We start from the raw sequence: 72,089 nt of genomic DNA, 5'->3' as shown, positions 1-72,089 counted from the left end.
ATGGCAAAGAAATGTTTCTGTTTGTTTTACATAATGTGTTGAAGAACAAATTAGGGAACTTAATTAGGTTACTCAGGAACCAAGCTCTGCGTGTCATAGCAGGAAGATGGAAAGAGCAATCTGGGTGGTCATTAATTTTGGTGCCACGTCAGGTATCAACTGTACCATGATCCATCCTCTGTTACTTCAATTGCACAATTCTATATCATCACAGTCCCAGAACCAACATTTTATTTGCATACCCATGTGTGTACACCTTGTTGTACCTATGATTATTTGTATATGACTAGATTCTTATTTGTTGCACAGGCACCACATGAAGTGTTTATCTAACAAGAGCAACCATGATGAGGCAGATTGTGGTCGTTACAATTATGCAGCCATCAAATCATAGCGAAAAGCCGCTCTACAGTGAAAACTTATTGAACCAATTTTGTACCATTGTGACAAAGGTGTATAACATCATGGAAGCAGTTATTTCATGATGTAAAGAACTGTATTTATATACAGAATAGCATCACTAATAATATCACTAATTTATACCTTGTGATGTGACTCTCTTCAGCCTGACACAGCAAATATCAGCAAAGTTCCCTGCATTTTCATTAAACATTTAGAAACTTATGCAACTTGATGTAACAAGCATTGTGACTGGCCACTGTTTTTTGCACTGTTGCATGAACACCTTTCAATCAAAGCATCACTGACCCACAGTAAAAACCACCATCACACTTGGCGATTTTGCCCCACTATCGCTCTGTATCTCAAAACATACATGTACTGTATATAGATGCATAAATACTAGCATACGCACATACATATGCATAGATAAACATATACAGTACATACATACATGTAGCCCTGGATATTATTAATAAGTATCTATAAAGCCCCAACATATTCTGCAGCACTATATGATGTTATCATAGTTGTGGCTATTTTGCCTAAATAAGAAGATCCTCTAACAAGGCTTGAACTGAGGCACCTTGGGTGCAAATATTTTCAGAAAAAGGAAGGGGAAATATTGACAAAATTTTTTATTTTGCATAATTGCTGTTTTATTGTCTAAATCCAAGTAACTATTAATACCACTCTACTGATGCTCCACATGCTTGCACCTGCCCCTGGACACCCATCTCTAAGCAAAACTGAAAATAACGTGAGAGTGCATGCAAGGTTCAAGCACCAATTACTTACATACCTTGTGAAGAAGAGATGGAGTGTAATGTGGGGATTCAGTGGCCAATGATTAGACCAACTCCTCTCTTACACCCTTTCCATGTAAGCTGCAAAACTAACTGTGCCAGATAAAAGTTAATGGTCTGTTGGGACTGCAGTGGGACCCAGATTCCATCCTTGCCACCAAATCCACTTGGTCCAAATCAAGTACCAAATCAAATAAAGTGTCATTTTTGGGTTTGGGGTACTTACCCTTTGATGTGACACTGCAGTGATCCAACAGGTACTAAATTGCACCACTGCAGATACATACCAGTCAGCTTTTATGTTTGATAAGTTTAGAGTTAGATAAGTTAGAAAACTAGAGCAAAGATCAAATTAGTTGCTATGGCAAATGCAGTAACACATAGTACAATTTGGCTGGAAAGGTACAAAATGGCAATCCCACAGGAAAAGGGGTAACTGAGAGAGGTATTCAATCAGGGAATCCATACACTTTTCATGCTACTTTTGTTTTTTCATTGGCTTAATGTCACCTTTAAGGGTGGTAGTAAACTGACATCCTGTAAATTAGGAACACAATATCTAGTATAAATAAATTTAAAGCAACTGGACTTGTTAAGTAATCATTGAAGACGTTTCACTACTCATCCGAGCAGCTTCTTCAGTAGGAACACAATAGTTTATTTTCTTCAACAGATGTATTTTCAGATCCCAGATGAAATGTGTACAGGCTTATATTCTCACTTTTCTTTAAAAAACGACTTTCACCAATATTCATGTGGCTCAGGCATTAAATAAAAGTTTACTTTATGGTGAAAAACTCTTTTAGGGTTCTATATGTAACATGAAATAATGATGTAAAAGTGGCCATACACATCAGATTAAAGCTATGGGGCCCTCCGACAGGCCTCCCCAACCTATATCAGGCAGGCTGGAATTTTTTATCAGCTCATTGATGCGGCCCTCGCTCCAACTTCTTTGCAATGGGGTACTTTATTTGCTCTAGTGCCAAATGATCACATTGGCACAATATCGCCTGCATAACGGCCAGTTTAAGAATAAACCTTCTGGTGCAATGTACATAAATAATGACAGTGATGATCCCTTGCCTTAATGTCATTTTTAACAAGGGATTTTTAAAAAAAGAATGAAATCGAACATTTTAACAGGAATAATTAAATGTAAAATCATCATTTACAGAGCTGTCACAATATTTATCTTTTATCTGTTTGTTTTTGCAGCAAATGCATTCCACATGCAAAAACAGGAGTTACAGAGCAAAACCACAGTGTTTTGTTAGCAGGATACTGTCTGGGCATAATAATAGAAAACAAGATTATATAATACTAATCACATAGTTACTAACTGACTGAAACACACATTGCAAATGAACTCTTACTTTACTTTTATTTTATTTGCATCTTTGCTATTAAGCCTTTCAGCTTTATTTTCAAATAATATTTTCAGAATCCAACAAACTTCCAAAGAACTTCTTCCATATCAACTGCACCGACAGGAGAAAATGATTTAAAATTTTAAATAATTTGTATCTTTTGGGTTTAAATACACAGCTTCACAGCTTGAGATTGTAGTACATGCCCAGAATGTTGGGAATTGCCCCCTATGGAGCAAGACACATGTGAAAGTGTTAAACAAACAGTGGCTGTTGGATCTTCCATGCTGTTTTTTTGAGTGAGCTGCTTTAGAAAGTAACCGAGATGCACCCCAAGATGCTGGGCAGTGATCAAAAAGCAGGATTCTCATAGTGAATCATATCAACCAATACTTAAGGGTCCCTGGAATATTTGTTATAGCCACATCAGAACACTATGCACAGCAAAATACCTGGGTTAATCTCGATAATGTTAAAAAAATGGAGAAAATTCACTGCTGTGACTTAATCTATTGCAAAAAAACCCCAACCCTGAATTTTAATACATCAACCCCACAGGACAATTTAATGGCACAATTGACACATAATAAAGTATTTTTTTAAAATAATACGGCTTCTTCTCTGGTCACAGTTGGCTTGTCGATACATAAAATCCATTATGATAATAATCTTTTAAGTAAGGGTATGTGGCATTTGTAGATCTGGAAGAGGGTCCACCATTTCCTTTCTTATGTTTAGATCCTTTTTTTGGTTCAGTGGGCAAACAAGTGGATCAGTCCTGACCATACTGAATTTCTAAAGGTGGCCACATATGCATTGATTTGGTGGGTAGGTTTGGCCATTTTTACTCCGAGCGTTTGTTCGATCGGCCCAATCATATTTTACGCAACTTTTTTGTACCTTGCACGACTTTTTCGAAGCTTGCATGACTTTTTTGTATTTTTAACGTGAAAAAATCAGATCTGTTTTGTCGCTGTTAACAATCGTTCTGTACGAAAATTTTGTGACTTTCGGATCGCGATCTTCAGAAATTTTAGTTTCCAATCCGAATTTTTCCCATTTGGGATTCGAACTTGTGTTTTGATAAATCTGCCCCTTACTGTTATTCTACATCTATGGCACCTCCCATCAAACTGCAGGTTGTCTGTCGGGACTAAAAAATTCTGTATCTTGGCACGTGAATGCAGAGTAGGGAGATTGAAGAAAATTCCTTTAAGAACTACCTAACTTTCATTTCATCTAAGTCAGTGATCCCCAACCAGTGGCTCGTGAGCAACATGTTGCTCCCCAACCCCTTGGATGTTGCTCTCAGTGGCCTCAAAGTAGGTGCTCATTTTTGAATTCCTGACTTGGAGGCAAGTGTTAATTGCATTGCTGCCAGTATATATAGGGGCTACCAAATAGCCAATTATAGCTCTGATTTGCACCCCCAGGAACATTTTCCATGCTTGTGTTGCTCCCCAAAACTACTTTCCTTTGGAATGTGGCTCACGGTTTTAAAAGGTTGGGGATCCCTGATCTAAGTGAATAGAATCCAGCAGAGTTATCCCAAGGAAATTGGGTCTTGAGCATGAAATGGGCATTTACATATTGTTTAATGTGCCAGTGTTCCTTGTTGGGTGATATATAGATGGAAACTGATATTGGCTTGAGTATAGCATCAGTACTTATATGACTGAATCACATATCCTCTTAACTATGAAAAAGTAAAACAAAAGGAAATTACTAAAACGTACTAATTAAACTTACTAAACGTAATATAACAGAATCACTAGTTTCGCAATAATATTGTCATAAATGTCCATCTATGTGCTGTGAGTCATGGGCTTTCCCCTGACCTGATCGTGGCTCCCAGGGCCCCATATTTCCTGAATTGTTATCACGCGCTCCATAAACTCTGGGAGTAGCTGTGTTTCTCTCAAAACAATTGCTCACTATCAGCTGCCTTTTCTTCTGCCTGATAACACACTCACTGACCAGCTGCAAGAAATACACAAGATAAAGGGGCAGACAGAACACTTGTCTACAGTGGAACATAGATTTTTGCAGGACTGAAGGAGAAAGTGGTTACATATTTATTATCTTTTAGTAAGTAAAGTGAATAGCTTTTAAGCAATCTTTGTAGACTTTGCCTTAAATATAATACTACTAGCTACAGAAGGCTTTAGTCTACAGTATTTTTTAACATTTATACCATGTAAACTGTCAATTTTATTTAAAAGGTTTTAGATAACAGAAAATGTAATAAAGTTTGAAATAACAATTTAATGAAATTTGCTTTATGTTATGTACAATTATTAGATAAACAGACCTTTTCTTTAATGAAAATAATAATTTACATTGTATAATTACTACAAATAAAGCGCAAGTTCCAGCTTCCTTCAAATTTCCAGGTACCTGTGTACACCTGAAGTGTGCGTGTGACATCACACTGACCTACGTCGTGGAACTGACATTACGCACACCGTACGCGTGATGTCACTTCCACCGAGTAACCCAGGTTGGGGGCATATGTTGATTTTTTTCTTAAAGATTAAAAATGAATATATAGGCACCCCCTGAATATAAATACACCCCTGCCTGCCCCATAGGAAACATTGGGGTGCGTTTCTTCTGCGCTCCCCCTGTGGTGGAATATGCCATTGCAGGGAAGCTTAGAACCAAACACTCATCAATACCAGCCCTTATAAAAACTGGGCAAATTTGCACCTGGATGGTATCCCATGGCAACCAATAAGATGGTTTACCAGAAGCGGAGCTGACTGAAAAAGCTAATCTCTATGGGTTGCTATGAGTTACTACCCAGATGCAAATTTGCTCAGTGTTTATAAATGAGCCAATATGGTGAAAGAATAAAAAGGGGCAACAGCAGTGGTACAGTCTAGGTCCAACATGAGGGGGGCAACACGAGAAATTTAAAAATTCAGATGGAAATAAGTGAAGAAAGAATGAAGGAGCAGTTAATGCTAGTCATGTGGATTTTGTGGAATGTATATATGTGTAACACACTGGGGTGGGTATTTTTGTGGGGGGGTTCTGTTTTATGAATACTCCTCTTTTATAACATTCTTCTCCAGAGCAAAGTTTGACTCTTAGCCGGACCACCTTTTCCTAGGAGGAGACCAAACACTTTCATGATGCATTAGTATATGTGTGAGCCAATGATTCTTAAAGTATAACTTTAAGAACATTCTGTTTTAACTTTATTTGAACAGCGTAAAGTGTTTTACATATCAGCAGTGTTTCCTCGCTCAATATGATATCATTATTGTCCTTGCTTCCCTGCAATTAATAATATAGCAGTAATTACTATAACAATGCCCTTCTCTTTCTTGCTGTAGCACCTAGCCCTCAGCTAAGGACTCAGGCATGTTACTTGATGTTGTGTTTTCCTTGCTCGATAGAAAAAATGCAGGAAGCTGTAGGCTAATCAGTCTGGGAAATATTGGCCATTAACATACAGAGACCAGAGATCAGCCCTGTGCACAAGGCCGCTCCAGGCTCAAGAGCAGATAAAAACTCATATTCGGCCCTTCATTATGCACCCAGTGAAATATATTCTGATTAACTCCCATGTGAAAAACAAAGTGATCAGAAGAAGGAAAACAGTCATGTCTGTCTGTAATAAGCTTGTTTCCAAGTATAAAGCAGAAAGGGTGTACGCTATCATTTCCTGACCAACTCCTTATTCAGTTCAAAACATACAATAAGTCACAAGTTCTGTAAAGCTGGAAGCAGAGATAACGCGTAAAATAAATGGAAAAACATTAGTGTGTTCTGAGGGCCAGCATTTACAATAGATGGAATCAAAACGTATCATTATTATTATAATTAACACATATTTATAAAGGGCCAACATATTTTGCAACATAGTGATAACACCCATTTGTAGAGTCTCACTCTTATGCCTGTATTTCCTATAACTTACATAGAGATATACTTGGATTTTATTCACAGTCACTTTCAAGTAAGCTAGACCATACCCACACTAAGATTCTAAATATATCTTGGTATTTCATGTACACTAAGGCCCAAAGCAAAGTACCAATCTAGAGAATTTCCCAAGTTGTTCGTACATTGATCTTGTTTGTTGTCTGTGGTTTCACCCATGTCTGACCCATATAACCCATTCCATTTTGGTCCTGGTCACCAAGTACACAACTATCCCTGTACCTTCTCCTCTCTATCTCCTGTAGCAATATTATGTTAGCCAGAGGCCTTGCCACCCTTTAGCTATTATCATCTACATCTCCAAGTATCCAACACCTGGAAATAGCTGGTGAAAGCTGTAGTTGCATTTCTCTACAGCAGTAGGATCTAGGGCAGAATAGTGCAGTCATGTACAAGGAAGGAATGGCCTATTGAAACCAAACATAGAGAACCTAGATAAAGTTGTACTGGCATGGTTTTTAACTGTAACACAGTAAGTAGAACTAGCTCCCCTTTTCTTTTTCCTTACCTATCTGCACATAGTAAAGCATTTTCTAACTTTATTGCCTTAAGATGCTGATTTATGTTTTGAACTATGCTTATCTATGCTTATCATTGACAATGTTTTGTCACCCATGGAACAGGCCACAAAGCGTCTTAAAATATCTTTATTGCATAAGAACCGGGATTTCCACATGTAAAATACTTTCTGTACAGCAATCTGGCTGAATCGAGGCACAATACCTATCTCCACATTTTTTAGGCAATCTCCTGCAGGTGACAAAACATTAGGTCTGACTTTGCCATAGCTGTTATTAAGATCTCATTTTTATGAATAAAGTGCTGACTACAGATTTGAAGAGGCTTAGCTAATAGCTATCTTTGTGTGTGGCCTTCTTCTTCCCAGCTTCCTTCCACCTGCAGAAGCAATGCAAATCAGCAGGCCAGGATAAGCTTGTTATGATGATGTTCCAAGCTGACATAACAGCGGTCTGATGACACGTGTCACATCACCTGCAGGACACACGTTCCCTTTCCAACAGAAGAGCGGCCTCAGAGCATTAGCCTATTTAAGCATGCTCAGTGTCATTTAGGTAAGGGAAAAATTAAGATAACTCACAGTAAAATGTAAGAAAAAAGCAGAGAACTTGGCCGCTTTGTCCTATACTGCCATGTTGTCACCCCCTAATCACCATAAGTCATTTAAGTTAAACAAATGCAGCATAGAATGAAATATATTAAATAAATATTTCCTCATATATGAAATATAAATAAGAAAAAATTGTTTAAAATTAGAATTATGAAAATAGAATTTTATCATTCATTTTGTTTCTTTGGAAATAATTTGCTTTTGTTCGTGCAGGAAAACATAAAAAAAAATTCCACTGACTCCAGGTCATGTGGTGCGTGAAAAAAAAGGCCATTGACTTCAATGGATTTGGAGCAAGAAAAAAACTACTCACTACTACTCACTTCAATGCATTTGGCGTGAGAAAAATGCCCACTGACTCCAATGCTTTTGGTGCAAAAATAAGTGCCCACTGACATATATATATTATATATATTTATATATGTGGGGGGTGTTTTGAACTGCTAATAAATTTGTTATCCCTTTCACCGTAAGAAGTCTCTCTAGTCTCTCTCTGTCTCTCTCTCTCTCTCTATATATATATATATATATATATATATTTATTTATAATACAAATTTACATTTATTGTCTTTTTCTATCTTTGAAAAACAAAGATTTCAATTTAAAAAAAAAAATCAGTTATAAGGAATTTTGGAAATATGCCCACCTGAAAATAACAGGTGATTATGTTTTTTTGTGATAAAATGAAAGTGTAAAAGTACTTTTGGTTACAGAAGGAATATACTATATGCCCGGTTTATCTAAAAGATTCCACAGTTAAGAATCTGGAGATTAAATGCCTGTTCTGGTTCTTGCCTGCTGAATCAATAATCTGTTGCAGCCTCCATTTATTGTTCCACACAAACTGAGCAGTGTAACAATCATATGACTAAGTGGGGCCATTAGTTTGTCTAGGAGCATGGTGACAGCACACCCATCAATAATACTAAACTTTGCTGTTAGAAATGGGCCCTGTTTGGAAAGAAGACGATAATGCACTAAGATCTAAATGTTTTGCTTTAGATAAGAGGTCCTTGTTAAAAATTCAGAAAATGAAAACAAGAAAATGTTAAAAATAAAAAATGTAGAGAAAAGATGTATTGAACAACTGAATGGAATACTGTGAAGACATAGGGATAATGGAAGATGTCCAGCTTAGTCTGTTTTCCAGAAAAACTATACAAGGTTGTATTATTGATGAAGATTTAAACAGTAACCCTTAGGGCCTTAAGTCTTGGCACACTGCCAACCATAAGGGTGGAAACTGAAGGGCACTCCCTGGAGTTATAGAATCTCTCTGTGTTCCAGAATGGATGTAAAACCTACGTACCCTGACTAATCATAATCTGACCATTATTCTCACTATCTAGGTCTTCTGTATGAAACTCAATTCTACATGTGCACCCCCACATGGACAACGCTGTAGAGTGGGCACAAAAGGGAGACTGGAAAGATAAGGGTGGACATTAGATCACTAAACCATGTCAAGTCTTCATGCCCTTACTGAAATTTATCACCAAAGTTTTAGGTAGAGTTTATTTCCAATGTTATATTTATATATATTTCCAAGATCAATTCTGCCAATATTCATAATTAAAATTACATTTAGAAAGCAATATTCATGGGAAAGTTACACTGTTTTTCAAAGAAAAGCTGGTCGACAGCTTAGATTTCACTAATTTCTGGGTATGAGGGGAGGAATACTGCTGACCCCCTTTACTTGACTAAGATCACAAGGCGGAGGCAAAGAATGATAGTAATTCCATGGTCCAATTCACTCCCCATAGCAGATTTGGTAAATCAGGTTAGGTAGTTCAGGCAAGAGCCAATAGTAACCTTCAGACAAAGTCAAGTAAGGGCTATGTATGTGCTAAACTATATATTTTTGCCTTCAACACCACTCTTCCATGGTTGAGTCACTGTCACTCAACTGATCATACTCTGAAATGCAAATAACTAAACATGCATGGCAGGAACAGCCAAAATTATATGCCTGTGCCCAGTCACACGTTCTGTGCAAAACGGGGTTGTTTTCTTTATTTTTGGGAAATTGCAGAGAACAGATATTCCTAGTTCTTCCTAGGATTGAACAGTTGTTGGATGTAATATTCTCACGTCCACTTTTTAATTTATTTTGTTATAACTTCTACTTTACTCATAATCAATCACGCGCTAAATGAAAGTGAATGTTATAAATGTCACGTATCCTACAACCCAGCAAACTTAATGTGAGGAAATAATTTCCACCACCTCCTTTCCTGTTGTTTTTGTCCAATATAATACAAAACAGAGATCTACAATTCAAGGCCCAGTAGGTTTTGAGAGTTGTAGTTCAGTGCAGGTGATGGGACAAATGAAAGAGAAATTTGCACCACCTTGCTTGTGTCTTTAAAAATCTGCAATATTTAATAGTTGATTCTGACATAATTTTATGAAACAATGTATTTTTTAACCTAAGGGTTCTCATCTGATATATATATAAGCACACATAGAGCTAATTTAAGAATTGGGCCAGACGGACACCAGGAAAAAACCCAGTAGGGCCCAGTCTTCATGGGCGCCGCTAACCCAGACCTGCTCCCCGTGTACGCTGCAAAAGTCCTCCACCCATTCATTGTTAATAGTTTGATGGCATCTGCGCTCAGAATGCCTCTATTTGCCTGTCTATAGGAAACATACTGCCCAATTGTATTGGTGGCAGTCTGCTTTAAATACATTCACTTGAGCTTTTTGGAATAGAAATTTGCCTGTAACCACTATGTGAAAGAATTAATCCCTTGATACATCTAAGGGCTCTGGCACACGGGGAGATTAGTCGCCTGCAACAAATCCCCCTTTTCGCGGGAGACTAATCTCCCCGAATTGCCATCCCACCGGCGAAAATGTAAATTGCCGGTTGGACGGCATACGCGGCGCCGTGATTTCAACGAAATCGTAGAAGTTTCCTCTGAAGGTGACTAATTTCCCCATGTGCCAGAGCCCTAAACATGCTACCATTTTTTTCATGACAATCAGACCACCAGGAGTTGCTGTTTCAGTGGAGTTTAGAATAAGCTTTTGAGAACCGTTACATCAGGTCCCACCCCTATATAAATATTTATTCTGATAAACAAGACTCGTTGAGCTAGCTGGCTTGTTCCAAAATATTTTGTTCAATATTCTTTTTAGCTAAATTGCTCATAAATAGCTTATATTATTCTTCAATCTGCTGATATGTGATAACTAGTAGCAACCAGGGAGGTAAGGGTGGTTCCCACCCCCGAAAATCCTCTGTTAATCATTTAGCATCTAGTCACATGGAAACTCAGTGGGGTACTTTTCAGAATAGTATCCGTCCACTGGTAGAGTCATTTCCCCCACAAAAATAAACAAAACCATAAACAATATTTTTTAATGTCTGTCATTAAAAGCTAGCCCTGCTATAGTTAAGACAGCAAATGCCATGTTTTTTTGTTTTTTTTTAACAAATAATACATTATTCAATGTTTTGTTTAAAAATAATGCAGCTTTATTTCCAAAAATCCAATTAAAATAGCAATAACTTGCAAAATAGTGTCCATTTTAGTTTGCACATGATTTACTAATATGGAGGTAAATGAACACCATCAGTGCGTCATGGAGATGCTTGCTTTGCTGGAAAGGTAATTAGTGTGTGATTACTTACATTAACTCAATTGCATGTGTAGGTAAAACACTCAAAAGATGTACAGGAAGTAATATCTCCTCAGGGCAGGTGTAAATTCCCTCCCTTACACTCTGTAATTGCAACTAAGCATTTGGTGCTAGTACAGGTATGCATGCAAGTACCTTTGTAAACAGTATTGGGGTGTCAAGGGATGCAACTTTACACCCTACACTTTTACTTGCATTTGTATATGAATTGTTTTGCATTGGGCCATTAGATGACCAGCCCTTACCCCCCCCCTCCCAATACGTGTTGCATCTCCTACCGCTATGTAACTTGCACATCTGTAAATAAGCCAATAATTAAAATAAATTATTTATTTATCTAGCTATGACAATTAGGTAATAGGCTGTTGTCTATGTTTAAGTTTTATGTAACATGAGTTTCTGGATCAGTCTCCCCTAACTTTACTAAAATGCTTGCTGTAAAAAGTATCTCAAGGAGTCACAACTTCCTGCCTCTGCATGTAATGTAGCACCGCCTGTAATCACCCAGGAAGAAAGGCTTACATTCTGGCAGACAATCTAATCTTATCAGTACACAAGTGTCTGTCATGGCCCAATCACTAGCTTTTAGCAAAGGTTGTGTTGACAGTTTTAGTCCCATCAGCATCCCACCCCATAGTGTTACTCATTATATTTTATTCTAATTGAAAAGTTTATGGTAAGTTAATTTTAACCTGTTTATGTACTGTATTATTCAGCCCAAAATATTGTACATTTTTTGTTCCATGGAACAGCAAGGACTGAGCTTCACTGCATCTGTGATATTGTAGTTTTAAAGGTAATATTTTGTTAAAAATAGTTACTCTTTGCAGAGAGCATTAGGGAAGTTGTGGTTCCCATTGGTGCAATGGATGCAAAAGTATTTACATTTATCAACTGAAATAGGTCCCTCCAGTGGCCACACTCTTGAGAAAACAGATATGCGAATCTCCTGCCCAGTGCTCTGTGCAGTCCCATTGTTTGAGTTTCACGACCCCCCTGGTGACTTTCCAGGATGATTGGGCAGTTTGGTTGAGTTTTGCTAAACCTCCCAACACATGTATGGCCACCTTAGAACTTTAATTTTATTTTTTATATTTTAACAGTCATTAACTGTAAAAGTACTGCAGTATCTTACTATTTTCTCTTATCTAATGCAATGCTACCGCTGAAAAATATTATTCATGCTGTATTAAAAAATATTAACTAACTTAAATATGCCTAAAATATGTTCACATTGGAGAATTTTGAAAAAAGAAATCTTCCATCTTGTAGGCAGAGTTCCCCTAGCAATACAAAGTGGAAAAAGATTAGATGCTAGCTACAATTGGGCTTAACCTCCAGGCGTGACTAGATAACATCTACTGAGAAGATAAAGCCATTTATCAGGTAATGTATACATTAAAATGTTTAAAGCAAATACATAGCCGTTCCTTACATGTTGTATTATTATCTAAGACTATTGTGAAACTGAAAAGTGACACTGACAATGTCAGCTGCGTTATTGTTGCTTGACAACACCTTCCATTTGCACTCTCCTTTGGAGCCATGGACTTATCATAAAGGAGCTTTTATGTGAAGATCAAGGGAAAGAATAGAAATTCATTCTCACTCATTGCCACTTTCTGCTTATTGTTTTGAACACCATAGGCACGTGCTTTCTGTATTTATTTGTATAAGGAGAAATACATTTCACATAAGTACTTTGTCAGCTACTAAAATCAACAGAGGAAATGCAACACATTATATGTGTCTCATTATAATATTAGCCCCATGTTGCACTTAAGGTGGCCATATACGCACTGATATTATTGTACAAAACTTTGTTTCACACAATATTCGGTGTGTGTGTGGCAGGAGACGAGGTGACTCATATTGGCAAAGACCTTGTATATCGGTTGTCTTGTTGATAGAAAATTTTGATTGGGCCTTTGAAGGCGCTCAAATACCAGTAAGCGTTTAGTGCTGAATCATTGGAAGGGGTAGAATTGTTTTGTTTTTACCTGCATAATTGACTATTCAGCTCTGAACCCTAGTGGAGGGTACTAACCAACAACAGCAGTCACAGGAAAGATCAAAATTGTAACGTGTATGGCCACCATTACGCTGTTCGTACAAGTCCTGATTTGGTTGGACAGTTAAGCTGGCCATACATGCACCAATAGTAACATAGTAACATAGTAAGTTGGGTTGAAAAAAGACATACGTCCATCAAGTTCAACCACAATGCCTATATATAACCTGCCTAACTACTAGTTGATCCAGAGGAAGGCAAAAAAAACCCCATCTGAAGCCTCTCTAATTTGCCGCAGAGGGGAAAAAATTCCTTCCTGACTCCAAGATGGCAATCGGACCAGTCCCTGGATCAACTAGTACTAAGAGCTATCTCCCATAACCCTGTATTCCCTCACTTGCTAAGAATCCATCCAGCCCCTTCTTAAAGCTATATAATGTATCAGCCAGTACGACTGATTCGGGGAGGGAATTCCACAACTTCACAGCTCTCACTGTAAAAAATCCTTTCCAAATGTTTAAATGGAACCTCCCTTCTTCTAAACGAAGTGGGTGCCCTCGTGTCCGTTGGAAGGACCTACTGGTAAATAAAACATTAGAAAGGTTATTATATGATCCCTTTATATATTTATACATAGTTATCATGTCACCTCTTAAGCGCCTCTTCTCCAGTGTAAACAGACCCAACTTGGCCAGTCTTTCTTCATAACTGAGACTTTCCATACCCTTTACCAGCTTAGTTGCCCTTCTCTGGACCCTCTCTAACTCAATAATGTCCCGTTTGAGCACTGGAGACCAAAACTGAACAGCATATTCTAGATGGGGCCTTACCAGCGCTCTGTAAAGGGGAAGAATAACCCCCTCCTCCCGTGAATCTATACCCCTTTTAATACAGCTCAAAACCTTGTTTGCCCTTGCAGCTGCTGCCTGGCATTGCTTGCTACAGCCAAGTTTATTATCTACAAGGACTCCAAGGTCCTTCTCCATTATGGATTTGCCTAGTGCAGTCCCATTTAGGGTATACGGGGCTTGCATATTTTTACATCCCAGGTGCATGACCTTACATTTATCCATATTAAATCTCATCTGCCACTTAGCTGCCCAGATTGCCAGTTGGTCAAGATCCTGCTGCAGGGATGTCACATCCTGGATAGAATTGACTGGTCTGCAGAGTTTTGTGTCATCTGCAAACACTGCTACATTACTCATAATACCCTCCCCTAAGTCATTTATGAACAAGTTAAACAAAAGTGGACCCAGTACAGAACCCTGAGGGACCCCACTGAGAACCTTACTCCAAGTAGAGAATGTGCCATTAACAACCACCCTCTGTACCCGATCCTGTAGCCAGTTTTCTATCCATGTGCAAACGACTTCACTAAGACCAATAGACCTTAGCTTAGAAAGCAGTCGTTTGTGGGGAACGGTATCAAATGCTTTGGCAAAATCCAAATAGATTATATCTACTGCATCCCCACTGTCCAGCTTCTTACTTACCTCATCATAAAAAGCAATTAAATTGGTCTGACATGACCTGTCCTTCATAAAGCCATACTGATTACTGCTCATAATGGCATTCTCCACTACATAATTTTGAATGTGATCCCTTAACAAGCCTTCAAATAACTTGCCCACCACGGATGTCAAACTTACAGGCCTATAATTGCCAGGCTGAGATCTTACTCCCTTTTTAAATATGGGAATGACATTCGCCTTCTTCCAATCCCTAGGTACCATACCTGATGAAAGAGAGTCTGAGAATATCAGAAACAAGGGCCACTGCAATTCTGCCCCTAGCTCTCTCAGTACCCGAGGGTGTATTCCATCTGGCCCAGGTGCCTTGTTTACATTCATCGTGTGTAACCCTTTAAGCACCATATCCTGTGCCAACCACTGTGTAGTTGGAGCTGAGGCAACAGTGCAGCTATTGGGTGGGACTTGGCCCACTGGCTCCTCTACTGTATACACAGAAGAAAAGAACTGGTTAAGCACATCTGCCTTTTCTGTATCCGCTGTAACCATATTGTTAATATAACTCAATGGGGCCACACCCTCAACCTGCATCTTTTTACTATTAATATACTTAAAAAACTTTTTGGGGTTAGTCTTGGCCTCGGCCGCGATGCGCTCCTCATTTTCTTTCTTTGCCTTCCGGATTGCTGTTTTACAACACTTGTTATAGTGTTTATAATCATTAAACGCATCTACTGTCCCCTCTGACTTATATTTCTTAAAAGCTTTCCTTTTTTTCCCTATTAACTTCTTTACCTCAGAGTTAAGCCACATAGGTTGATTCTTAACACTTCTACTTTTTCTTATTAATGGAATGAATTGAGAACAGTAATGATTTAATATCATTTTAAATGACAACCATTTCTGCTCTGTGTTTTTATCAGAAAACATAATGCCCCAATCTATGCCCTGGAGCGCTGCCCTTAAGGAGCTAAAATTTGCCTTCCTAAAATTCAGTGTCTTTGTTGCCCCCGTGTAAATTTGTTTCCTGCACCAAACATCAAATGAAATAACATTATGATCACTATTACCCAGGGGTTCAACCACTTGCACATTTGCTATACGTTCTGGGTCATTAGAGATCACTAGATCTAGTATAGCATGGTTCCTGGTTGGCTCCTCAACAACCTGTGACATAAAGTTGTCATGCAGCAAGTTTATAAACTTGTTCCCATTTACTGTCCTGGCAGTACTATTGCCCCAGTCAATATCAGGGTAATTAAAATCCCCCATTATTATCACTTGCCCCAAACTAGCAGCCTTTTCTATTTGCAACAGGAGCTGGGCCTCCTCCTCTTCGCTTACATTAGGGGGTCTATAGCATACCCCTACAATTAGTTTGGTAGATTCTTTACTATCTGTGAGAAGCTCAACCCATAAGGATTCAGCTCCCTCTGTTAACCCCATCACTTCCTCCTTAATATTTGTTTTTAATTCCTGCTTAATGAACAGACACACTCCTCCTCCTTTTCTATTGCCCCTGTCCCTCCGAAACAATGTATAACCCCCAATATTAACTGGCCAGTCATGAGACTCATTCAACCAAGTTTCAGCAACTCCAATCACATCATATTTCCGCTCCAACGCCAGTACCTCCAGCTCTCCCATTTTACCAGTCAGACTCCTTGCATTGGTAAACATACATTTAATACTGGTTCCGGCGTGAGAATGACGTGTAAACAACTTATGGGCCTCCCTGTACAAAACCTAGTTTTACCATATTTTACAATAAAGGGCATGTTATTCACTATATATTATCAGGGATAGCTAGAGCATCATCATATAAGTCAGGCTAGGCTACTGCTTGAGCCCCATACTTTTGAAACCATGGAGAGTTACTAATAGTTGTCATCACCTTTCCAGGAAAAAATGTCAGCCCACTAGCTTTATTCCCTGTGTGCCATAAACATAACTTACCAAGAGCTCAGGCAACCTGCTCCCAGCAGTTTGCCCTAATTGTATTCAAATTGTATTCATGTTTTTATACCTTCCATTACTCCTATTTATATATAGATCAATAGGAAAAATACTGTGAAACCAAAGTGTTTGTGTGTGGGTACCTTAAACTCTGAGGTAATGTATTAAAAGGTGCAATGATTACTAGGGGTCTAGTAACCCATATCAGCCAATCAACAGGAAGCTGTACTAGTTGCTGCTAAAGAGCATAAATCTGATTGATTGCTATGGGTTACTAGACCTAGGCGAACACTGGCTTTTTATGATGTTTCCCCACTTTAAATTGGTGAAGCTTATCCTGTCACTGGGCAAGAACTTGCTCACTCTTTTGAATAAGTTTTCTGTGTGACTTAACATTTGTGTGGTGTCTCCATTTGTGGGGTTAAATCTCACCCCTCGGTAAATTAAAATAATAGGCTACCCTTCCTAGTGTGACAGAGTATCATCCCATACTTTATCTGTCTCCTCATCTGGCACTTAGTGGGTTACATGTCTGTGTCGTGAATGCTCATTCCTCAGGATGTCCTAATGCTTACTCTATAGTTCTGCCCTTGGCAAGTCCAACAGCTGCAAAGGCATAAAGTCAGGAAACATGTGGAATTTGAAACAGAGAGTATCCTTTCTTTTTGTCATTTGGCCATAGAAAGAGGAAGGTCAAGTGCTGTATAAACAAATCTAGAGACTGTTTGCCATTTTATTATGCTATTCATTTTCTTTATACATATATATATATATATATATATATATATATATATATATATATATATATATATATAATGCTAAAGTATAAAAGTAAAGTAAAGTATAAAAGTAAAGTATAAAAGTAATTCAATAAACATAATTAGCTAAAACTATCAAGTCACATCCCCAGTGAGTGAAACATTATCTAATTATTCACATTTTCAGAGCTAAATAGATGGACCTGTGACCCCTGGGTGCATTTCAGCAAATAATGCTACATGACACTGACCATTCTGAAACATTATCCTACCACGTGGTGAATTAAGGTTTCTATTGGGTTGCCCTCTGTCATGGGTTTCTGCACAATTTAACCTGTGACACATTCCTCTTTACTTTTTTTTTTTTTACTGAATATGTATCACTGTACAATTTCATTGGTTGCCATGAACTTTTAATGTAGTGGAAAATAATATTTTGAAGTTTGTAAGCATCTAAATGCAGATGCACAGTGGGACAAGTTTATTAAATAAGAGTCCTCATCCAACTTTTGCCAGATGAAGGTAAAAGGAACATTTCTATAATTTAGTCTAAACAGAATTTCCACCGTTTTGATACAATGCTAGGGTAATCACACATTGAGTGCTTTCAGGTGCTTTGATCACTGCAGCTTACACACTTTTTGACCTGCACTTTCAAGAATAGCCACAGGCCTTTCTGTGTCAAAATGGATTACAGAAACCTATGTTTGCCCCAAAGTTACAGCTTTGCCTAAGTTTGGCAGCACTGCATTCATAAGGTTGGGCGGCACATAAATGACCCCCACCTGCTTCCTGACTGCCCCCTAACTTGCACATCATTCCGATACAAGTGGAAGTTACAAAGGAACCCTGTATTTTTCACCTGCCCTACGGCTCTGTACCTTAAGCAAGATTTTTATTCCGGTGTGAGGTGCAGAGTGCAGCAATGCTGTTTTCTCCAGTTCAATGAAAATGTGCTTTAAGGGGTGCAATACTTATACAATTTATATAATTGATATTTGAATTATAATAATAAAAGGTGCTTTCTATTCTTGAACTCTTGCTAAAGTTTTCATCGGTTCGTACAGTTTAGTGCAGTTCTTATAGTCAAAATAATGACTGAATTTAGATTTGTCGGTATTTCATAATGACATTTTACTCACAATTAAAATTGTGTGTATAACTAAAAATTCAGAAGGCTTGGTTGAGAAGAAGAGGATGATGAATCAGTGAATTATGTTTTTGTCAGTGAGCACAAGCAAGTCTTATGTCAATTGCATTTTAGCTCTTTGACCTTAGACTCTATTAAGCTCCCTAAGGTCTGTCAATTAATCACTCTTTTGACCTAATAAAAGTCGTTTGTTGAGGGACATTTTTTTTGAGCTGTGTCCCCTGGGTGCCTTGGTCTATAGCCTATGACATCTAAAGGTTACTGATGTAAGATATCTAGACTAGGTTGAAATGAATCTAGGCTAAAAGGTAGCTGTTCAAGGACAATTAAATTTTTTGATATTTCAATATTGTTCTCTGACAACTTTATTAGAGGTTTATATAAAACAATTTGATCCCTCATTAAAGACAATGTGATGAAGGGTTCAGCAATTTTCAATCATGAGTGTTCTAAACCCTTTTATACAAAACAAGTAAAGCCCAAGCCACCATAAACATATCAATAGTCCAGAAAGTTTATAACAAAATCCCTGATTATCTGGTCACTATGTTTAAGGAAGGCAAACTAGAACTGAATTTATTCTCACTAAATATGACTCTTTGTAAGATTAAAGGAGACATTTAGGACAAACTAGAAAAACCTCCATCTTGTAGGCAGTTATGAATAATATATGGTGCTTTGCAAAAAAGATTAATACTATCTATAAAAATGCCCCCTTTATTTGAGCTCCCTACAAATCCTCTCAGGTCCCTGTCCATGTTTGAAATGAGGGGTGGGCCTATCCTAACGATAAGTTTGAGTTTACTTATGTGAACTTCTCACTTCACATAAGATCTCTGCTTGGACCACACAGCTTTCTCTGTAAGATTAACTAAGGCTACTGGCAAAATTCTCAAACAGGCTCTCATATTTATTTGGACAACTTCTTGATCTCCTACTAACTGGCATCCAATTCCCATAAGTCAACATATATAATTACCTTCTATTTGCAAAATATTACTAAAAATAAAAAAATAAAATAAAGCACTCAACGATTTTCAGCTGAACCACCATAAATATATTTCATATATTAATGGAGACTCCTGCACAATAACTCCAAGCAAAAGTAGCTGGTATGTAAGGCTTTTTGCCATAACCTATATCCAATACACCTTATTCTTATTTGTGCCACATCATAAAGGACTAGCTTAGTTAAGGAGAGCAGAATGTCCAGACACTAACACCCTCTTTCTCAACAATATTTTTCGACACTGGATATAAGCTATTAGTTCTCCCACTAAGAATGTTCTTGGTGTGAGATCTGAAAAGGACATCTGACTGGGGCAGAGATTTTGGCATAAAGTAAAAGGAACTTCATGGTCATATGATCTACAGAGAACTTGTCATAAGAATACAAATAACAGGTAAGCTTTGAAATAGTCTTACATATTGATAGGATTCTATAGGTTGTTAAAAGGTTGGCAGCTGCTTAAGTACTTGTTGTGTCCCCCTAGTTCATACAGAGCACTGATGTGTTTGGCTATCTTTTTGACCTACCCCCAAAAGCCCTGAAAAAAACCTAAAGGTAATTTTAATTTAAAATTACCTTAATTCATCTTTCTAATATTTCTAAGTGAACTGCATAGAGACCAGATCACTTGAAATTTTAGGCTGCACTGATTGCAGTATAACTTTAATGCAATCAGTGCAGCCTTGCAATGTGCATTTTTAGGAAGGGTCCCTGAATTTGTATGTAATCTGCTTATAAAGAGTATTCCTGTGTGTTACTGGCCCTGTGGAAATACAAGCCTTGTGGCCTCAATAGTTTAAACAGTCTACAAAAACTACCCTCTGTGTTTTGGTTGGTCGTTTCCACAGCTTTAGCTACTTGGTAAAGCAAAGGTAAAAATAGCCCATAAGGTTCGGTTAGACTCAGTTCTGACTTCTGACTGTCATCATGGTTCATCTCTAAAAACACAACATTGTTGGGGGGGGTGTTGCATGGAACTGAAAAGGTGGCGAATGATGATGCTGCCAGTTTGTTTTGACCACCAAAGATGTTGGTGAATAAACAGTCAGACAATATCTGGACATATTTTGATGCAACTACCAGGAACTGCTGTAACCGCTCTATGTCCAAGGCAAAAACTGAATTTTAGGCCCCTTAAAGCCACCCTTCATACACACAAGTGCTAATGGACAAACAGACTGTGTGCCATCTGTAAGGCTGACAGCACACAGTTGTTTTCTCTGCTGGCATTTGTATGCCAGTGGAAGTAAGCTGATCTGCTCCTTCTACACCTTGTGTGTATCCCTCAATGTGCTTATTGACAGGAGGATCCTGTGACTGTCACTATGAGTGGTACACAGTACAGAAGGCAATGGATTGGCTATTTTTTTACCAGAGTGGAAACATTTCTTGTACACATCATTCATCCCCATTTAAATTTTCAATGGGGATTAACGACTTGAAGAGATGTTAAAGCCCCATACTTCTGATAAGATCTAGCATGACAAAATGGTGTTTCAAGCAGATGAGCTCATTCCAACACATTCTGAAGACGCTGATCTGCTTTGATAAATGTATTCGTTTGTTAAAAAGTGTCCTGACTGTCATACATATTTTCAGAAAAGTGTCAATAAATGCGATTTTATGAAATGAAAATGAAATTTTAACTGCTGGAAATACTTCAGTACTTCAGTCTAACCTAATGAATGTTCTGTTATAAAGATAGCTTGAATTTCAGCCATAAAGCATGACAGGATTATTGCCATCTGATCTCATGGAATAGGAAGTAGAAGGAAAGGTCAAATCACTGGGGGCAGGGGCAAAATGTTAGGTTTGTAAGGTGATGTTGGGTGATTATATTCACCTACCTGATACCCCTGGCCAGTGCTCCTGTTAGCAAACAACTGCACCAGCCCAGGGTACATGCGGGTGAGCGATCCCCTTCCATTTTGTTTCTTCACACCAGCTGTGCACGCACAGTGGAAAGCCATACTTTAACAAAAAAGTCAGCTTTTTGACTCTACTGCACATGCCCCAGAATTATAGCAAAGGGTGAAGAAAGGAAGAGGATTGCTCGCCTGCATGTACGCTGGGCTGGTGCGATTTTCTGCTAATGATGATAAAACCAATTTCTAAAGTAAAAATGTGTCTTATAACCATGCCAGGAACACATCAATACAGTAACTACTTTACACCCCCTTATGTTCCATTATTGTGGTATGTATATAATGCCAAATAATAGATGTGTAAGTGCTAACCTACCCAACTGGAAGGTTGCTGAATAACAACCTCTCCCTTGCCTTTTTCTTTATATACTTTGGCCAATAGTCTATGTAAAGAAAAACAACCCTTACCACCAAAGATGTTGTAGAGCAAAAGAGTGCCCAGATATAGAAATGTGTTTCAATGTCTGTTTTAATTTTGCATTTCTTACCCAATTGTGTATGCATCTGGCACACACTTTGTGTTTTCCCTGGCATATACTTTGCTTGAGAAGTATCATTTTGTGCTTTTCTTACCTTAAAAAAATATTTAACTTTATTTTTAATGTGATATGGAGATTATGTGGCTTCCTTGTGGACAGAGGCTTTGTTACATGTGATATCACACCCTGAGGAAATTGCATAGTGTTCTAAAAATATAAAAAGCTAAACCGAATTAGAATAAGGCTGGTACTACCAACTAGTGATGAGCAAATCTGTAATGGCAGATGCAAAATGGCAAAAATTCTTAAAACACTTTGAAGTCAATGGGTATTTATTGTCTGCTTTTTTTTTCACACAAAATGCTTTGAAGTCAATGGATGTTTTTTCACAACATATTTTTCAATGAGTCATTTTCCTCTGCATTTTTTTCTCCCCCAGCATTTTTTTCCCCAATGGCAAAACACAAAGTTTTACTGGGAATCCATGCCTGGCAAGAAATTTTACTCATTACTATGACCATCATTATTTACTTTAATATGTGGATTCTGACAACAAAATTAGGGATGTACATTGCTATGAATGCCTCTCCTTTTTGAGATACATTTTTTTGCTTTCAGTTTTTGTTTTTCTGTATTTATTGGCCAAATTAATGAAATCTGATACTTTTAGGAATACTGTAATGCATCTGAAGTATAAATGTTGATGCTAAACATTTATTGCTGGTTTTAAATACCTACTTACTGTTTCAGTGTTGCTGGCAAGCCACAACTTTATGGCTATGTGTGTATAATTTAATTTGCAAATAGAGAATTTAGCATAAATGTTTTTGGGAGCTGTAGTTTAAAAATGTAAAACCCAAATGTTGGCCAAAGATGCCAGCATAATCATAAAGTTCAATTGGAGAGCATTCATGATCTTTCTTTCACCCATTCTACAAGAAACTGCTGGTTGATCAACCTGTGGATTATCTAGGTGTTAGTTCCTAAGTGCAGGGCCATGTTTTTTTTTTGCATTTTGCATCCTTCCCTGCACTATAGGTCTTTGTGCTTCAAAAAGGAGTGCATAGGCCTGTATTGCCCCAGATTGCCAGTACTTAATTTGCCTTTAAAAATAATTTTTACAAAAAATTAGGTGTTAGTACCACACTTTGGCCAAAATATGTAAGCTCACGTGCCACGTCAAGGCCCCTCGTTGTACGTGAGCCCTACACTGCCTATTAACATTGAGTCTGGGATGCAATTAAAATAAAGTCCCCCAGCAAACAATGTGACTGAGTAGTAAGACCTATTGCACCTACCTTTAGGGCTCTGGCACACGGGGGAGATTAGTCGCCCGCGACAAAACTCCCTGTTCGCGGGGGACTAATCTCCCCCGTGTGCCAGAGCCCTTAGCTCAAAGGCTCTAGTGGAAAAGCAGGGAGCTTTTAAGCCCCGGTTCATTAGCATACACATGAAAGTAGTTCATTAGTGTAAAGGTTACATAGCAGCTAGAAGCAATATTTGGCTACAATTTGTACACAAAACACAGAGAGGAATTACCAGCACTCGTTCTAATCCACGATGTCCCTCCTACTAACTTTCAAGTCATTCAGCAGTGCAAGTTAGGGAGTGCTGGTGGCTGAGGTCAAAATGGTACCCTATATTTACCACCCTGCTTTTGTGCCCCTATTGCACTTGCTATCCCCAGGCCAGGATTTGTGGAGAGGCCACAAAAGCCCGGGCCTTGGGTGGCACAAATTTGGGGGTGGCATGCCTCCCCGCCGCACCAAAATTTTGCTCCCATACATAGCAATGGCGACTTCTCCCCACTGCTCCATATGCAAGTGTGGCCTTCCGCGCGTGCAAGAGAACACTTTTGGCCGATCCTTGAACAGGCCTTAAGTAAGAGGTTCCATACAGGCCCGGACTGGCAATCTGTTATACTGGAAAATGCCAGAGGGGCAACAGTAAGATGCAATAGACTCTATTTAGTGGGCTGGTGAGGGCTGTTTGTACCTCTGTGTCCTAGAAATGATGCACATGCGCCAGACATAGGAGCGGTGGATACGACTCACCCTCCTGCGCCACACGCATGTGTATAATAAACAAGTTGTGGCACCCGCTTACTACGCGCATGTGTGCAGTGCCGGGCCTGGGCGGCCGGGTGCCCTAGACAGCCTGGCTGGCCAGCTTGCCCACTGCATGGCCCCTCTCCTCTCCCATCGTGTTACCCTCCTTTGACAGCATGTGTGCATGTGCGCTGGCAGCGAGGGGGGGGGGGAGCGCGGCCGGTGAGTGTGCAAGAAAATACGCAACACCCACGCTGTTAGCAAAAAGAAGCAGCCTGTGTGGGGACAAGGGCACGCAATAGGGGAGAAGCAGAGGCATGTGCCTAGCGCCCCCCAGCATTGCACCCTAGGTACCTGCCTTCTGCCTACCCCTAGCCCCAGCCCTGCATGTGTCACACCTGTAAGCTCTCTCCCGGTGCAGGTAGCCTAATGCTGGCAGGGGCTATTTTTTTTTTTTTTTAATTATTGTTTGCCCTAACCAAAGTGGGCACTAACAAGCCTGTACCTCCTGTGGGGGAAACAATATAGGGGGTGATAAGTTTCCATTTCAAATGTGCAAATGGAACACTGCCCCAGTTTCCTGCTCTATTTCTCACACAGCACAGGTTTGTGGCACTGACCGACACATTCCCACACAACTTACTGTAAACTTTAATACATAAACCCCCAAACTGCTTAATTGTGTGACCTGAGCTGCTGCTTAGGCATAACTAGGCAAGATATGTGACCACTAATAAGGATAATAAGAGATTAGGCAGAACAAGGAGATGCGCGGGTAAAAGCCATCCCGTTTCCCTAGCAGCTACACAGAGCAACAACCCCAGCAAACAACTTGCCAGAAATTCGAGCGGAGGGGCGGGCATTCGGCTGTAGGGGCGTGGCTTGGGAGCCAAGTTGGGAAGCTGCTGCTGCTGTTGCCTGTGGAGCACAGACTGGCTGTGTAGCGCTGGAGATACATCCTCAGAGTGAGCATCTCTGGCAACTTTACCTCAGAGACCTGTCAGTGCTCCCTGCCTGCTTCCCTCCTGCGCACTGCCTTCAGGGCCTAATCACAGTCCATGTCTCTGGGACCACTGGGTTCTGCCCTGGTATCTTACTCTGGCTGTCTACTGGGATATCACTATCAGACCTGGGCTAAAGCTGAAGATGAGTGCAGTGCTGCCAGGTTGCCTACTGCTGCTGCTCTTGGGCTCACTCATGGCTTCAGGTAATGAATGGAACTGAGGGAGGAGGGAGAGACACAAATATTTTGTAGACAGTCAGTTTCATGGCCTGTAAGTGGGCAAAGTAATGTAAGTGCAGCTTGGGACTCAACTGCCTAATGCTGAGAGGGTTTATACAGCACAGTAACAGGGTGGGTCTATGGCTTATACTCTGCTGCTTGGTGCTTCTTAATAGAACTTGTGTGGCTCTTGTCATACTCATCCCACTGATATAAAGCCCAGTATTCCTTCAGGAGACAGTAGGTCAGATGTATGATAAAACCTAATACATGAGCAAAGGTATGTGTATACTTGAGTAGAGATATTTTTCAAGTAGAAGTTGAAATACAAAAAAGTGTCAAAAAAGTGTGTCAAATAATTACATTATTGTACTTCTTTTTCCTTTTCTAGAGAGATTAAACTCAAATATGCCTCCTGTTAATAACCCCTGGCCACCTTATTTCTGTATCAAGAAAAACAGTTAAAATCTGTGCATTTTGATATTGAAACAGAATAAAGAAAACACAAACAGTATTTGGCGTATAGTTTTGTTTTAGTATAGAACAATACATGGATGAGACTGCATGGAACATGTGCATCCTCAGCGGTAGCTTATCTGGGAAGCCATCAGCATATTGCGTAATGGTTTGGGAAAATTTAGGAAAATCTGTTCACGTGGGGGTTTATAAAGGCACAAAGGAAGTGATTGGGAAACCTGATTAGAGTTAACAGCCAGACATGATAGGGCATACTTATCACAAGGTGAGGCTAGCCACAAGTCACCAGATGAAAATGTAGTTATTCTCTATTCACTTGTACGGGATATTTAGGGGATATTTATCTAAGGGGGAACACTTTGATAAAGAACATAGGCAACTGTTGGCTTGACAAAACTAATACTAGAATAGTTGACCAAAGATGGAGTTATTTGATGTCTGTAGACTAGATATATGTATTAAGGTGATATCAGTTGTAATAGGGACAAGTTGTTAAAGGTACAGGGCCCTATTCCTATTAATTCTATTTCTAAATGTCTGGCAGCACCAACCCACTGGTTACCTTTCACAAGCTGCCAGAAAGTTGCCTATTAATCATCATGCCCTTGGTAGCAAGTTTGTGGCGCTTAAGCTTAGACACTAAAAAGACTTCTGGGTGGCAGATTTACTAACATTTTTCTCATTTTTTATTTTAAAAAATGATAATAAATTAATTTCCACAAATGTTGGTTATTTATAAAAAAAATCTGAAATGAAAAAGCATGTGCGGGAAAAGTCACAGAAAAGTTGCAAAAACTGTGACTTTTTCTAATTGCCACAAAAACCAGTGTCAAAAATTCAAAACCCTCTAAAGTTTTGTAGCAAAGAAAGATCTTCCAGGGAAGGGACATCTGCCATTGACCTCTACCTCGACAAGTTTTAGCTGTTGGATCTGGGTTTTTAGCTGTTTTGTTGCATAGTCTGCGACTTTTAGTGCTAAAAAATCTGAATTGGGAAAAAAAAATCTGACTGTTAGTAAATGGCCCCCATAGTAACAAAATATCTCAAGATCTTAGTTTGGTTAGGAGCAAAAGTGTTGATGTTAATAATTGGGTCTCTAAGCTGGTGTTTTGAAGGGGTAAGATCACAGTAAAAAATATATGTTTCTGCATTCTGTACTGTGTCCTATTGTCAGACCTTGAAAAACAGGATCTCCACCCTTCAATTGTTTATTACTTTGTCTTGCCTTTTAACCTGGGACCATCTGCCTTTTCTTCCTGTTATGTCAAACTGCACATCAACACTTATAAAGAACTGCACATTATTTAAATCTATATGTAACATTTTCTAATTTTTTTGGCTCTCCACAGACTTTCCAAGCTTAAGTGCTAAGAAAGACCACCTCGTCATAGCTGCCAATGAAACATTAACTATTGCATGCAGGTACGTTGCATGTATTTTCTTGAAAAAGTAATTCTGGCCTAATTTGTATGTGCATTTAGTAAAACAAGTAAAAACCGTGTGATGCTAATGTCTAAAATAGTATTATTAGAAAAATAAGAATGCTGGAACAAAACTGTCTGAAAAACAATGGGTGTACAAAAATGAATTTGTTTTATTAATTATTACTTGGTTTTCTATCTCCAATTTGGAATTTATTCGGTCTTGTTGCTAGGGTCAGTATCCCAGCAAGTGGGTCAGTTTCAGTGAGGCACACTAAAGCCTTATCCTGTCTGCACACCAGTAAAGAAATTCGGAACTGGCAGGAAACATTCTGTGTGGCCACCAACCCCCCCAATTTCCCCGGCTCTGACACCTATGGACTGGCCAATCAACAATGGGACTTATTTTGAGCCTAGATTATAGAATATGTTTTTCAATTAAAACATTCTATGGTTGTTTGAAAATTATATGGGAAATTAAAGAGCTTCAGAAGAAAAAATATATTATTATTATTATTATTATTATTATTATTATTATTATTATATATTATGAAACTATAAAGAATTAATGAAAAATGCAAATTGTTAAAGAATGATGCATTGCTGGTGCAGTGATTCATTTCCCATATGAACCAATGAGGTTCCGCTCCAGGAAGGAGTCATCGGATTCTGGGATATCCGCACTCGGCTCATTATTGACCTCTGCCCCAGAATATGAAATAGATTGTTCTTTAGTCAACACTAAAGTTGTGTTGGATGAAAAATTGTTGAGACAAAAATTATTTTTGTGTTAAAAATTTGGACATATACAATATTTAATATTTCCTGATGAAAGAAAATATAATTCTAAATAATTTTCCAATCTCCACCACTCCATTTCCCGGAAGATCCACAAGATTCTTTTAATCAGCTGGCTTTTGCTACATTGTTTCAGTAGTCAAACCAGCAGGACAGATACCTGCAAGGGAGACACAAATCCTGCTTTCAATACTAGTTATATTTACAAATAACTTTAAAGCCACTGAATATTTTTAATGAATGTCATTTGGAAACTTGCTTAGAATTACACTGCTATGTCCTGCTGTGACTCCCAGACTGGTTCCTACCTATGGGCACATTAAGTGTGTGTTCCATGCCATGCCCTTTTTGTGCAAGTACAGGTATGCAAGAGTTAACTCCATTCTTCTCCATGGGGGCTGTACCAAGAAGAGCACCCTGCAATGCCATTATCTTTACCAACAACATTACAAAGCAAGCATACCCTTGCAAGAACAAAATGACTATTTGCATTTGTTAACATAAATTATTTTTTACTTGACAAGTTCAAGTTGGAAAAGCTTTAAAGGTAACACATTTGTTCTTGTAGGGGACAGAGACCTGTGAATTGGTCGTGGCCAATAAACCACAGCAACAGTATTAATAATCGCTTATCTGTCAGTGAGTGCAATGAAAGTTCCTACTGTCTGACGCTCACACTTACCAAGGTTGTAGCCAATGACAGCGGGATTTACAAGTGCTACTACGAAGACAGTAATGCTACAGCCAGTGTTCGTGTCTTTATTCGGGGTAAGTGTCTGCTTATTATACTGCATCTTTACTCGATATAAAGCCACATTTTTTGGATACTGTAACAAAACATGCACTGTGTTTATTGCAAAGTTTACCTTTTGGGAACATTTCCCCAACTAGTCCCTATTGCCAACTATTTTCTCAGCAATTGTCTCCTGATAAAACTGGCCACAGTGTGTTTGTGTGAATGAGAAAAGGGCTTAGATTGTAAGCTCCACTGGGGAAGGGAATGATGTAAAATCACTTAATATAATAATAATGCTAATAATTCATGAAAAGTTATGTCTAAGTAAGTATTTTTTTTGTTTTTCAGATGAAAGGTCTCCCTTTGTGCCTTCAATAAGTGAACAACTTCTTGCTGTTTATATCACAGAGAATAAAACAGTGACAGTACCATGCTTGGCCTCTAAACCTGATCTGAATGTCACACTGTGTGCGGTAAGAAAGAGGAAAGCTTGGGGGTTTGGTCTGAAACTGGTTCCAGTCCTGCTTAGGTATTAGGTTAGTGTCAGTCTGTGTTGTAAATAGGCCAAGACTGATAATCAGAATAGGCTCTGGCATTTCAAGTACACAGAGGCCCAAACGGCCCCCACCAGTCCAATAAATAGTGACTTTGTATGGCATCTTACAGCATCCCCTCTGGCATTTGCCATAATCCATGTCTGGTTGTAAATGTATTTGCTGTGTATGTGCAGGTTTAGGATAGTTGCAGGACACTGTGCCATACCTATCATTTGTCTAGCCACTGGCACCCCCCACCAGTGCGACTGTATTGGCCTGCTGTAGATCTGCACTGTAAATCTAAAGTGCTTTGTACATTCTGATTTGTTATGCTGTGATTTTTTTTCAGAAATATCCAGATTCCACATTTCATCCTAATGGTAACAGCATACACTGGGATCACAAAAAGGGATTCACCATTTTAAGTGAATTATTAAAGACTGTGAGCTGGGTCTCCTGTGAAACCAAGCTCAATGGAGAGGTCTATAGATCACCTTCTTATTTTGTATTAGTTGTAGGTAAGAAGATTTTTTATTAACGTATTTGCACTATTACAACAGTGTGCCATACTTTTATGAGTATGAGTTGTACCAGTTTAGTAGTGGGGATTGTCTTAGTTTTGTATAATGTTGTATTTAAAATATGTAATGAAAAGGCTTTTAATGGCATTTGTTTATAGTTCAATGATACAGGGCCTTATTTACGGAGAGATGCGTAGTACACAATTTTGTAATTGCTGCTATGTGCAAGGAATGCTGCAATATGGATGCAGTTCATCTCCCATTTGTAAAGTTGCATGCATTTCATAATGGGCATCAACACGGGCCCTTAATATGCACAACTATAGCTTATTATGTACCTGCAATATTCTCTTTTTGCTTCAGGTTTTAAGATATACAGCCTGTCCATGAATCCCCATCCTCAGGTTCAGCTGGCGGTTGGAGAGAAACTAGCTTTAACGTGCACTGCTCATACTCCCCTAAATGTGAGGGTTGACTTTAAATGGGACTATCCTGCAATAATGGTAAGTGCAATGTTCCTGAAAATGCCATCTTCTTACTTATTTCTCACTCAATTTTTGCATGAGGTTTTACATTTTGACTTTAATGAAATAATATTAAGTCAAACTTAAACTCTTATTCTAGGAGAAAAGTGCAGAGACCAAAGGGCTCAAAAAAGAACTTCATGGGGGACTGGAACTTTCAGGGATCTTTATTATCGACTCTGTTACATTGAAAGACAGAGGCAACTACAGCTGCACAGCATACACTGGCCTCATGTCAAAGACCAGCAGTACAACTGTGATTGTACATGGTAAGGTTTTTCCAATAGTCTTCATATTATATTTGGCATTCCTCTTGCAGTCTCTTGGACGCACTTATTATAGCCAGTTGGGGCTGGCCACATATTTCCTGAAGCCCCAGTGAATGCCCTGCAGCTCTGTGTGTCAGATACAGAGCAATATGACTACACATGTACATAGCTAAATTGCACAGGTTTGAGGCCACGCACATAGAGAATTTATAATATTGTTAAATTTGTTAAGTAGGGCATGGTATAGCAAATGATTAGCTGTGTGATATCAGCTTATATCACAGGGGGGCGTAGAATTACAATTTGAAACGGGCCCCAGTGGTCCAGTTGTGTGATGGACTTGATGTACTACATTGACTTTAATTAGAAAGGAAAAGAGGAGTGTTTATATAGCTCTTCTTCTGTGGCATTTGTGGGTTTTCATGCTTTAAAGAAATCAAGGTAGACAGCAAAGGTGCACTATGCATATTGGGATACCAGGACATAACCATTATGGAATAAACTGAATAAAAATGTTTATCGCATTACAATTTAATATGAAATATGAATGAAACATTTGTGCAGATCTTATAATATTAGTGTCTAGGTTTGTAGGTCATAGATGGGCCGGGCTGCATAAAAAGGCATACAGTATATCTCAAGCCAGTATTATAAATATCAAAATAGAAATGGGTTTTCATGCTTTAAAGAAATCAAGGTAGACAGCAAAGGTGCACTATGCATATTGGGATACCAGGACATAACCATTATGGAATAAACTGAATAAAAATGTTTATCGCATTACAATTTAATATGAAATATGAATGAAACATTTGTGCAGATCTTATAATATTAGTGTCTAGGTTTGTAGGTCATAGATGGGCCGGGCTGCATAAAAAGGCATACAGTATATCTCAAGCCAGTATTATAAATATCAAAATAGAAATGTATGCCCTACTGACATTTAGGGACAATAGACTCTACAGGGAAGGCTACAGTCTTTTGATGTGGAGGAAGTTGATGGACCTATATTCGGTATATCAAAAGCATCATCAGGGTTCAGTAAGGACTAATTAACAATAAAAGGAATTTTAGGCACATTGGCTATAATATGAAATTGCTAGCAGGAAATTCAAGTGTAGCAAGCTATTCTGGGAAGGTTATGCTTGAAACAGTCTTCCAACTAAAATGAAGGAATCTAAATATGAATTGGGAATCACTGGTGTATTGTGAGTTTTATGGATATAGAAAAAATATTAAAACTGTTAGGGCCAACTGGTCTATATGTTCATTCATTTACTATCTTACTTATTCTGAATGATCAAAATCATATAGGACGAGAATGCTCCAAACTGATGTTTGCAGAGATAAATTCCAAAAGGTTCTGCTAAAAAAAAGATAACTTGTATTTACAGAGAAGCCCTTCATAACCCTTGATGAAAGCATGGACTCTGTCGTTGTAACCAAGGTTGGGCAGAAGGTGAGAATCCCTGTGAAGTACACAGCATATCCTATGCCTGATATAAAATGGTGAGACTATTACATTATTTCCTGTCATTGGCTTAATGATTTATTGAATGTCACACTGAAACCCTTGTGTGCCTTTTTTAGGTTAAAAAATGGGAAACCGCTGCACCATCCTATGGTAAGAATGGTAAACAACTTATTAATCAATGCTGCCTCTGAAAAGGATGCTGGGAATTACACTGTTGTTCTTAGCAATGTGCAGACTAAGCAGCAGGAAAGCCATACTTTCCATCTGGTTGTACAAGGTGAGTCTGATTCTGTTAGCTACTGCTCTAACAGGAAGGTGCAGGCTTTACAATATATGAAGAGTGCATATTAAGGGGGTGCATATATTTTAGGGTTTGTTAGGTTGTGGACATTTATACATGTAAAGAAATGAACTTGAAGGGAAAGTTTCTACTTGCTCTTTAACATAAAAGAGGATTTCCTTAAATTCTAATTAACCTTTGAATACTGACATTGGATTTTGTTTTGCAGTGCCTCCAAAGATATGCGAGAAGGCTGTGCCTGCCCCACTGGATTCTTACAAATATGGCAATCTGTATATTTTAACTTGCACAGCATCTGGAATTCCTACCCCAGTCAGTATAAAGTGGGAGTGGCAGCTGGAAGAAGAGTGTTCTTTTTCCTCATAGTAAGTGGGTTATATTCTCATTTTACCTCAACTGGCCAAAATTAAAGGGACATTATAACCTTTCTATAATTTTCTTCAGTTTAGGACCCAATCTATGGCCAACATATGCTTCATACATATTTGGGCAGTCACTGACCAGACATTTGTTGGGCACGGTGTCAACTGAGCAGCAGAAAGCTGCCATCAGAATCCCACATTTTGCCTATAATGGGCTTTTTAGTTGGTAATGCACGGGAAATGCCTAACCTGGTCACTGCATGGGCATCAATGAATTTTGAGTTTTCCATTCACACACCACTTCAGTTGTTGTGCAGACATAGTCAAGTTTTTGGTGCTGTGTTTTATTTTATCTGTGTGAAAGGCCATCTGAGAGGAAGTGTACTGATTGATGTGTGTAATGATAGGGATCCCTCACGGGGGCCTACACAACTTCCCTTATCAGGCCTTTGCACAAATCCAGACTTCCTGTCACAGGGGCCAGAATATTCCGCTTTCCTGTTGTTGTTTTTTTGGATGACTTCCTCTAACTTCTTCCTCTAGAGTACTTCCTAGCATCTCAAAGAAACCTCCATAAAGATCACATAGATTCCTGCCAGTATCTGATTTTTTTGTTTCACATGAAAAAAAAATTATGAATGAACATTGTTATTAAATGGAAGTCTTGCCACCCCTCCACACACACTGCCATATTGGAAACTACTTAAAATGCCATCAAGGTTAATCACTCAAACACCCTCTTTGTTTATGAAGCCTCACAGAGCAATACAAGGACTGTAGTCAATAAAAAGATATTCCTGTGGCCCTCAAGATTTCAACTGTACAACTAAAGGCTGTGGGGTTGCACTGGGAGTTGTATTTTCATTAATAGCTAGAGGGATGCAGGTTGCACTATAGATAATGGGCACCACCCACACAGGTTATTTAGCCAGAGCCCACAAGACTATCTTGTGAATTCACTTGGATATGTATTTAACAAAACTTGGAAAAGGCTTTGATATTAATGGGCTCTGATATTTGCTGTTTTTTAGCCAGTATGATATTGGGAAAAACCCCTACACATGTGCAAGCTGGAGGGATATTTTTGACAAAAATGGTGGAAATGTGATTGAAACCAATGAAACTCGCACAGATGTCATAGAAGGCAAAGTGAAGGTGAGAATTTGCATTTATCGCTCTTTTTGGATCCACAGTAAGCTCAGAATTCCCCATTATTCTATCTGGTGTTGATAACCTACTTACTCAGCTACTGAAGGCTTTCAGGGTCTGGCAGTTGTAGTTTAGCACCACAATAGGGCCGATTCACTAAAGTGCGTTAAAACGTGCGTTATTTATAGCATGCGTTAAAATTTTTATCGCGTCTAATCTTTCATGTCTTAACGCATGATTCACTAAAAGCATACTTGCGTTAATTTACCCGCGATACTGCTTGCATTATTTTATTTGAGAAGACTATTTTCGTGTGGTATGTGACGGAATGATCACTAAGCAACGCACCGTGTATAAATAGTTGCCGCGCGTGAAAAAACGCACGCCATATTAGCCATACATGCCAATACTTACGGAAAATTACTGTACTGAAAATGACCTTTTCCCTGCAAACAGGAGGCTGCATCACTCTAGGGCCAACACAGACTTGAATAAATCCCACTGCAAAGTCCATATTTTATTGCCAAAAGTTCATTAACTGTACTTTTCTATAATTACCGTCTGCCTCAAGTAGGTGTTAGTTTTCGCATAGACTAATGCGATATTTAGTGCGTCTAAGGGGCTGATTTACTAACCCACGAATCCGACCCGAATTGGAAAAGTTCCGACTTGAAAACGAACATTTTGCGACTTTTTCGTATGTTTTGCGATTTTTTCGGATTCTGTACGAATTTTTCGTTACCAATACGATTTTTGCGTAAAAACGCGAGTTTTTCGTATCCATTACGAAAGTTGCGTAAAAAGTTCCGCATTTTGCGTAGCGTTAAAACTTACGCGAAAAATGCGCAACTTTTCGCGTAAGTTTTAACGCTACGCAAAATGCGCAACTTTTTACGCAACTTTCGTAATGGATAGGAAAACTCGCGTTTTTACGCAAAAATCGTATTGGATCCGAAAAATTCGTAAAACATACGCAAAACATACGAAAAAATCGCAAAGTACCGATCATTACGAAAAAAACGCAATCGGACTCCATTCGACCCGTTCGTGGGTAAGTAAATCAGCCCCTTAGTGTTTGTGAATCATGCGTTAGTGTTATTTCGGCGCGCAAATTAACGCATGCGGTAGCGCGAAATTGACCACATGCGATGTGCGACTTAACACACGTGGTAATACTATAGTGAATCACGCGTTAATTTTCGCGTCTATTTTAACGCAAAAAAGCGTGCGATAAAAATTAACACACTTTAGTGAATCAGCCCTAATGAATGCTGTGTTCACACAATCAAGTACTGTTTGAAGTAGATTTTATATATATATATATATATATATATATATATATATATATATATATATATATAGTGGGACTATAATATTCCTTGTATGAGCTTGGTCACTCACCACAGACATCAGTAGCATCTACTTATGGCAACTTGGAGTGCTATGTTAGCGGCCTGTTTAGAGGATTGCCTAGCTAACCTCTAGTGACTTGATAGGTAGGTTGAACCTGTTTGTATGTCTTTTAAGAGGTTTGAATAATAATAGTGGATGCTTTATGGGATGATTCTTTTGTTTTATCAGACTGTGAGTAAACTGGTCATTCACTCAGCCAGAGTATCTTCTCTGTACCGATGCTCAGCCACAAACCAAGCAGGAGAGGATGAGCATGTGATCTCTTTCCATGTTACCAGTAAGTTTGGGTATAATGGGCAGAGTAAATCTTGCAGTGGATAAAGATAGCATGTGACTTTCATTGTAGATAAACTACATCATCTTTGACTTTTGTTGCATAAATGTTCCGTGGTGGCCTACAAAGATCTTTAATAGAAATGTAGCAAACCCTTCTAAAATCTCAGCATCCTAAGCCAACCACAAGGTACCTGCATGTGCTAAGGTTGTCTATTACAAAGACTTGCAGCTTTGACACTACTGCTTTCTATATCTAGGCTTACCTGATATTTGTTCTTAGGTTTTAAACTGCAGTATAAGTAAGCAAATCTATATAACAAAAAATAATTGACTTATTTTTTTAGGAGGCCTAGAAATTGACATGCAGCCGAACAGCAAGCTCACTGAGCGGGACAACATAACATTAATATGCACAGCTGACAAGTTTACTTATGGGAATGTCATGTGGTTCAAGCTTAGTCCCAGCACAGTGGAAAAGCATCATATGGGATGGCCAATACCAGTGTGCAAAAACCTTGTTGGCCTGGTTAGAATGCATGCCACAACTACAAATACCAATGGAGACAACGTGACCTCGGCCCTGGTCCTGCATAACATATCAATGCGTGAACAAGGAAACTATGTTTGTGTTGCACAAGACAAAAAGACCCAGAAAAAATATTGTTTGATCAGACACATAAGAATACAAGGTATGGGACATTAAAAAAGAGCCTGTCATAAAAACTGAACAATGAATAAACATTTCTACTGTTTCGTTAATGAAACAACAACTAATATGTTTCTCCTGTATTATCTATACACAGCACAAAAAGTTCCCTTTATCTACCAGGACCTGAAAAACCAAACTAGAAATGTCAGTGAAACGGTGGTAGTGAAATGTCAGGCCTCTGGAACGCCTGATCCGCAAATCATTTGGTTTAAGGATGATGACAGCCTTGTAGAAGACTCAGGTGATAGTCTAATAATAAATACAATGTGTTAAAATGTATAATTTGGACTTGAACTGACTGCATAACTATACTGAGTTTCTCCTGGTCATAGATTTTATATACTCTGCCATAAAGTTGATTAGAAATCCTTAGTTTTGATGTATTATCTTTGTAAATGACCAGCTTTCTTGTGCAAAGTGAGGTTGTGCCATACAGTTAATCACATTTTTATTAATTTTAGGCATTATTTTAAAAGACCATAATAGGACTTTGACTATCCAGAGAGTTCGGAAGGAAGACGAAGGAATCTATTCTTGCAGGGCTTGTAATGACTTGGGATGTACAAAGTCAGAAATGTACTTCACAGTAAATGGTAAGTGTAGATTGCCACATATCCCCATTGTCTATTTATGATTTTTTGGAGATTTTAAACTAATTCAGGTTTACAGTTATTTGCAGCTGCACTCTAAATGAGTTTGTAAAAGTTTAAGGACTTGTAAACATTTGTATGGGACCTCACTATAGTGGTTCAAACCCCCTCTCCATCATGCTGTTCTACACTTGTGGGCAAAAATCCCTTAGTGCCGTCGACCTAAGTTGCTCAGTAGTACATCCATTAGAACCTGTTTAGCAGGGTGTAGTGCAAATACCGCCTGATACCTGTTGTATGAGTATACCTGCCATAAGTTAAGAATAACTATCACAGTCCATTTACAGAAGTCATTCTAGAATGATTTAATATTATTTCTACGCTCATGAAAACATGTAAAATATACCTGTGTCATTTATAGAAGTATAAATACCAAAACCTTATCATTCATTTTCCTATGCTTTCATAAAGGGAAAGTAAAGGCTTTCCACAAAGTTTAGGGATGGTGTAATAATGCTTTAGAGAGAATCTCTGCTAGGCATCATGTGTACGATGGTTCTTGCTGCTGAGAGGACAGAAACTGGCCAGCAGCTGGGTTGATTTTAACATTAATTCAGATACTGCTGTCAGATGTGGCAGGAGCTCCTACACAGTACAGAAAAATATTAGCTACTACAGTGTCTAAATGTCTTATTCTTAAGGATTCTTACAGAACATCTAAACGTTGTGGGAAGCCTTTATCTTCCCTTTAAGGGCTTCGGTAATTAAACATGTTTGGAGAAAGTACAGTTCCCATAACACAGTGAGCTGTGACACGAGCAGTCAAACGTTCAATTGTCTCTCCATAGGCACAGACGAGAAAACAAATCTGGAGCTCATTATTCTGGTTGGCACCGGAATCATTGCCATGTTTTTTTGGGTGCTTCTCGTAATCATCCTCCGGACCGTAAAGAGGGTAATGAAACTGTTTTCCTACTGTGCCATTTGTATTTGCCCGGCATGACAAATGAAATCTGACTGAGGGGCTATTGTGTTTCTCATTCTCATTGTCCTCAAATCAACAGACACTTTTTTTCCTTTGCATAGCAGAAAACCTCTGCATGGTTTGCTAAGTATGAAGTCATTTCAGTTTAATTGTGATTGCCCTTGGAGAGATTCTTGAGGATTCTTTGCATGAATTAGTCAAATACATTAATTATGAACCACTGGGCATTGCTTTAGATGCATGGGTGACTGTATGTTTAAGTGATAACAGTTCCGAAGGTCTCCAGTTAGTCACTCTGTCCTGTTGTACAATGTTATGTCCAACTCATGTGTCCGAAATTACTCTTTTTCAGCCCAATGGAGGGGAGCTTAAGGCTGGCTATTTGTCAATCATTATGGACCCTGGTGAAGTTCCTATAGAGGAACAGTGTGAGCGGCTTTCTTATGATGCCAGCAAGTGGGAGTTCCCGAGAGATCGTCTCAAATTAGGTGCATTTTTGAGTTGCATTAATATTTATGTCAATTATGCAATTTTGTGTTGAAATGATGTAAAGTAAATGTTATGTTAAATAGTTTTTTATTATTTATAATATTCTTCACAGATACATCTTACTGAATCATGTTCTGTTTGTATACACACACTCTTTACATACAGTTTTTTGGCTTATTTCAGAATAGAATTGTATTTTTTAAACTCTGTTTCTGTTTTAAATCTCCAAAAAAATAAAATTGTGTTAAATGTGATATTTTCTGTTCTAGGGAAGCCACTTGGTCGTGGGGCTTTTGGACAAGTCTTGGAAGCTGATGCCTTTGGAATAGACAAAAGTGGTAGCTGCAAAACTGTAGCAGTAAAAATGCTAAAAGGTGAATATGTTTAGAATATTTATCTGTCTTACTGGAACTGAGTAGAAAAGAAAAGGAAACAAGTAATAGTACTTCAATTGAATCAGCTAAGTGTATTTTTATGTAAGTTAAAATCTACGCAGCACAGTTCAAGGCTGTGTTAAAATTGTGTCATGTTTCTTTAAGTTAGGAGATATTACAGGGTAACTAAAACCTGATTGAAGCTGGATTCTATTAATCACTGCCCTGTCAATCAGCTATTCGTCTTGTGTGATAGAGCCCACCTGTGCACCAAGACTCCACAGGGTACTATCTTATGTGGGATGGGATACAGCAGTTTTATTCCATAATAGGGTGACCAGATTATTATTATTAACATTTATTTATAAAGCGCCAACATATTCCGCAGCATTGTACAATAAGTGGGTTTCATACATTGGACATACAGAGTAACATATAAAGCAACCAATAACCGATACAAGAGGTGAAGAGAGCCCTGCCAAAAAGAGCTTACAATCCAGATCAGTTGAAAAGTCAGGGACACCTCTGGAAAACCCTATTCCATAAGTGTAAAAAAACAAATACTCATTCTAATTTTTGTATGTGACATTGCTTACAGAAGGGGCTACCACCAGTGAACACAGTGCATTAATGTCAGAGCTGAAGATTCTGAGCCATATTGGTCACCATCTAAATGTTGTCAACCTTCTTGGAGCCTGCACTAAACCTGGAGGTAAGGAATTTTTTAGCAGCTGAGTAGAACTTTAGCAGCGGCCAACTCTTACCATGTAAAGAGCCAGTTACGTCAAAAGTATTATGACTGCCATAGGCAGGCAGTGGGCCTTAAAATTACCTTTTGGGCCTCGAGTTGGACAACCCTGTATTTAAGTTTGTAGTTATCTGTATGTACAAACCATTTATTCAAAACATTGCTTTTCTCTCTTTTAGGTCCCTTAATGGTGATTGTGGAATACTGTAAAAATGGCAATCTGTCTGCATATTTAAGAAGCAAAAGAAGTGAATTTGTATTATACAAGGTACATTACTTAATTTCTATCAACAATTCCTGGGAAGTGGTGTCTGCTAACTGCAGACCTATAACTCCACTCAAATTAGCATTATGGTGTGCATTCCTCCTATGGAGGAAGCAGATAATCCACTACATTCACCTGCCCTTATGCTGTATAGTGTTGTTGATACAGAGGATTATCTTATACAAGAGGATTTGCAGATTTCAAACTGATACTGATAGGAAGTCTCCAAGCTTGACCACCCTTCTAGTCAGCCTGTATAGCAAATCCTCATCAGCTATGTCAAGTATCACATTTCTTGTACACTCACAATATTTCAGTCTGTTTTATGTAGATTTATTATAAGGATGAGAGGGAACCTAAGCACATAATGGCACAAGATACTGTAGGTTTCATTATATTGTTCCCACACTGTTTAAAGGAGAAGGAAAGGCTAAGTCACTTGGGGGTGCCAAAATGTTAGGCACCCCCAAGTGACTTAAATCGCTTACCTTTTATCCCGGGCTGCTTCCCCTGTTAGAAGAAAACCGCACCAGCCCGGGGTAGCTGCAGCAAGCATTTCCTTCTTCCACGTTTCTTCTGCGGCGAATTCCAGCACATTAGAGTGAAAAGCCGACATTGTTGTTAAAGTTCAGCTGTTCACTCTAATGCTCATGCGCAGTGCGCCAACAAGGAAGTAGGAAGTGCTCACATTCTAAATATTAACCAATAGCATTGAATTTATTTCAGACAAAAACACCCCGCTACAGGAAGCAGCACTACGTTGAAGTTTCAAGAGACCTTAAGCGGCGCTTAGATAGTATTGCAAGTAGCCAAAGCTCAGCCAGCTCTGGGTTTGCAGAAGAGAAATCTCTCAGTGATGTTGAGGAAGAAGATGCAGGGGAAGGTTTGTATTTATAGTCCTTAGCATGTATATATATATATATATATATATATATATATATATATATAATTGAGCATCATATATCATTATCACATAAGGGCCTTATAAAACCCTACCATAAATGAAGTGATAGAGTACAGAAAGGGCTAAACAAATAATGAAATTACATTTAACAAATCGCTTTAAAACCAAAACCATTAAAAATATTTCATTACTGTTTATTAGAAAGTTGCATAGAATGACATTTTCTTTCATTTCAAATTTTGGATATAACACTGTTTTATATCAAGTTACTGAAAACATATTAGTTGAATGGTTCTATACAAATATAATGTTTAAGCTTGAGGTCCTTAGCTGCTCTTTCTTCTTGCATAGTTTCTGAAGACACATGCAAGAGTTCTTTGTGTATGGAAGATCTGATATCTTACAGCTTTCAGGTGGCCAAAGGCATGGAATATATGGCATCACGTAAGGTACAGAACATCATGAAGCTTATATATTTCAACAGCACCTTACCTATGTATTTCTCTTGTCTAAAAAAAATCATATTGGGTATTGTGTTTCTTGTTCACAGTGCATCCATCGGGACTTAGCAGCGCGCAATATACTCCTGGCAGAAAACAACGTGGTAAAAATCTGTGACTTTGGTCTGGCACGGGATATCTACAAAGACCCTGATTATGTGAGGAAAGGAGATGTAAGTGACTACAATTTATTTGTGCTATAAGAGGAACACATTTTTATTTGGTTAGGGACATTTCTTTCATTGCTTTTCTTCTCTTTCTTTTTCCATGGGTAGGCTCGTCTCCCTTTGAAGTGGATGGCACCAGAAACCATCTTTGACAGAGTATACACTACACAGAGTGATGTCTGGTCGTTCGGAGTACTTCTTTGGGAAATTTTTTCCTTAGGTGAGTCATGTCCTTAAATGGGTTGGAATATTTCATGATTAGCAGTCATGCAGGAATTCCTGTCTTGATCTGAGCTCTAAATAAAGACCACTGTCTTATGGTGATAGGAAATTGTATCTGCAGAAGTATATTTATATTTATATATTTTCCCCTTAAAGAGGCATCTGCAATTTTACCACAATCTGTGTGAGAAATTAAAGGACCAGGCTTATTTAGAGCACCAAACTTTTCAACATAGAGATTTATATCTCTTTCTATCATATTTTTGTAGGAGCCTCACCCTATCCTGGAGTTCAAATTGATGAAGACTTCTGCAGGCGGTTAAAAGAGGGGACAAGAATGAGGGCGCCAGAATATGCAACAGTGGAAATGTAAGCAAGGGGACCGACTGCCTCATCTATTTTATTTGTTTTTAAATTTTTTGTATCACTAGATACCAGATATTCACTTTCCTTTCTTCTCCTGGCGCTAGATATCAGACAATGTTGGATTGCTGGCATGGGGATCCACAACAAAGGCCTGTTTTTTCAGAGCTAGTAGAGCATTTAGGAAATCTGTTGCAAGCCAGTGTGCAACAGGTAAGTCAATACATGGCATACAGTACACCTGTTTATGGCATTTGAAAACATATTAAACTTTGTCCAGAAAGTATATCTTAACCTGTAGTTAATGGACTCATTTGAACAGTGAAGAAATGATTTTGGGCAATTGCAAAACCATTACCTTTTGATAAGCAAACACATGCTGTCTGCTTCCTTCAGAGTGACTCAGTACTTCCCATTGATGTTAGTGGCAATTGACTAGCAATGGATAGGGATCGGCTTGATCACTGTTACAAAAAGCATTGAACAAAATGCCCAGGGTTTTCTAACCTTTTATATGTAAAAGTGTAGGGGCACTCTATGTGGGTAGGGGTTGTCTTTATCACCTCTTCAGTAAACCAAATGCCCAGGGTTCTCTAGCATTCATAAGGAAGGGTATAAAAGATTTTAAAAGGGTGTAATTTCAAAAAAGCCCACTTATCGGGATTCAGACATGTGCCATGCATAATACCTTTACGTACCAAATAAATGTTCCCAAGCCCCAGGCAGTCAAGTTAATCTTAGGTGTATGTTGTTTGGTTCTTTACAAATTTGGGGAGTGCCTTGTATGTTTAAGGGGAACAATAATGGGTAATGTGTTACTATTGCAATACATATATTGTGACTTTCTTAGAAGCGTTATCTTACGCAGCATAAACCCGATAGTACCTGAGAGTGTGGAATAGTTTATGTTACAATTGAAAGCATAGTTGTTGTACTGTATATTTTAACAACATTCTGTTATTAATATGGAATCCTTTATTTTCAAGGATGGAAAAGACTATATTCCACTTACAGTATCTTTAAACATTGAAGATGATTCTGGCCTCTCTGTGCCAACTTCACCTGTTTCCTGTATGGAGGAAGAGGAAGTTTGTGATGCAAAATTCCATTATGATAACACAGCTGGATTAAGGTACTATCCTATATATAGAATACACATCATACATCACACAACATCCCAGTTAACAGCTGGTTTGACATTTTTTCATGTGTACATGAAAACAGTGGATTGAGGTTAATTTTTGTATACACAATAATACCGTCTTGTATTTTCTACTGCGGTCTTGCTCTTATGCATAATCTTTGAATTTTTGCTTGCATTGTCCAAACTCAAAAATGTGGGATTTATAGCAAGTCATGCAACTCATTCTGAAATAACTCATATATACAATATACCTAAGGTGTGGCCTTGGATTATTTAGAGTGGAAATCTGTCCTAGTTATTTGAGAACAGTGAGATTATGACATTACTGCCTTCACCTTTTATCATTTTTAACAGTATAATATTTTACTCCAGGTTCCTTCACAGCAGCAGCAAGAGACAGAGCCGTCCTGTTAGTGTCAAGACATTTGAGGACATTCCTGTAGAGCCTGCAGTGAAAGCCATTCAAGATGTAAGCCTGTCTCTCCCATTAGCTTAACACTCCTACACATCTGCACCTTTTGCTTTCCCACAATACATCATGCTCCCAAGGCCAGAAGCGGAACAGCAACAGAAGTAAACAGAGATCATGCATGAACAACTTTGTGATTATGCTCTGTCAATCAGCGATCAATGATGCAATTATGTCTGTTCAGTTACAGTTCAGTCCATCTCACAGAGGTTGCAACACACATAATAGGGCATATGTACATTCACATTCACTCAGAATCCCAGCATCATTGTGGTCGCCCAGGGGTCAATGCAGTTGGCACAATTACTTTTGGCCAGTTGCATCCCAACTGCATTTTGTCACAAATCAGATGCAAAAATTCATCTGGCATCATTTCCAGTGTTCGGCATGAGAGTGACACCTGTGCCTTATATTAAGGCACAGGTGTGCTGCTCCTATTGACACTGGGTACAAAGCCGGTGGTAGTTCCTATGCTCACCTGTGTCAATAGGTGCAAAATCGCTCAATTTGGAACAGAAGGCAGAAACGACTGAACAGTGCTGAGCACAATTATACAGAAGGCAAGAAACACATTTTGAAGCAAGTACCTATAATTAAAGTAGTTTTATGCACAACTGACTAGGGGGAAGGTGTGGGGGCCACAACTGCACATGCCAAATCCTGCCAGTGGTTGCAAGCTAAGGATGGCAATTACGATAAATCTGTATTTCTTGTTTTAGGAGAGCCAGACAGACAGTGGAATGGTTCTTGCATCAGAAGAGCTGAAAACACTGCAAAACAGAACTGACCAAACACAGTTTTTTAGGTATGTAATATCAAATACTGATATATATATGTATTTATACATAAATATAATAAATAATGTACCATCTATTGTAAAATTATAAGCCAGGGAGGAGATCAATGACAAGGTGACTTTAGTATAATTTCTCGCAATTATATTTTTTAGCATTTTGAAGCAGAGTAAAAGCAAGGAATCCGTAACATCAGAGTCTTCGAACCAAACTAGTGATTGCCAGTCGGGGTACCATTCTGATGACACGGAGGCAGCTACAGATTCTAATGAAAAGACACAACTACTCCAGAGAAATTCTTCATCAGACACTTGCCATACGGACATCATTCGACATGAAACGGTTCTCCAGTTAAGCACAGATGTTTAAACATGGAGGCAGGCTGGTGCCTTTCAATTTAAGAAGCTTTCCTAGGAGCTACAAACAAACTAGTCTTCCTGTGCACTACTCTTAATATTGTATTTCTTCAACTCCTTCCAGCAAGAGGCCAGAAGATATTAAGGACAAATGTATGCTTCTTTGGATCTACCCAGCAATAAGGAATAGATTCCAAATGACAATGCCTTAAACAAAGAATATATTTTTATATAATTTTGAGGGCAGAGTATGGATCTTCTGAAGCCATGATTCTTGTATGGACACCAAATGTCTGCTATTGCATTATGGGAGACTGAAAGAGTAACTGATAAAAATATTAAGACTCCTGATTCCCCTTCAGTACAGTGTTTAATGCAAGTCATGCCCTTGAACTAATCTTGGAAATATCAAATCTTGAGCTGTGAAAAACTGAGTTGCTGCTGCACTATTTCTACTACAGTTCTGTCTTGAAGACAAGAAAATCAAAGTCAATAATGTTATATGGTGTTATCATGGCTTCATATTAGGTCATGTTTTGTAAGAGAGACTTACAGTGTATTGACTACCAGTCATTTTAGAATACCAGTTATGGATTGGTATAGTTCCTGGATACTGGAGAGTGATGATAACAAGTGTAACTTGTGTGCTACATACAAACACATGAGCAATAGCAATTTTTTACCATTTGCCTTAATTATTTGACTCCTTTCTTTTACACAACTTGTATCATAGAATAATGAAATATTGTCCCTAGGCTGAAATGAAACAGATGAACAGTGGTTAATTTGTTGTTAAAATGTAGCATATATACTCCATCATTTTATATGATGATCTGGTGTTTTGGGGAATATTTATTATAATGTAGAATAGATGATAAACCTGCCATTATATCAAAGCTATATCAACAGTCATTATATCAAAGCTGTAAAATGAATATGTTATTTAATTACAGGACATTATAACAGTATTAACATTATTTTGTTTCACTTTTCTAGAAAGCATAGGGTTACCAGGTAGTTCCTACATCATTATGTATCAAGGCTAGCAAAACAATCCAGTGACAGAAATGCCTTACATTCTGAGGCTGATTTAGTTTTAATACATTCATTCAGCAGAGATGAAAGGAGACACAAACACCATTTTACATATTTATAGTCCATTGTAGTGAAAAGAAATGTAATATATAGTTATTTATATTAGTAAAAGGTTTTATATGTGTATATATAATGAACAGTTTTATAAACTTCTAATTTTATATTTTTTGTATAAAGTTTTCTAACTGAACCAATTAGCTGCCATATAGAATTTTATTTTAATTCATGAAAGTTTCGGTATGATGATGAAAAGATTTTTCAAACCTCGCTGTGTCTTAGATAAGCTATGCCTTATAAGATGTAATTTAGATGGGAGAGCCAGTCCCCAGCAGTTACTGAGCATCCCTCCCCCAGCCTGTTTGCCATGGTATTAGTTGAGGAACGCATGTTGGACATTTCTAATTTAAAAAGCACTCACTAAATGTCTTTTCTTGTTTTAAGAGATAATGACAATATTTTAAAATGACTGCACTTCCATTGAAAGGACCTGATACTATTAGTGATGGCAAATTTCAAAATTGCTCTCTTTTCCAGGGCTAGGGCAGCCTGAACTTCCAAGCCCAACAAGCTGAAGCTGTACTGCTGTGCCCTGCCATAGAGGAGAGCTGTTAGGTGCCCACTTCTAGTGCTCTTTAGTGGCTGCAGCCTATCAGTTAAGGAGGTCAGGACATTAGGTCCAGAGAATGGCACAGCAGAAATTTCATAAGAGTGTCAGTATCCCTTTAAATGTGTAAACTTGTTCTTGTATAATAGAAAGAATTTAAATCAAATATTAAACTGAGTATTTTTACAAGAAAAACAGTGTCTGGTTTTTAAGTCTTTGAGTTTTTTTTCCCTGGCAAGTATGACAGTCGTAGGCGCTGTCACTTGATACATAGGAGTAGAGTTGGGGCACAGTTGTAGTTGAGGTCGAAACTGAGGGTAACAGCATTTAGAGTAGAATGATATAATGAGTGCTCTGTAATGAGACTGCCCTTCCAGGTATTGCTGCCTGGGTCTCAATCTTAACCTTAAAATCGTGACTTTTTTCAAATCAACACAGAAGTTGCACATTCGGATTCAGTTCAGCATTTGGCTGAATCTCTCACAAAGGATTCAGGGATCCTAAAATGTTGCATTTGGTGCATCCCTACAGGATCCCTCTATATTACTGCACCCAAAACTGCTGCCTGGCCTGCTATTTTTCATCTTTATGAGACATTTTTTTAAACTCTGTTACCATTGGCATTCTGGTAGACTGTATAGAATGTAAAAATACTGGTTTATTAAAGAGACAGTAAAACCCCATTTTTCAACATAAGTGCAGTGAATAGGGCTTGGGCTGAGCATACTTTTTGCCTAATGTTTTAATACTAAAAATCAGTTTTTTGTTATATCTTAAGCTATCAGGGCTGAAGCTAATCCATGTGTGGTCCTTGCAAGATAGATCATTTGATTACAAGTGCACAGATCCTTGCCCTGTTTAGATAAAGAAAACAAATACCATATATTTTTTGTGATTAAAACAATAGGCAATAAATGTATGTTCATTGCACATATGCTGTACATGGGGGTATACTGCCCCTTTAACTAAATAAATGACTCCGTGACTCAGCCTTATGTGTGCCTGTTGATCACTTTAAATCTTTGGAATTCTTCCAGTCTCCATGAAACCTGGATTTCAATTGTTACTTAATTTGATTAAAATAGGTGCCTCTGTTGGAACTTCTTCCCAGATGTGCAGGCAGCCTCTGTATATAATGCTCATATTAACAGATGCCTCCTAATTACAGTGCATTCTTTACTTTTAACCATATGTTAGACACTCATGTCATTAGCAATTAATAGATAAGAAAAGGATTTATAAAAACGTATTTTTAAAGTGTGATCCAATAACTGATAGGAGCCTGTCACTATCACTAGTAATAGAGGACCACACACAAATGAAAACCGTTTCCAGCCTATTGAAGGACTGTAATGCCCCGTCCTCAAATGAGTCTCCCCAGGAGCTGGAATCCCCTTTATTTTCTGGTTCCAGCTCATTGACTTGGACTTTCTCTGTGCATGAAGGTGAGTAAACGAGAAAGCATTCATCAGAGCTTGCCCTCCCGGAAACATAAGCAAGCACAATGCGATGCCTCATGAGGAAGAGGAAATGGGAGAATGTCTGCCAGATGCGACTGATAAAGTCCATTTTCTCAGGCAAGATGAAAATATATTAGTCTTTTTAGCAACTGATAGAATAAATGGACATTTGGGGTGTCCATTCCATGTGCACTAGAATACTGATAGTAGTTTCCTTTTCTTCTACTGTAAAGCAAGGAAACATAAAAAAACATGTTGCCAGATTGGCATTTTTACAAGATTATACCACCCCCCCCCCGAAAATTTTTGTGCTCCCAACAGAATGTCAAAATTGTGTTTCCATTATTTATTGAGGACAAAGGTGGCAACTTTAGATATGGTTCATCACCAGATAAGATTTTCAAGCAGGCTTGATTCCTGAATGGACAGATATCCATAGTGAATGGATTGGCTTCCCTCTAGAATCACCATAGACATTTTTATGCAGAGCATATGTGGTAGTCTGCCATCTGGCCTTGCCTTTAAACATTATATGGTGGTGCATTGGTTAGCGTTTGTGTCTCACAGCACTGCTATTCTGATTTGGATTCCAAGCAGGGCAAGTAAGTTGCCTCAAAAGTAAAACTAACTTTAGTGTGTCAAACTGACAGGGAGGCTAGTGTATAAAGACGCATAGGGAAAAGGACTGATGACAATCCACAATCTCTATGGATATGTCAATTCTATATATATATATATATATAAATACTGTATATACATTTTTATGTAGCACTGTACAGTTTCAATACACAACAATACAGACAATATATAAAACATAAATAAAGGCAAAGTATGTAAAGTAGCATGCCTTGTCAGTTTTAAGACCATCAACTTCACTGCTCTGTTTCTATTTTTATTCATGAAGCACAAGTGATGTTTTTCCCGTAGTTGTAGCAACTACACACACACAAACACAGACATTGTTCTCTTGACTACTGATGCCCGCTGCCCCTAGGGCCTTGGTCCTCTGGCTGTTTTCCCAACTTATTAATGTTCTTAAACTAAGCAGGAAGTGCTAAAGGTTGGACTTCTCTGAACCACCTTTCTTTTAACACAACTGTGTAGTAAAAGCTTTGCTTGAGATTGAAGGGACTTGTCTATAGAATACTCTCTTCCTGAAAATAAAGACTAGCTCTTTATTCAAACAATGTAAGCAACATTAACAATAGAACATACTTGTTTTTAAAGTAAGAGCATTGGAAGAATTCTTTAAAGGGAAAGGAAACATCAGCATCCCCAAAGTCCTACTATGTTCCAGTTTTCACAGCATGGATGGGTTCAATACTGGCTTGACTAGGCCTACTCCACCTATGTGTATAGCACTTGCCACTACGTCTGGAAATGGCAATTAAGCAAAGGCATAATACAATGTTTTCAAGGTTTAAATTTCCTTTAAGTTGAAAAGTTATGTTTTAGGTTATCCATTCATATGTGAAATGGATGAATGGGGGGTCGCGGTAAAGAGTGCAAAAAAATCATGCACAAAGCACCATTTTATTTGTACCTATAGGTGTAAAGGCATTGCACTCCCAGAATCGAGTGCAAAAAGTTGCATCTCCCTCAGTATGTGGTACTGCTTACGCCTTGTAGCACTACGTACCAGAGGGGGGCATCCAGAGAATGTACATCAAGCACACCTATTGACACTAGGGGCAAGGGAGCCTTATACTTACTGCCTGCAGGGCTCCCAGTGCTCTGGACCTTGCACCACATTTTTAATTTAGTGCACCCTGCTCATAGTAAATAAGCCTGTGTATGTGTGTGCAAACTGTGTGCAAATTTCTGTGCACTCCACACAGTTCCAAACAGTCCTGTAGCACATAATGGCTTCTTGGCGGCTCCTTTAGCATGTGTATAAAATAAATGACAACTTTAGACCTGCCATTCTCTTGCCTAGAGTGCTCTACATCCATGGAAGGAAGCAGCTGGTCACTTGGGAAGCTAAAAATTGGATCAAAATGCTAGGGATTTATGGCATTTAGTTCACACGGAAATCTAATAAAAGCTTTGCTTCTCCCAACCTATTCCTGGATTCCCAGCACCTTCTTGACTATTGTGTTTAGTATTCCTTTTGTTACACAAACAATAAACCATTTATTTATACAACAAAATCCTGCTGCATTCGGGAGCTGCACTGAGGAGTGTCTTTCAATGTATCTGACAAATTTTGCATATTAAACGAACTTTGAATAAGTTTTCATTCCTATTTTTCACATTCCAAGCTTTTTCTCTGTGCTTCCGCCACGTTTTTTATATTTTTTACAAAAATATGAAAGAGTAAAAGATAGCCCATCAAAAGACAAGAAACAGGCTCTGAAATTCCAAGGCAGTCTTATCCAGACAGGAACAGCAAAAGCAGTGGCATAACTGCCATACAACTGAGCCTGTGCCTGGAGGGCAGGGAGGCCCAGACCATCACAGAGAGGGCTGTTTGGCAGTCCCCCTCCCAAGTGCCTTTCACCACATTAACTTCACTACCTACTGCAAATAAGCGAGCAAGCAGGGCAGGGTGAGGTGGGAGTGCGCCTACCTGGGGTCCATGCTGAGCACCCACAAAGATTACCCCCAATTTACTGGGCTCTTATTCTTTAATTATTATAACACAAGCTCAATACATGGACCCTTTCTAATTTCAATTTTTGTAATACAATTTCAATATTTTTAATTTTAAAATTCACTGACCTTCGCCTTGCACAAACCATAGGTTTAACTGATCACAAAGATACAACATAGTAACACAATAGCAATATAAAAAGTACTTCAGGGCATGCAAGTTAAACAATGGCCAGTATAAATAGACCCTTTGACATTCATACACAACCACAATACAGAAATACCTGAAACACTACATGCAGTACTGAGGTAGGCTGCCATAAACATATTTCATTGTTTGATGTTGGCCAACCAAGTACACCCTATAGTACAAAGTAATAAAAAGCAATAATTTATTACTATAAAGAGAAGTAGTGAGAAAGAACCGTAAAAGAGGAAATGCTAAGGTTATTTTATTGTTAAGTCGTCAGTTGAAAAAGTACCTTCTTAGAAACCAATATCAGTGTAAAGCTAAATGATTTATGATGGCAGGAAAGGAGAATTCCATCACTGAAATCCAATCTTGATAACTAAGCTATCATGGGTGATCTCTGGGCCCCTAGAAAAATGAAGATTGATTGAGTAGGGCAGGGCTGGTAGTCCAACAGTGATACCAAAACATCTGTATTTTTTCCCCTTCATTGACCACCAGTCGCCCCCATTGCTCCCTGGTCAGAATTATAAAGGTTAAGGAGTCACATATGCCTTTTGGTGGACTTTCATTGCATTGTAAACAGTTTTAGACACATAGATAGATCATCTTCTTTGCTCCTCATCAGGTCTAGGGTACCATGAACATGTCACTAGTGCCTTTTCCCATAATCTTTGGACAGTTATCAAGAATGTGTGGAGTGCACCAAGGCTGTGAAGCTTCTCCAACATAGTTCAATATGATATAATGAAGTCCTGTACTTCTGTTTTCTTGTTAGGCCACATCAAACCTTCATACCATTTTACTGACTCCTTTTTGTTGACGAACAGTTATTTTAATGAGCATTATATGTTCTAGAGTTGGAGGTCAGACCCATAGGTCTCATTGCTGTTTGCAGTCTACTCAAATGGTGCTTTATTCCCTCCCAGAGGAGCACAGAGTTCCGCGGCAGAGTGTCATGCTGTTGTTTCTTGTGAAAACAAAGTGCTTGCTAAAAAGCCTTTGATAACGGAACATGGTCCTCTTGAGGGTATTGTGTAAGGAATCTAATAGAGTGTCTGAGATAAATGACCCAATCAGTGTTAATTATGTCATAGTCAAATCATTTTTAGTTTTAAATAGCACCTAATACAACAATTACAAATATTGCTCACCTTTCCTAAATAACTAGCTCATAGCTTCTCTGGCCAAGGTTTAGGTTGGTAAGAATTCCGTTATAAATATACATAGCAACTTAAAGGGGTTATTCAGCTTTAAGTTGATCTTTAGTATGTTATAGAATAACTTATTCTTAGCAACATTTTAATTGGTCTTTATTTTTTTTTATAGTGCCTCTTTCCAGCTCTTAAATGGGACAGCCAGAAAACTATTGGTTTGTTATTGTTATTTTTTGTTACAGGTATAGGATCCATTATCCGGAAACCTGTTATCCAGAAAGTTCCAAATTACGGAAAGGCCATCTCCCATAGACACCATTTTAATTAAACAATTCCAATTTTTAAAAATGATTTCCTTTTTCTCTGTAATAATAAAACAGAACCTTGTACTTGACCTCAACTAAGATATAATGAATCCTTATTAGAGGCAAAACAATCCTATTGGGTTTATTCACTGTTTTAATGAATTTTAGCAGACTTAAGTTAGGGAGATCCAAATTACGGAAAGATCCCTTATCCGAAAACCCCAGGTAGTAAGCATTCTGGATAACAGGTCCCATACCTGTACTTGATCCCAAGATATAATTAATCCTTATTAGTGGAAAAACAATCCTATCGGGTTTATTTAATATTTCAATTATTTTTTTAAAACAATCTCATAAAAGCAAGCATGATTTTCTAAACAGAACAGCTATTGGTTCTATACACCAACATACCATTCAGGGTTAAGGTGAGGGGATTTGCTTTGTTCAGAGAAATAAAGAGCATTTTTTTGTCGACTGATGTTACTTGAAGGATCATCTTTCTTTAAGACAACAAGTACAACATTAAACCACTTCTACTTTTGTTTTTCCTGCAAAGTGTGAGGACGTGCCTTAGATGGCCATAAAGTCCCAATTTCGTGGATATTAGCTTGTTGTCACAGAATCCCCTGAAATGTGCACAGAGGTTAAAGGACAAACAATCCTTCTAGCTTTTCTTTTTCTGATAGCCTTGGAATAGTTTAACTGAAACTGAGAACATCAAAAGAGATTTAAAAAATGTTCTACATGTGTCTCACCTTTAATGTTTAGTACCTTGTGCTGTTGCTCAGCTGTGCACCTCAGTATTATTGTGAGTACATGAATCCGTTCAATCACTGATATCAGATATTAAAGTTGAAAATGTCTATTTTTTAAGCTTTAAAAATCCCTCCATCAAAGCCAGAGGTAAGGGTATGTATTATGCAAAAGTAGCAAAATGAACTGAAATCCTATTACAGGCATGGGACCTGTTATCCAGAATGCTCAGGACCTGAGGTTTTCCAGATAAGGGATGTTTATGTAATTTGGCTCTCCAAACTTTAAATCTACTAAAAAATAATTGAAATATTAAATAAACCCGATAGGATTGTTTTTCCACTAATAAGGATTAATTATATCTTGGGATCAAGTACAGATATGGGACCTGTTATCCAGAATGCTTAGTACCTGGGGTTTTCGGATAAGGGATCTTTCTGTAATTTGAATTTCCATACCTTAAGTTTACTAAAACATAATTTAAACATTGAATAAACCCAATAGGATTGTTTTGCCGCAAATAAGGATTCATTATATCTTAGTTGGGATCAAGTACATGGTACTGTTTTATTGTTACAGAAAAGGGAAATCATAAAAAATTTAAATTATTTGATTAAAATGGAGTCTATGGGAGATGGCCTTCCCGTAATTCAGAACTTTCTGGATAATGGATCCCATACCTGTACAAGGTACTGTTTTATTATTACAGAGTAAAAGGAACTAATTTTCAAAAATTTGAATTATGGTAAAACGGGGTCTTTGGGAGATAACCTTCTTATACCTGTATTTCAATAGCATTTAACATATTAGTTTTAAGCCTCCCATAGAAAATACTGATGCATTGTAGAAGATATTGAAAAGAAACTTTTATAAATAGGGCAAAGTGAGAAAATGGGTAAAATAGTATGTCAAAATTAAACATTTGTGTTGATGATTTTTTTAATAATTCAAGTATTAACCAAGTATTAAACATTGGACCAGTCATCCAACTTTGCTTTATAAACAGGCACCAATATATTTGCAAATTTTCTGGGTACACAAATGAAAAATCTTTAACCAGTGGCATGCAAAGATTTCTGAAACATGTTTCTGAATGTGAAAAAATGTCAGGATACAGCTACTGGTCTAATGTAGGCTTTGAAAGGATTCCCCTTACCATTTGTGCCATATGCCATGAGTGTGTGCCAGGGGAGGGACTGTCTGTTCAGAAGTTATAGGGGATAAGGTTAAAAAGGGGATAAGGTTAAAAGGAAGAAACAAAAGCTTAAAACTGGCAAAAAGATGCAATTAGAAACAGAGACAAGCAATTAATTGTGTCAAAAAGTGAATTCAGTTTTTCAAGGCTGTGCCCCTTAGTCACAAAAAAGACATAAAAAGAGGGCAGATAAGCCTCTACTCAGGGCCGGAACTAGGGGTAGGCAGAAGAGACAGCTGCCTAGGGCGCAACGTTTGGGGGGCACCAGGCAGGAGTCTCTCCTGCCTACCCCTAGTACGCAATCAGTTTTGCGTCGGCTCGGCTCGGCCCACCCCTGCCTCTACTCCTCCATTTTCACCTACAAATATATCTGAAGTTGACAATATATATATAAAAGTCTATTTTTTTTATAGTGCCTCTTTCCAGCTCTTAAATGGGACAGCCAGAAAACTATTGGTTTGTTATTGTTATTTTTTGTTACAGGTATAGGATCCATTATCCGGAAATCCGTTATCCAGAAAGTTCCAAATTACGGAAAGGCCATCTCCCATAGACTTCATTTTAATTAAACAATTCTAATTTTTAAAAATTATTTCCTTTTTCTCTGTAGAAATAAAACAGTACCTTGTACTTGATCCCAACTAAGATATAATTACCCCTTATTGGGGGCAGAACAGCCCTATTGGGTTTATTTAATGGTTAAATGATTCCCTTTTCTCTGTAATAATAAAACAGTACCTTGTACTTGATCCCAACTAAGATATAATGAATCCTTATTAGAGGCAAAACAATCCTATCGGGTTTATTCAATGTTTTAATGAATTATAATGAATGCAATTTGGGTATTGCTATTTGCACACTGCATTTAGATTTGTAAATGACTCCTAATAATAGGAAGTAGAGAAATAGCTGCTGCAGAACAATTCTGGATTGTAGCTTTGCCCAATACAACAGATTTCACCGATACTCATAATACTTAGTAGTATTAGAATAATTTCTAGTAATTTCCAAGGCAGTTCTCAGCTACAGGCACAGCCAGGCAGAATTGGGTGTGAACTTTACAGCTAAAAACATCAAGGCTGCTGGATGTCATTGCTGTCACTGTTTTGGCTAAATCCAGGAAGCACTTCATAATATTGCGTCCATTTCCTGTTGTTTGTTATTTCCTAAACAATTTTAAAGGACGGGAAATACTTGCTTATTTAAATTTAGATTTTAATGGACCCAATTTGTCTTTGCAGTTTAAGATTTCCAGTGTTTGTGGGAGAAGAAAAATCTAATTTGTACATATTTAATCAGCTCATTTTGGTTTCTGCTGATATGAAATTGCGTTCGTCAGGATGAAACATTAGGAAAGGGTTTCGCAAAAGGAGGCTGATGGTTGGTGTAGAGTAGCCATGGGGGCAGCCATTCAAGTTAAAATAGGGCTAAATCGCACAGGTTGCATAGCAGTCAGGTATACTGTGTAAAACACCATTGTATTCTATTGCAAAGCTTATCTGCTATGTAACCTGTGCCATTTATTACAGACTGAATGGCCACCTCCGTGGCTACAGAGCAGCTTATTTATATAAATTATAGTAGTGTTTTACCAGTGCAGGGTAATTATACATTATACTTTAATTACTTTAAAACCAAGGGTGCTGCCATGAGGCTAACTGAGGTGGTAAATAGCCGCTTCTGGTAACTTCAAGAGCCAGAATTCCAATATTTTAATCAGAATTTTGGCTATTCTAGTGCAGAGAGTGCTATTGTGCTCTCTGCACTAGTGAAGCCCCCCCAAAGCAAAAATGGGCTAGGAGGGAGGGGTGGCATCATGTAGGCTGCCTCAGAGCAGCACTAGGGGCCAAAACGCCCGTTTAAACCACGTTTATCTTTTGATGTTACTGGTCCTTTAAAGTACAGTATGCCCCAAGTATTTACTAAAGCAAGACCTAGAAAAAATAAAGGACATATAAGGATATGATTTAATATCATTTTAAAGTTTGTAATGTCTTAAGGGTAATAATAATTCTATTATAATAATAATTCTATCTAATCTCCTTATCACCAAAAACAAGCCCATTGCATGTATTGGGACAAAGAATAAGCCCATAAATCTTTTATTTCTTTTATTGCAGCTACTAATTTTATACTGAGCTCTATAATGAAAGTTTTAAGACCTCTCCATGATCATGTCCATGATCCCCCTAAATAATGTGAAATGTTTTCCTATACATAAACATAATGATTGCAACAAGGCAAATAAATAGTTTTAAATCCCTTTTTGTGTCATAAAGCAGATTCTGCAGTATAATTTGTGTCCCCTGAGCTAAAAGGGACCCCAGTTTTAATAGTGTCAGAATGGCAGCAATTTAAATTTCCCCACTGAAAGTTGATGAGTGACATCTGATCACTCTGTACAAATGTTTGGGCACCCTGGGGAAAAGTTCTGTATTGTGGGTTAAAAGCATAACAAACAATTCCATAGAAATAAATAGAACAGGGGTGAGAATTTATTTTTTAAGTTTGAAACTTTCACAAACATTTGCGGTTGCATTAAAAAAGTTGTGGTTGCATCAAAAAAGTTGCATGCTTGAAAAAGAAAAATGTGTCTCTTCTAGGGCAGACAGCGCAATTGCACTCTCTGTCCTAGCAATGTGCCCCCCCCCTTGGGGACTTCTGTCTCAGGCGGCAGGATCCCTGGGGCCCCCCTTCTTTATAATTCAAAGTGACAATGTCTACTCTAACTGCACAAAAGGAATAAACTGTTACATTTAAACTGACTGTTAATGTGTTACTGAGCAGTGATTGCTGTTACAGACTGGCACAAATGTTATAATACTGGTACCATATGGGCTTAGTGACTGCTAGTTGTGTTGTGAATATGTTAGTATATATATATATATAATTAGAGAGGTTTTGTCTTTGAAGAGGGGGTATTGTATTCAGTTCTACATATAATAATTATGGTATTCCCTATGTTCATATTTTTTTTACATATAATAGTAGGGCATTTTCAATGCTGATTTAATAAACATACTACAGTGGCAACATTTCCTTGTGCTAATGTTAAATAAATACTTGGGTTGCCTGTGTATTGTCATAATGGACACAGCCAAAGTGTTCAGCAGAAGCCCAAATTGGATATTTGGGTGAAAACATTAGCCAAAAGAAAGATTTTAATACTCATACCCTGTAGGCTTATATATGTAATAGTAGGGCATTGCCTATACCAGTTTAATTAACATACTATATAATTGCAACATTTCCTACTGATATTATGCACACAAAATAACTGCACATTCCCTGTGCTATTTTTAGAAATACATGGGTGATGTCACAATGTATCTCGCAGAGCATGTGATCTCATAATGGGCACAGCCAAGTTGTTTAGCAGAAGCTTAGACTGGCTCATTCTTTTTCAGGAAACTGAGGTGAGTGGAGCTCTTGATATTTGGGTAAAAATATTAGTAGAAATAATATTTTTACTGTATTGTATGGGCTTTGATACTGCAAGTGGTGTCACGAATATGTGAGAATGTGAGAAATTACTTCTGGGAATTTTTCCTTGGTCCTACATAATTATGGCATTCCCTACGCTGATATACTTATATCCACTTATATCTTCATTAACCTTGCCCAAGTGCAGCTTGGGAAAAATCACCATATCTCACAAAAACATAGCGCACTCCAGGGACTTTTCAGTAAAAGTTCAATCTCTATTCCATCTATGCCATCTGATCAACGTTTCGGCTCCGTTCTAGAGCCGAAGCGTTGATCAGATGGCATAGACAGAATAAACATTGAACTTTTACAGAAAAGTCCCTGGAGTGCGCTATGTTTTTGTGAGATATATATATACAGCTATGGGATTCATTATCCAGAAACCCGTTATCCAGAAAGCTCTGAATTACGTAAAACACGGGCTTTACGTAATTCAGAGCTTTCTGGATAACGGGTTTCTGCAAAAGTTCAGAGACTCCATTTTAATCAAATAATTCAGAATTTTAAAACTGATTTCCCTTTTCTCTGTAGAAATAAAACTGTACCATGTAATTGATCCCAACTAAGATATAAATGATCCTTATTGGATGCAAAACAATCTTATTGGGTTTAATTAATGTTTTATTGATTTTTTTAGTAGACTTAAGGTATGGAGATCCAAATGACAGAAACATCCCTTTTCCAGAATCCCGAGCATTCTGGATAATGGGTCCTATACCTGTATATATTAATTGATATTTCTTTTTGTCTCTATAGAAAGAACTTTCAGTGACCAAAATGTGGAAGCGAATCTGGCCTTGTTTCTCTTGCTTTCGCTTGCGTAAGCGAAAGGTAAGTATGTCATATTTATATATATATCATATTCGTCTACTGTAATATCGCTTTATCGAGGGAGAGACTTGTTTTATAACCTTACTTGGTGATCTCTAAATATTGATCTGTTTGTGACCTATGAAAGCTGACATTCACCGTACATGATACTGAACATGATGATATGGTAGATTGCTAGCAGCTCAGGCTGTAGCTGTGTATTTCTGTGTATTGTGCTACATACACTGCTGTGTTAGAATGACACAGATACACTTTTTGGTTCATCTTAAGTACTGCAGATTACTGAACCAAATTCAAATCCTTATTTGTATAATTAGATTTCAGAGAAGTCCCAATAATAACCTCACCTGATACAGTTTGAATAAATGCTAAGGTTTCTGCCAAATCTGAATCCAGAGAAAAGTGTTGCGTTTTGGCCAAATCTCTAGAAGTGGCAGTGGAAATCCATGGAGAAAGCATTCACTATAGATGGGAATATGGCCCCAGTACCCCTTTAACTTTAATGCAAATATTCAACAAAGTCATAAGACATGTTTATATTGTAATGTCCATGGAATATAAAATTAAAAATAAAAGTCTGGTGAAAAAAAATTGACTTTTTAAAAGGGATAGCGCTATTTAAATATATAGGTGTTTTTCAACCCAGAACAAGTTTGATTTTATATTACTAAATATATTCTAGTTTGCCTATTTGCTCATTTCTGTTTCTTTTTTATTCTTTAACAGAGACAACCAGATGGACCCACAAAAGAAATCACTTTGGTAAGCAAATAATATAGATATTAACCCCCCCCCACAATTGTTCTATGTACTTGCCTATACATTTAATTGCAGCTTCATCAAAAAGACTTTATGAAACTGTACCATATACATATCCCATATTCTCCCATTATTTCTCTTTTTGCCCAATTGATTGTTTCTTTTAGTGAATAACCTTTTTTATTCTTTACTAGATATTTCCAGATGAATCTTTCAAACAAATTGTGGTAAGAAGAGAAGAACTGAGCAACATAAATATATAAAACACAATTTTCCTAATATGTTATTTAAATGATTTCATTTACTTGCCTATAGATTTAAATGCAACTATGGTGCAACAAAATGTAATGAAAATGCACCATATATATATATCCAATTCCTTGTAACCCATCTCAAAAAACACTGATGGTTTATTTCAATTGGCCACATTCTCCCATTATTTCTCTTTTGAATAATTATCACATCTATTTTGGCTACTTGATTGTTTCATGTAGTGAAAAACTTTTTTCTTCTTTACTAATTATTGTGGTAAGAAGAGAAGAATTGGGAAACATAACATTTTTTTTTTCTTTTCCTTTCTTTCCTCCTTTTAAATTAATACTTCACTGCCTATGGTTTAATAAGGTTTTACTCAATTAGGTGTAATTGAAAAGGATTAGAGTTTTTAGTAGTTTAAATTGTTAATTTAAGCGTTTTTTCGGTCAGGTCATATAGGGTTAATGAAACTAGGTTGGTTAGCATAGATGGGTATAAAAAGAGAGATTAGCCGATAGGGGGGTGTTAGTCCATGAGGAAGCGCAGAGCGCGAAACGCGTCGACTAGAACCTAGAGAGGACCCGTAGTGACTGAATCGGCGCCTATTACCTATTACCGCCGGCGTGAGTACCTCTCTTCATTTGCAGTAAGTTCCCGGCCGGGACATGTGCTTTTTTAATTAAAGTCTTGGGATTTTATATAACTCTCCCTAGGCGAGCTCTCCTATTCCTTGCCCATACAGTACTGTAAGATTTATTGAACATTTAGGTATAGGGCGTATTTTATGCATCAATACAGGTGTACTTCCCCGGTTACCCTGCAAGTTTTATTTGCCTAGGAGTATCCTTAGAGTGGGAAATTGATTTTTCTCTGCTGATAATTGGGGTTTGATAAATGGTTTTTCCTCTTCTTTGTTTTTAACCTAAAATCTCGATACCTTTTGCAATAGATATGTGGGATAAGTAATTTGACCTCAGTGTTTCTCATGTGTATTAATTCTGGTTTTTCTTCTTTCTATATGGGATTTTTAGAATAGGTTTCCTAAGGTGTTTTGCCCTTAGGTTTTTAGTGTGGTCTCCCATACAATCAATAAACTTGTGTTTAGGTATTTTATTCTGCACCTGGAATAGATATTAGTTTAGAGTGTGGGTGAACCAATTTATTGCTCATTTGTGTTATTATTTTTAATTGATATTTTTTTTATATAGTGGGTCTGCATGAATTAGTATTTATCTGTATCATTAATGAATTGTAATTATATCACTATTGAATTGTAATCATGTTGTAATACACAAGTATCTTTTGTAATAAATTTGAATTTATCACACACTCACTGGGTGGTTATTGAGCGGTTATTGAGTGGTTATTCTAACTATTTATGCTATTCAAATCATTATAATCATATTTACCAATCATTATATTTACTTGCCTGCCCCGCATACAAATCTATTTAATTGTAACCCCCCCAATATACTGAGGATTTAGGTCATTCCCAATTTGTACTTTTCTCCTATTATTTCTTCTCTAAATAATAATCAAACCTATTTTGCCAGTTTGATCATTTCTTTCAGTGACAAAAACTTTTTTTATTCTAGAATCAACCAGATGAACCAACACAGGAAATTATTGAGGTAAGCAGAGAAGAACTGAACAGATATTAAAAATGATTTTTTTTCTAGCTATTTATATTATTAAGCTATATAACTTCATCAAAAAATCTTGATAAAACTGCCCTGTATACATATCTAATTTATTGGGACCCCTCCCCGCCAAAATAACAATGAGGATTTAGCCAATGTAGTCGCATTGGACCACATTTTCCAATTATTTCTCTTTTCAATAATAATAATCAGACGTTTCCTTGGAGAGATAACTATATACACTATCCTGAATTTAGCACCATGTCAGAATCATCCCTTACTACCTCCATAGATTACACATTGTATAACTTCATTGACTGTATTGTTAAAACCCTTGACTTTGTTGATGATAAAATCTACTTTTATATCCTGGCAAGGGATAGCACCTTGGCCTGTGCTTATTGTCAGAATAAATCCCTATACTGATACTGCATTTATTTATACACATTAATTATATTTCCTCAAAAGCATTTTTTCCCCAGAATATACATACCATGGTCTGCCTTGTATTGATCTTAAGGATAATAGGCCTTCTCTAAAATAACATCAGTTTTATTGTAACCCCCACCCCCTCAAAATACTGAGGATTTAGCTCATTCAGAAATGGTCACATTCTACTATATTTCTCCTCTAAATAATGATCAGATCTATTTTGCCTATTTCATCAACTCTTTTAGTGATAAAAATGTTTTTTTTTAATTCTAGAAACAACCAGATGAACCTGTGGAAGAAACTGTTGTGGTAAGTAGAGTAGAATTGGACAACATAGATGTAAATAATACAAATTTTCTAACCATTTATGTTATTTAGCTATAAAAAAAAACTGATGAAGTTCCCCCTATACATACCCAATTCATTGTAACCCCTCCAAAAATAATGAGGATTTAGTTCATTCACAGTTGGCCACATTCTCCCATTATTTATCCTCTGAATAATTATCAAACCAATTCTGCCTGTTTGATCATTTTTTTCAGTGATAAAAAACTTTCTTTAATTCTAGGAACAACTTTATGAACCAACAGTGGAAACTATTGTGGTAAGCAGAGAAGAATTGAGCAACATGGATATAAAAAAAGCACAATTTTTTGTTACCTATTTATGCTATTCATCTATGCTATCTATCCTTCTATAAAATAACATCACCTTCATTGTAATCCCCTCAAATAATGAGGATTTAACTCATTCACAGTTGGCAACATTCTCCCATTATTTCTCATCATAATAATTATCAGTGCGGTTTTGCCTATGTGATCATTTTTTTACTGATAAAAACGTTCTTATTCTAGAAACAACCAGATGAACCTGTGGAGGAAACAATAGTGGTATGCAGAGAATGGGACAACATAAATATAAAAAACACAATTTTCTAGCTATTTATGCCATTGATCTGTGCATAGAGTTTGACTGGTGTGTCCCAGTCAGCATTACTGCATTTATTAATACACATTTTATATATCCCCTCAAAAGCTATTTTTTTAAGAATACACAAACACTGTAGCCATAACTTGCCTTGTATTAATCTTGAGAGATGATAGGCCTTATTGTAAAATAACACCACCTTCATTGTAACCCACCACAAAATACTGAGGATTTAGTTCATTCAGAATTGCCCACATTCCCCAATTATTCCACCTCTGAATAATGATCAGTCCTATTTTGCCTATATGATCATATCTTTTAGTGATAAAAACTTTTTTATTTTAGAAACAATTGGATGAACCTACCGAGGGAACGGTTGTGGTAAGTAGAGTAGAATTAGACAACATAGATATAAATAATATAATTTCCTAATTATTTATGCTATTTAGCTATGCAGCTTCATCAAAAACACTTGATGAAGCCCCCCTATACATTCATTCATTGTAAGCCCCCCAAAAATAATGAGGATTTAGTTCATTTACAATTAGCCGTATTCTCACATTTTTCCCCAAGAATACACCTACACTGATCTTTAGCCATAACTTGCCCTGTATTGATCTTGGGAGATGATAGGCCTTCTGTAAAATAACATCATCTTCATTGTAATCCCCCAAATATTGAGGATTTAATTCATTCACAGTTGGCTCCCATTATTTTTCCTCTGAATAATTATCAGACAAATTTTGCCATTTGGGTAATTTCTTCTAGTGATAAAAACTTTTTTTTATTCTAGAAACAACCAGATGAACCTACGGAGGAAACTATTGTAGTAAGTAGAGAACTGGACAACATAAATAAAAAATACCCATTTTTTTTCTAGCTATTTATGCTATTATCTATGCACAGTGTCTGACTAGGAGGGGCCCAGCCCAATACTACATTTATTTAATTAATCTGATAACTTTTTTTTCATTCTAGGAACCACCAGATGAGCCTACCGAGGAAACTGTTGTGGTAAGCAGAAAAGATCTGGACAACATAGATATAAATAATACAATTTACTATTTATGCTATTTAGCTATGCAGCTTCATCGAAAACCTTAAGAAACTCCTCTATATACATCTAATCACTATAACCCCTCTTAAAATGAGTGTTTAGTACATTCATAATCAGCCACATTCTCCCATTATTTCTTCACTGAATACTAATCAGGCCTATTTTGCCTATTTGATCATTTCTTTGAGTGCTAAAAAAAAAATTTTTATTCTAGAAACAACAAGATGAACCTACGGAGGAAATTATTGTGGTAAGCAGAGAAGAATTGGACAACATAGATATAAAAAACACAATTGTTCTAGTTATTTATACTATTCACCTATGCAGTGTCCGGCTGGGGTGCCCCACTCCCCTAATGCATTTATTAATACACATTCATTCCATCTACATCTATTGCTTATAAGGGATGATAGGCCCTTTGATCATATATTTTAGTGATAAATACATTTTTTATTCTAGAAACAACCAGATGAACCTTCGGAGGAAACTTTTGTAGTAAGTAGAGAACTGGACAACATAAATAAAAAAACACATTTTTTTCTAGCTATTTATGCTATTATCTATGCACAGTGTCTGACTAGGAGGGGCCAAGTCCCATACTGCATTTATTTAATTAACCTCTTTTAAATATATTTTTTTATTCTAGGAACCACCAGATGAGCCTGTAGAGGAAAGTGTTGTGGTAAGCAAAAAAGATTTGGCCAACATAGATTTAAATAATACAATTTACTAACTATTTATGCTATTTAGCTATGCAGCTTCATCAAAAACCTTAAAGAAGCTCCTCTATATACATATCTAATCATTGTAACCCCTCTTAAAATGAGTGTTTAATTCATTCACAATCAGCCACATTCTCCCATTTTATTCTAGAAACAACCAGATGAACCTACAGAGGAAATTATTGTGGTAAGCAGAAAAGAATTGGACAACATAGATGTAAAAAACTTCACATACAAGACTTCACATACACTGATCTATAGTGATAATTTGCCTTGTATTGCTTATAAAGGATGATAGGCCCTTTGATCATATCTTTTTGTGATAAATACATTTTTTATTCTAGGAACTACAAGATGAACCTACCAAGCAAACTATTGTGGTAAGCAGAGAATTGAACATTGAACATAGATTTTAAAAATACAATTTTTCTAGCTATTAATGCTATTAAGCTTTGCATCTTATTTTGCTGATTAGCAGAATACCATAAACCCCTATATTAAAACAGGTGTAGTGTCTGTTATCTGGAAACCCATTATCCAGAAAGTTCTGAATTATGGGAAGGCCATCTTCCAAAGACACCATTTTAAGCAAATAATTCTAATTATTATGTAATAATAAAACATTATCTTGCACTTGATCCCAAGATATAATTAATCCTTATTGGAGGCCAAACAATACTACTGCATTTGTGTAGCATTTCAATTATTTTTTAATGGACTTGGTATGGAGATCCAAATTATGGAAAGACCCCCCCTATCCACAAACCCCCAAGTCCCAAGTATTCTGGATAACAGGTCCAATACCTGTACTGCATTTACTTCTAAACATTAATTATATTTCCTCAAAAGCAATAACTTGCCTTGTTTTGATCTTGAGAGATGAAAGGCCTTCTGTAAAATAACATTAACTTTTTATCCCCTAACCAGGCTCAACAAGAGGAGCCCGCTGAAAATATCAGCCTGGTAAGCAGGAAATGAGTTGTTATCATGCAGTCCTTATAATAATTGCTTCCCTTACATGTTGTATTGACTTTAACTGTTATTTGGCCTTTTGCTTTTATTTATCATTGGGAAAGCCTAATTTTTGGCTGCCTTGAGAGATAATCACAAGAAAATGCTGCCTTCTTTTGTCTTGAGAGGAAACTTTGGGTGACTGTGGGACATCGCAGCGCCGCGTTTGCCATCCCACTGGCGATTTAGTTCTAAATCTAGTTGGTGGGATGGCATTGCAGGGAGATTAGTCGCCCGCGACAACAAAGATTTGCTGTGGGGCGACTAATCTCCCCGTGTACCACTGCCCTTAGGAGGGAAACATATGGCCAAAATACCCCAAATTTTAAAATGAATATATTCCCAAAACAATTAAGAGAACCAGACTCCCTCATGGAGTGGAGTGGGGGGGGGGGGGGGAATTGTTACTAACTTTGTTTCTGCAAACAATATTTCAGTACAAGACCTAGTCATTGATTTATTTTTTGAAAAGGGAATATACTGCCCCTTTAACCATCTTTACTTTAAGGTTTAGTTCTTATACTAATGCATTTTGCATTACAGAAGCAAACAGAGGAAACTGGCAATAACATCAGCCAGAATAAACCCTCTGAAGAAAAGGAGACGAGTATCTGCCTTCAAGAGGACCTCCAAGTCTGTGCTGAGGTTTGGGTCATCTTCATATATACTCAGTTTTATATATATACTTGATATGTGTGAACTCAGATCAGTTTTTACCCAACATATTTGTAACTCCAGTAACCTTGCTCTTCAAATAATAATTTTAGCAGTTTCCATAATAAACTAAGTCTAATAAACTTTTTTTCTTCCCCAGGAGGATGATACATCTCCATTTCCAGTAAGTAGATATTTGAAACTATACTTTGGAACTCTAAAAGATGCAAAAGCACAACTTTCATGTTATTACTTTATTATTCCAAACCCACAGACTTCCCCCCAATACAAACACATTATAATCATTTATTATTGTATTCAACTTGCTTTAAATACAATGCTATTTTTTTTAGGACCCTGATGGAATTTTAAAACTTGGAAAGGCTATCGGGGAAGGAAGCTTTGGAGTCGTCCATAAGGTAAAATATTTAGCTAATGCTGAAATGGAATATTTTGTATCATGCTTCCATGTCCGTTTTTGTCCTTTCTGTCTTTTGATTGTGTTTCTGAGGCTGTTTTCTATATGATACTGAAGTTAAACATCATAACAGACCTTCTTTCTCTGCTTTTGTTACAGGGATGGCATCAAATAAAACACCAACATTTGGCCATAAAAGTGATAAAGAACAAGGAGGTAATGTGTTTTCATACTATTACTATAACAACAATAATCACAACTATTTTCATAATAATAAGCATCTTTGACAAAGCCTTTTGCTACACCTACATAATGATTATCAGGATTAGAACTTGCTAACCAAATATTAGCATGGCACTGGCTTTTATAATGAACTGTTTCAATTCAAAATGGAGATAGGCTGCTATTTCATGAAAAAATGGAAAGAAATTTATCAGAATGTTAGTATAATATAGTACAGCATTTAACCAGCTTTATAGAATGGTGAAAATAACTTGATGGATGTGCATATTTTGGAAATGGGATTTCAGAACTAATAGGACAAATAGAGTGAATTATAATATATCAAAGCTGCAATTCTATATAATTATATATATATATATATATATATATGGAATATATTCCATTTTATTATTTTATTATTATTATTTTATTTAACATACTTTTGTTTGTTACTAGGATGAAGAACGCATCCTCCACGAATTAGATGTTCTAAAGATAGTTTCTGGCCATGACAATGTCATTACTTTTCATGGGGCATTTTACCAAAATGACCCTATGAGGACATTAAATAATGGACTATGGGTAAGGAAGTGTTTAGATAGGTTAAACCTTTGTGCACCCAACATGCCAACCAACAGCTACTGGAAGGGTCCAATCCATGTGAACATTTTGTTCATTTGTACCTGATATTGCAGTCCCTCTCTGCATGCAAAGCATGTTTCTGCATGAGAGATCAAAGCAGTTTAGTTACACTTCTCCCGTGTTGCACATAAACCAGAAGCTAAAACTACCCCAAGTGCAATATATTATGTTGCACTAAATTACAGCACTCAAGGGTCCCACTTCATCAGTATTGCCTAATGCATAACTCAACAATATCAGGCAAGCAACTAAGCTTAGAACTAATATTATATCACACAACGCTTTACAGAGAAGGGGATAGAAACATAAGACAGAACAGATTGTACATGCAGACAGATATGTTTCCCTAGAGTAAATGCACATTAATAAAATTGCACATTCTTAGGAGATACTAGGGGAGGCATCCAACAAGGCCCATGTTTACTTCCGCTTTATATGTTTATGTGTATAAAAGCATGAAAATGGATTTCTGGACATTCTAGAAGGAAATAAATAAGAATGGCTGCATCCAATGCACATTCAATCTTTTCCTGGGCTTCCTAACAAAATTGTAGGCAGTATAAATATATGTACCATATATTCTTTGTGTTCTAGATTGCTATGGAACTTTGTGAAGGTGGATCTGTCGCAGACCTAATGGAGAGCAAAAAATTTTGCACATTAGGCGAAAGATGGACCTCCTATATCTGCAAAGAGGTATTACAGGTATGTCATCCACCTCGGTACTCCTCTGGATATTTGTATAACAAATCAATATCTTAGATGAAGAGTGTGACAATTATTTATATTTTCACTTCTGATTTATTATTTTCCCAGGGCCTATGTCACCTGCATGAGCAGAATATTATACATCATGATCTGAAGCCCAGCAATCTTATGCTTACCAAATCTGCCGAGGTGAAGATAAGTAAGTGATGCTTAAAATCTGAACACGGGTTGCATGTTGGGAATCTTTAGTGAATGTGAAGAGATGCGTTATGGTTCAATCTCCACTTTATCTTACAAGGCCATAAATGTTTAAATAAACTTTTAAAAATGTTTAATTCTGCAGAAACAATACTGCTAATGCTAGCTTACATAGAAAAGTTTTTCTTTAGGCAGTGCCCATAAATGAAATTAATTTGTGTTGAAACAGTGTTTGATCGGTATGTTACATTTTTAAATGAACATTAAAATTCATATTTTTCTCATACACTTGTAGTTGATTTTGGAATTGCCACCAAGGGAGAAAAGAGTAATAGCGGTGCTGGAACAAGAATATATATGGCACCAGAAGCACTAGTCTGCCTTAAGGACAAAAGTGTTGAATATGATAATAAGGTACAGTGACGTCTTTTCTCTGTCTTTTCATTTTAGAGCCAATGTCACGTATGTAAAATGTTTATTTGTTTGCTCACTCTTTCATGTACCCTTCTCATAACAGCAAAACCAAAGTTATAATTTGTAATTTATAGGATAGGATTTCATAGGATTTTTAAAAAACTGCATTCAACATAATTAGGGGTCCCCTGTCTGCCCTCCCTCCTCCTTCTCCAACCATGGCAAAAACCCTGCCAGGTCAGCCCTGCTTCCCATACTGACCTAGAAAATACAGAGTTGCTCAGTTGGGTTGGCTGCCTACAATAGGCCACTTGTCTTTAGATCTTCTAAATTCTAGTTGCAATCACCAAACAGGAGCACCTTCTAAGCAAGTAATAAATTAGGGGTCATTATTTTAAAAAAGGCATTGGGCACATCTTCCCCTGGTCAAAGTAAATAACCCCTATAGTTTTTCACTGCACAAGCTTGATGCTTTATTAGCTCAGTCCCAGGTCAGCTTCTTTGCTGCAGTTGGGGATTGGAGAGGTGAGCCAGTACAGGAGACCCCTAAATACATTTTACATTCATTCTTTTTTAAAAATGTAGGTATTTTCCAACTTTAGGTTATGCAAAGGTGTATAGTGTGCGGTGCCATTTTTTTTAGTGATGAAACCCACAGTTCTCACTCCTTGAAACACTCTGGGGCATATTTATCAAAATGTGAGTTTAAAGCTTAATACATAAAAACTCACCCACATTTTATTCATTCCTATGGGATTTTTAGAAGCCAATTTATCAATGGATGAAAGTTAGAAGTTCACCATTTGATTCATACACTTCTAAAAATCCCATAGGAATGAATAGAACGTGGGTGAGTTTTTATGTGTTAAGCTTTAAACTCACATTTTGATAAATCTGTCCCTGTGAGTTTCTAATTTATTTGTTATTCTAAACAGAACAATAGAAGCAATATCAAGGTGTGGATGGATAAATAGGAAAATATCTGAATGATCTGTAACTGACATGAATTCCTGTCTAATAGTTGTCTTTTTTCTTAATTTCTAGACTGATGTGTGGTCTCTGGGAATCATAGCCATGGAAATGGCACAAGGATATTTCCGTAAGTAAACCCCAGCCATTCTTGGCATGTGTGTGTACTGTATTACATAAAGAAGTGTTACTAGAAAGGTCAAAAGATATTGAATATTGCTGTCCCCAATGTAAATGAAACAAGAACATGAAAAACGAAATTATGTAATCAGCAGTCAGCATTCAGCTTCTAATATTGTTTTTTCACTAAATAGCATTCAAGAACCTACCTCAAAGGATGTTTATCGAAAAAATTATTCATGGTCCTGCTCCAGAATTGACAGGGAACAAATGGTGAGTCATTTCCATACACATGGATACAGAGAGTGGGGGGAATGGAAGTGGGGAAATACATCTGAGATATTAGATATTGTGTTTATTACATGAACAATAACAATTTTGCCTTCATTTCTTTTTCCAGGAGTGAAGCGGTCCATGACTTTCTTCAGAAGTGCCTGGAGAAAGATCCAGCTAAGAGAGCAACTGCAAAGGAGCTCTTGTCTCACCCATTCATCACAGACACATGGGATGTAATGGGTGCTAAAAAGGATATTGCAAAGCACCTGCAGAGAAGTAAGGCATATTGCTCATTTGCAGTATAACCCTATCTACTGTCCCAGTGCAAATAATATTCCCTAGCTTTTATATGTGTACTATAATTCCATAACAAAATCCACCATAAATAAATCCTTAGATTGTTTTAGTGTAGGGGTTAGTGCTCTAGGCTGTATCTAGTAGAAAGACCCCAAGGTAGAATAGGAAAAAATAGTGTTGGGTAGTTTTTCTTTTTTTACCTTTAAATTAACAGCAAAAGGCAAATGAGGTTTATCATGTAATGGCTAATGAACAAATATCAGAATTGTTATACACAGACTTACTGCATGGCTAACACTGACCCTTCTTCCCTTAGAAACAAAGCGATGAAGCCAAAAAACAAAATCATGAAGGTCCAGCAAGATGTCTACAGCAAGTGCTTTATATCTCTGACCTATGCAGGAGAGGAGTTGGTGAAGAACAAGAAGCCACCAACATGCCTCTAAGTAAGCTCCTGTGATCCCAGGAGTTATCTGCAAGAAGAATAACAAACAAACATGGAACCAGGCTGGCCATCGGGGGAGGGACAGGGGCACAATTGTGGGGCCCTAACTGTTAGGGCTGTGGCACACGGGGAGATTAGTTGCATCGCGACAAATCTCCCTGTGTATCATGGCCCTTATACTTGTACTGGGCCCCAATATAAAAAGCAGGTTTCCGATGGCAGCCCTCCATGGACAAATCCGTTTGACAAATCTGTCAAATGTTCTCTTCTCGATCAACCTACGAGGACACAAAGAAAGAAATTAAATCCTTATACAATACTTATTGTACAGCGCTGCTGAATATGTTGGCGCTTTATAAATAAATGTTAATAATAATAATAATTGTATGTATTCAGTATATAAATACATTTTGTACAATACATTTTTCATTCTTAAATGACATTGGCTTTCTGTATTTTCCTATTAGAGAGATAAGGAAAGGATGGGGTATAAGGGAGGCCCAAGGAAGTAGGACTTTAGCTCCATTTAATTACTCAATAGAAGTCAGCAATTGGCCTTAGTATTTCCAACAAAGTAAGATTCTTTTGTACGTTGGACTATGGCAAATTTGCCTGTGTCCATCACAAATTATTTTTGAAGAAACTCCAAATTTGCATGTATGTCTGGCAGCAATACAGACTGAAAAACACTGTAGTATATCAGTACAGCATAGAAGTTTATGGGCATGGAGTGAACTATCTGTACTGGACAAAAATCAGTTTAAAGAGTCGAGGGCGGAAACAGTTGATAAATTGAGTTTTCATTACTTGGAATAGTGTTGTTATCTGGGGACTGGCCCCTGGGCCACTTCTTAATTACTCATACATATATTTAATTATAACTCATTACTATATCTTACAAAATATAGTCATTCTAATTTATATGTTTTTGGTGGCGTTCACTATTTACATAATGGGGGGGTTTAGGGGTTATTGTAGATAAGAAACTGAATACAGTGCTTACATAGCATGGATGAAAAAGAATAATTGACTGATACTGCAAGTGCAGGGTGCAAAGTGAAATCACAGATGCAATCACAATGTTATTTACCCACAATGCACAAATTTTCCCATGATTCCAGTTTAATTGCAGTTGCCAGGGAGAGACCAATTTTGCAATTTATATAATACTTTTATTTGGAATCATATTAACAGTTTTTACGCTGCTAGTATCTTAAATGCATAACCTGAGCTCCCCCTGTTGTTTGTTCTGTCAGTGTCGCGCTGAACGGCTATGGCTTAATGTACAGGTATAGGACCTGTTATCCAGAATGCTCGTGACCTGGGATTTTCCGGATATGGGATCATTACGTACTTTGTATCTCCATCCTACTAACATTCATGTAACCATTAAAAAAAACCCAGTCGGATTGTTTTGCCCCCAATAAGGATTAATTATATTTTAGTTGAGATCAAGTACAAGCTACTATTTTATTATTACAGAAAAATGAAGGACAGTTTTAATAGTGATCAATTAGATCTCACTCATTTCACTAAATTTCAGAGACTTAAATATTGTATTTCTGAGCAATAGTAAAAATGT

At 37.4% G+C, this 72,089-nt stretch overlaps 1 protein-coding gene and 1 long non-coding RNA gene across 2 annotated transcripts; both read left to right on the top strand.

The window, feature by feature from the left end:
- Positions 1-25,053: 25,053 nt before the first annotated feature.
- Positions 25,054-46,567, top strand: kdr (kinase insert domain receptor). Its single transcript, XM_002934669.5, has 30 exons — positions 25,054-25,322; positions 27,164-27,236; positions 28,602-28,801; positions 29,118-29,242; positions 29,655-29,823; positions 30,190-30,329; positions 30,451-30,619; positions 32,014-32,128; positions 32,210-32,370; positions 32,603-32,759; positions 33,788-33,911; positions 35,487-35,595; positions 35,939-36,283; positions 36,398-36,544; positions 36,765-36,896; positions 37,742-37,848; positions 38,231-38,366; positions 38,637-38,741; positions 39,340-39,453; positions 39,669-39,757; positions 40,481-40,637; positions 41,010-41,107; positions 41,209-41,331; positions 41,434-41,545; positions 41,817-41,916; positions 42,018-42,123; positions 42,897-43,042; positions 43,427-43,523; positions 44,243-44,328; positions 44,473-46,567. The coding sequence occupies exons 1-30, from the start codon at positions 25,262-25,264 to the stop codon at positions 44,684-44,686; spliced, it is 4,017 nt and encodes a 1,338-aa protein (XP_002934715.3). The 5' UTR covers positions 25,054-25,261; the 3' UTR covers positions 44,687-46,567.
- A 12,422-nt stretch (positions 46,568-58,989) lies between these two features.
- Positions 58,990-60,986, top strand: LOC116408293. Its single transcript, XR_004220851.1, has 3 exons — positions 58,990-59,103; positions 59,295-59,327; positions 60,951-60,986. It is a non-coding gene; the product is annotated as an uncharacterized LOC116408293 (long non-coding RNA).
- Positions 60,987-72,089: the final 11,103 nt, after the last annotated feature.

Source organism: Xenopus tropicalis, chromosome 1, assembly GCF_000004195.4.
Source record: "Xenopus tropicalis strain Nigerian chromosome 1, UCB_Xtro_10.0, whole genome shotgun sequence".
Taxonomy (NCBI): domain Eukaryota; kingdom Metazoa; phylum Chordata; class Amphibia; order Anura; family Pipidae; genus Xenopus; species Xenopus tropicalis.
The sequence above is the reverse complement of the archived record's forward strand: the minus strand, read 5'-3'. Positions and strand labels throughout refer to the sequence as shown.

What these genes read in the sequence shown, in the direction of transcription:
- kdr (XM_002934669.5), top strand. Translation starts at nt 25,262, where the DNA reads ATGAGTGCAGTGCTGCCAGGTTGCCTACTGCTGCTGCTCTTGGGCTCA. An exon ending in TTATTTTGTATTAGTTGTAG is followed by an intron (nt 29,824 to 30,189) that starts GTAAGAAGATTT and finishes TTTTTGCTTCAG; the next exon opens with GTTTTAAGATATACAGCCTG. An exon ending in GAGTGTTCTTTTTCCTCATA is followed by an intron (nt 32,760 to 33,787) that starts GTAAGTGGGTTA and finishes GCTGTTTTTTAG; the next exon opens with CCAGTATGATATTGGGAAAA.